Source organism: Aedes albopictus, chromosome 1 (assembly GCF_035046485.1).
Source record: "Aedes albopictus strain Foshan chromosome 1, AalbF5, whole genome shotgun sequence".
NCBI classification, from domain to species: domain Eukaryota; kingdom Metazoa; phylum Arthropoda; class Insecta; order Diptera; family Culicidae; genus Aedes; species Aedes albopictus.
In genome coordinates, this window is record NC_085136.1 from 130491133 (window position 1) to 130543873 (window position 52741).

At 42.9% G+C, this 52741-nt stretch overlaps 3 protein-coding genes across 7 annotated transcripts; 2 read left to right on the plus strand and 1 right to left on the minus strand.

Annotated features, from left to right (window-relative positions):
- Nucleotides 1-3530: 3530 nt before the first annotated feature.
- On the minus strand, nucleotides 3531-12436 carry LOC134285174 (uncharacterized). Of its 5 annotated transcripts, none has more exons than XM_062845380.1 (3): nucleotides 7895-12436; nucleotides 7727-7822; nucleotides 3531-7663 (listed from the first exon to the last, which is right to left on the minus strand). In XM_062845380.1, exon 3 carries the CDS (start codon nucleotides 7438-7440, stop codon nucleotides 3535-3537), a length of 3906 nt encoding a protein of 1301 aa, XP_062701364.1. In that variant the 5' UTR covers nucleotides 7441-7663; nucleotides 7727-7822; nucleotides 7895-12436; the 3' UTR covers nucleotides 3531-3534. The 5 variants fall into 5 exon arrangements, with proteins under 5 accessions (XP_062701364.1, XP_062701363.1, XP_062701359.1 ...); XM_062845379.1 differs by having other exon boundaries at nucleotides 3531-7538; nucleotides 7591-7663; nucleotides 7727-12436; XM_062845375.1 differs by having other exon boundaries at nucleotides 3531-7822.
- Nucleotides 12023-35758, plus strand: LOC109405326 (solute carrier family 41 member 1). Its single transcript, XM_062855291.1, has 9 exons — nucleotides 12023-12181; nucleotides 12386-12436; nucleotides 13338-13662; nucleotides 23984-24130; nucleotides 24202-24349; nucleotides 24413-24618; nucleotides 24683-24831; nucleotides 26272-26524; nucleotides 33742-35758. The coding sequence occupies exons 1-9, from the start codon at nucleotides 12023-12025 to the stop codon at nucleotides 33756-33758; spliced, it is 1455 nt and encodes a 484-aa protein (XP_062711275.1). The 3' UTR covers nucleotides 33759-35758.
- A 5375-nt stretch (nucleotides 35759-41133) lies between these two features.
- On the plus strand, nucleotides 41134-42778 carry LOC109422983 (uncharacterized). Its single transcript, XM_019697884.3, has 2 exons — nucleotides 41134-41884; nucleotides 41965-42778. The coding sequence occupies exons 1-2, from the start codon at nucleotides 41652-41654 to the stop codon at nucleotides 42248-42250; spliced, it is 519 nt and encodes a 172-aa protein (XP_019553429.3). The 5' UTR covers nucleotides 41134-41651; the 3' UTR covers nucleotides 42251-42778.
- Nucleotides 42779-52741: the final 9963 nt, after the last annotated feature.

A 52741-nucleotide genomic window follows, 5' to 3' on the forward strand; every position in this document is an offset into this window, starting at 1 on the left:
ACTGGTTGGCCTTTTAGGCTCTCATTTCCCATCTTTCCAAGATATCTGGCAGGGGTCCGACTGCCGAATTTCGGTGTTAACAGCCACCTAGCCTTGTGGCCACCACCTGGTAGCTCCTCACCTGACGGCTGTCTCACACGATTCTACGATTGCTTGTCATATGCAATCGCATTCGCGAAAGTAAAGACCTCCATATGGGAAGACTTCGGACCTTCAACTTCACGGATTCTGCTGCTGTCGCAGTTGCCATGAGTTCTGCTTAGCCGTCATCATTGACTTACGAAGTCTCATCAGAGTTGTGCTTAGGTATGTACTTTACAGGCTCCGTAAATGATTGAGCATTTTTTCACCCCCTCAATTACTCTTTCCTCGACACGGGTCACTTGACACCTTGAATTCTTTACTATACCAATGAACCTAACCTCAAAATGACTGACAATTGTCAGGTCATTCAGACAGATGTAACATGAGCACGAAAAGGACGACAAGAAGATCGATAAAGTAGAATATATCCGTCTTTTTCATGCATGTCAAAATAACCTGTCAAACATTTTCATGGCTAACTTCGTTGGTGTAATGAAGAATTGGGGTTACCCAGTTTGATAGACTCGTACCTTCGGCCTACACGGTTAAGCAGCTGTGATAGCCCTACTGTGTGGTAGGATTCTTAAAGCGGGGCTGCCATTATTGTATTCGTCTTTTACGGAATCTTTTCTGAAACTGTTGGTGCAGACGGGCGGCTTCTCTCATTGGCGATATCGGCAAGGCCCTGGATGATGAAGCTCTAGAGCCACCAAAAACTTCCGTGAGAGTAAAGGTCAATCATTGTGAAATGATTGGCCTAAATATGACTAGAACGCAGTTGAAGAAACATTTTCAAAATATTCGAAATCATAGAAACTAAATAAAATAGCAGAAATATGTGGCCTTTATATGTAGAATGATAAAAATTGAGCTAATTACAATTATAAATATAAAATATGTGTTCGGACCGGTGGCAGAAACACTAGATTTTTTCCAGCAGCTTTTGTAGAAGCTAAAACTAATATTCATTTTATTAGAATTATGTTGCAAATGACTTACAATGTACTTACAAGAAGTAGTTTAGTTCTATCGCCTCATGCAGCGGATGATGGAATAGGTGCGTAGTCTCGTTTACCTCGTAGCCTAAGTTTCATTTGTCAAGTTTTAATTTCATGTTATGTATGTTTCAATGTTAACTATACTCACAATAGCTTTAAGATTCGTTTTAGATTCAACCACTATGCCGGGTAAGTATGAATTATATAATTTTAAGTAGATTTAAGCCTATATTTCCCAGCGACACTAGATAATGATATAAGATTTTTTATTAACAACTTTATCCTTTCTGCATGTCACTATCATTAATTTACTTACGAGAATCAAATCAATTCCAATTCAACACTGGTAAACAATCTATAAGCTTTAATTTTATGCTATTATTAAGAGAAATATGTAATAAAGATTTTGGAAAAACTCGTATTTGCGACAATCTCTATCAATTTTCGCTATCTCATCCTCCTGACAGATGTACCTCATCGAAACGTCAAAGTGAATTGTCAACCAGTTTCACTTGTTAATTACCGGTTCGTGGTCCCTCGCCAGTGGTGCCAGCACATTCCCCCGGCCGTAACTCCGGTGCGGAACCCCCGGCCGTTCCGGATTTACCGTCTCTAATCTCCAATACTGCCAAGTTCGCGATTGCCCGCTTGAACACGCCGCCAGATGTCCTCACACTCGCTTGCCGAATTCGTCCATCAGATCCCGGAAACACCTCTTCGACGATTCCTCTAGTCCATGACTTCCGAAAGCGTCCATCTACTACGAACACTAGATCTCCTGCGCGAATCGAACCCTTGTCCTCGAACCATTTTGTACGATGGTTAATGGACGGCAAGTACTCCTTTGACCAGCGAATCCATAGTTGATCGGCGAGATATTGTGATCTTTTGTAGACATCTCGAAGTGTTTCAGCAAAATCAACGACCTGATCAACCTCCATATCTTCGGCTCGTACTGTGCCTCGCAAAAAATGATTCGGTGAGATTGCTTCGATTTCTGCGGATTCTTGAGGGATATAAGTTAACGGGCGAGAGTTAATCATGTCTTCAGCTTCTGCCAAGGTCGTACTGAAAATCTCGTCTGTCAATTTTCTGCCATCATCAAAAACTTTTAACGCTTCTTTGACCGATCGGACCATTCTTTCCCAGGCCCCTCCCATGTGTGGGGTCCCGGGAGGAATGAAGGTCCATTTAGTCCTAGAACTGATTACCCGACCAGCACATTCGTCATTGATGGATTTCGCCAACTCCTTGCTAGCACCCTTAAAATTCGTGGCGTTGTCGGATACAAACTCTTCTGGAACGCCTCTTCTACAACAAAAACGCCGAATTGCCATTAGGCATGCCTGTGTCGTTAAGCTGTAGACTACCTCAACGTGAACTGCTCTAATTGCCAGACAAGTGAATAACGCAACATATCTTTTCTCCTTCCTTCGCCCAACTGTTACCTCTATTGGCCCAAGATAGTCTACTCCAACTGAGCTGAATGGTCTCAGGTGGGCGGTCACGCGTGGAACAGGTAGTGGTGCCTCCTTCGGAATTTTGGGGGAGCATCGGTAGACCCGACACCAAATGCAGTTGTTCATCACTTTCAGAATAACGGAGCGCAGTTTTGGAACGTAGAAACGTTGTCTCATCTCGTTAAACACTGTTTCGCGGTTTGCGTGCCCGAATCGCTCATGATAATGTTGAACCAATCTGCTTGTGATGACGTCATCTTTAGGAAGGATGATTGGAAATTTTGTATCAAACGGCAGGAATTCCGCCTTTTCCAGTCTGCCTCCTACACGTATGACTCCATTGTCGTCCATAACGGGAGTCAATTTATACAGAAGACTGCCTCTTTCAATTTTCGCCGATGTTAGATTCGCTTTCTGTGATCGCTTCATCGTACAGACTTCGTCCGGGAAACCAGCAAGTTGAGCCTGCTTCCACAACACTGTTTCTGCTTTCTGGAACTCTTCTTGTTGTAACGGCCAGCAGATGTGAGACCATTGTGATTTTAACAACTTCGTATGATTCCCAACTGCTTTCGTAGTCCAGATCGGTTCGCCCTTTTGCTTGCGACGACAATTTGCAGCGAACCTTAGCACGTACGAAGTCACTCTGACGATGTGAGTCCACCGTGACATCATTTGAACGTGAATCAGTGGTTCCACATGGCTAGCTGTGTCGTGGAACAGCAAATGAGCTCGCATTTCTTCGCCGATATTAGCCGGTGGAAGTTTTTGAATTGGCCAGTTCTCTTCAGGCTGATACAAAAACTGTGGACCTGTGAACCATGGACCGTTTGATTCGAGTGGAGGTCCCTGGCCCCATTTGGTCAGAACGTCTGCGATGTTGTGTTTACTTGGTACCCAACGCCAATCCGCTAAGTTGGTCAATTCATGAATCTCTCCGATTCTAAAGGCAACGAATTGCTTATACTTGTATTGATCTGAACGAATCCAGCTTAACACAGTTTGTGAATCCGTCCACAGAAATCGTCGATGAACAGGCAGTGTATGACTTGATTCGACAGTGCGCAATAGTCGAGCTCCCAGTACAGCAGCCAAAGCTCCAGCCGGGGAATTGATTGCCTTTTTAGTGGTGCTACCTTCGACCGTGACATGACTAACGCACACTTGTAGGTTCCGTTTACCGTTGCTCTGAAGTACGCCACTGTTCCATACGCATGTTCACTAGCGTCAGTGAACACGTGTAATTCGAGGGAATCGATTTCGTCCGATCGTAGACTACCGAAATACGCCCGTGGAATTCTCACTGATTCCACGCACGGTAAAAGAGCAGTCCATCGCTTCCAATCTGCCCAAGTATCGTCGTTCACTGTTTCGTCCCAATCATAACCCAGTCGCCATAGGTTTTGCACAATAAGCTTACCGTGCACCGTGAAATGAGAAAACATACCTTGGGAGTCAAAAAATCCCATCACGCAGCTGAGGATGATACGCTTTGTAGGTCTTTCGTCGCCTTCGAGAAACGCCTCAAGATCCGGTCGATGATTTGCAGAAAACAAGAAAGTGTCCTCAGTCGGATTCCATACGATTCCCAGGATGCGTTCGGTTTCGATGTTTTTGTCCTGCGTCAAACGAACGTTGGTCACGACTTTCTGTTCTCCGAGGTTGCGAAGCACTTCCTCAGAGTTGGACACCCAATTTCTGATTTGGAATCCTCCTTTTGCATGTACGTATGCTACGTCCTTCGCTCGTTGAACAGCTTCTTCTACGTAGTCCACGCTGTCGAAATAATCATCAACATAGTGGCTTTTGATGATTGCTTCTGCTGCACTTGGAAAATCGTTGGAGAATTCAAGAGCATTCAGGTTCTTTATGAACTGAGCCGAACACGGAGAACTTGCGGCGCCAAATGTGGCAACATCCATTATGTAGATGGCCGGTTCATCTGTACGGTTTGCTCTGAACAGAAATAACTGTGCCGATTTATCCACCTCGCGTATCCTCAGTTGGTGGTACATCTCTCTGATGTCTCCACCAAAGGCAACCGGTCGCTCTCGAAAGCGGCATACGATTTCCGGTAATGCAGTCAGCAAGTCGGGTCCTTTTAGCAGCTGAGAGTTTAGAGAAACGCCATCGACGCGTGCCGCCGCATCCCACACCAGGCGAACTTTGCCGGGCTTTTTTGGGTTTAAAACCACGTTCAAGGGCAGATACCACATCCTGCGACGATCCATTTTGGTCAGTTCTTCAGCCGTTGCTCTATGCGCGTACCCCTTGTTCTGGTATTCGATCACTTGTTGTCTTACAATCTCGTACAATTCAGGTGTTTTTTCTAAACGTCGTTCCAGATGTTCCAAACGCCGAAGGGCCATCGGGAAGCTATTCGGGAACACTATATCGTCAGCTCTCCATAGAAGTCCCGTCTCAAAACGGTCTCCTATGCGTTTCGTCGTCCGTTCCAGGATGTCACGGGCTCTTCGATCTTCCTTCGATTCTTGAAGTACAGCTGTCGCCGATTCTTCGAGGGCATAATGCACTTTTATGAGATCATGAATTGCTTGGTTGCTCACTGCGTGATGACCCACAAAGGCTTCGCTTATAGTTTCTCCCGTTTGTGGACCATACACGGTCCAGCCTAGTTTTGATTTCACTGCGATTGGTTCTCCCGGTCCACCTAGTTTGGTTTCGATAGGTGCAATGACGTGGATATTGTTTAGCCCGATCAATAGTCCTGGGCGCCCACTTTGATAGGAAAGGAAAGGCACGTCACGCAGAAAAGCATATCGCTTCGCCATTTCCGGGGATTCAAGCGATTGTGCAGGAAGAAGCAACTCACGAACCGTCTGCACCGTCTTAAGCAAATTCTTCTCGTTGCTTCCAGGGGATGAAATCCATAAATTTGTGCAGATCGAGTCGCTTTCAGTTCTGGAAATATCTGAAGTCCAGTTGATTGTTAATGGGAGATTCACGCCGCTTGCGCCAATTTTATCCGCCAAATGCTGCTCAATCAGTGTTACCGACGCACCTTCATCGAGGAATGCCAGAGTGCTCACAGACTTTTGTCCGCAGTGCAGCATAACGGGTAGCATACGGAAAAGAATTGAACCGTTCACTCGTACATGCGCATTAATCGCTAACGTCGTTTGTGGGGGATGCAGAAGCGGATTGTGGCGTTGTTGGCAGTCGCCAACATTACAACGTAGCTTGAATTTACACTCAGCATTCCCGTGGTCGTTGAGGCACACCTTGCAAAGCTTTTTTTGCTGCGCTAGCTTGATGCGATCGGCCGCAGGCAGTTTTTTAAAGTCTTCGCAATATCTCAGACGATGATCATTGCGTTGGCACACTATACACGGCTTTTGTGACCGTCTTGCATCGTCGCTTTTATTGGAAGGTTCCAACGAACTGTGGTTGAACACGGCTCCCTTCGATATCCCTTTGGTGGCCTTCGTCGACACAGAAACCCTTGGATCTGGTTTGATCTCTAACGAAACGTTGGCTTCGCACGCCTCAGCTACGATTTTCGATAGGAATTTCGAAAGCGTACACAGTGTCACAGACTTCTTCTTCTTCTTATATCGAACCCATTCGCGTTTGTCACCAGACGGTAGCTTGTCTACCAAATCTTGTAGAAGAAGAGGGTTTACTAGATGCTCCTTTAGTCCGGCCATCTTGAGGTGATCGCAGAGTTGCTCTACGGCGTTGCCAAACGGAACGTAGCTTGCGAGCTTATCTGCCTTCGGTGAATCCAACTTCCGAATCCGCTCCAAGTGGCATTGGAGCAGCTGCTCCGGCCTTCCGTACATCTGACGCAACTTCTTTATGACTCGAGGAACGGATTTTGGCAACAGAAGTTGGCAACGCACGCTTTCTAGAGCCGGCCCTTTTAAGCTCTCTTGCAAGCGGACAAGATTTTCGACTTCGCTGAAACCACATGCTTCCGTCGATGCTTCAAATGCCCCGATGAATAACGGCCATTCTTCGGGCTTTCCGGTGAAAATAGGTAACCTTTTCGTAATTCCGTTTCTGGCCGCCAGCTGAGCCTTGGACGGTCCCGTCCTTGGTTTCTCCGCTTCGGAATCCGATTCATCCTCTGCAGACTCCTCCTCTGAAGACTCGCTGTCAGACGTCTCATCGCTATCGTCGCTGTCGGTTTCATGACCTTGTTTACTTGGGGCGAGTGGCTTAAACTTTGACAAGTTCGATCGAACAGAGACATTTGTAGCATCCGCGTTGACGAAAGTCGCTCGAGAACTCTCTCCCAGAAAGGCTGGATTCCGATCAACTGCCTTCGGAGTTTCATCAGCTTCGGACGTTGTGTTCAACTGTTTTATCTCCTGCTGGACTTGATCCATTTGAGATCGATACTGTAGTCTCATCAGTTTCATCCGGTCTAAATGCTCCTTTTCCTGTGCGAGTGATTGTTCAAGCAACTCCCTCTCCAATTCCATCTCTCTGTCCCTCATCTGTTTCTCCATTGCCATACGTTTTTTCTTGAACTCTAGATCCATCTCGATGCGCTTCTCTCTCATGATCCGTTCCATTTGCAGCTCTTCATCTTTCGACTTCTGCTCATTCTGCAACGTTTGCATGATTCGGGAAAGATGCGGTCCAACTTGGCGGTCCGATTTAACACTCGTCTTATCGGAGTCCGACGTATGTCCAGAAGCCTTTTTGGATGTCTTGCTGCTTCTTTTTGTGGTTCCTTTTTTCTGGCGTTGACACTCATCCGCGGAGCAAAACCACTTCGGTTCAGCCAAGTCAGCTTCCGTGGCATTGACGCACCGACAATGGAACCAACCTTTGCAGGAATCACAGCCAACCATCTGCTCGTTGGTATCCGATGTTTGCCCACAGGAACTGCAAGCAGTCAGTGTGAGATCTACGTTTCCATCCGTCATCGCGTTGGGGTTAGGTCCAGTTACTTCTTTTTTAGAAATTGTTCGGACCGGTGGCAGAAACACTAGATTTTTTCCAGCAGCTTTTGTAGAAGCTAAAACTAATATTCATTTTATTAGAATTATGTTGCAAATGACTTACAATGTACTTACAAGAAGTAGTTTAGTTCTATCGCCTCATGCAGCGGATGATGGAATAGGTGCGTAGTCTCGTTTACCTCGTAGCCTAAGTTTCATTTGTCAAGTTTTAATTTCATGTTATGTATGTTTCAATGTTAACTATACTCACAATAGCTTTAAGATTCGTTTTAGATTCAACCACTATGCCGGGTAAGTATGAATTATATAATTTTAAGTAGATTTAAGCCTATATTTCCCAGCGACACTAGATAATGATATAAGATTTTTTATTAACAACTTTATCCTTTCTGCATGTCACTATCATTAATTTACTTACGAGAATCAAATCAATTCCAATTCAACACTGGTAAACAATCTATAAGCTTTAATTTTATGCTATTATTAAGAGAAATATGTAATAAAGATTTTGGAAAAACTCGTATTTGCGACAATCTCTATCAATTTTCGCTATCTCATCCTCCTGACAGATGTACCTCATCGAAACGTCAAAGTGAATTGTCAACCAGTTTCACTTGTTAATTACCGGTTCGTGGTCCCTCGCCAGTGGTGCCAGCACAATATGTATAAATAGATATTAAGCATGAATTGTATTGAAATTGGTCTACGTTTGATTGACGACAATAAATAAAAAAGGCTCATAAAGTAAGTACTTTAAGATCTACTTCAATTTATTGTTGTTACATTACTGATGCAGTATAACATCCTACAGATCCGTGGAGCATAGTACTGAAGAGAAGTATTTAGCAAAGATGTTGCATGTCCTCCAAGAACTTCCTTGATTTTACGACCTACAAGCGTGATCAATGGATTGATGCTGCATTACTGATGCGGGATAACATCCTACAGGTCCATGACACATAATACTGTAGAGAAGTAAATTTCAAATATATTCGATGTCATCCAAGAACTGCCGCAAGTAAAGGCAAGCTTAATAAATGGACCGTTATTACATTGCTGATCTTATGTAACATTCTACACGTCCATGGAGCATAGTTCTGTAAAGAACTACTTTCCAAAGATATTCTAGGTCATCCAAGAACTACCGCGAGCAGAAGTCTTAAGATCTATAAGCGTAATCAATGAGTTGTTATTACATTACTGATGCGGTGTAACATCCTACAGGTCCGTGGAACATAGTTTTTTAGAGAAGTAGTTTTCACAGATGTTGTACAACCTGCAAGAACTTCCGCCAGTAAAGGCCTTATGACTCTCAAGCCCAATCAATGGATTGATGTTACATTACTTATGCGGGTTAGCACCCTACAGGTCCATGTAGCATAGCTCTGCAGAGAACTACTTTTCAAAGATGCTCTAGGTCATCCCAGAACTTAGTAAAAGTAAAAGTTGTTACATTACTGATGGTGTAACATCCTACAGGTCCATGGAGCATAGTTCTGTAGAGAAGTAGTTTTCTAATATGTTCTAGGTCATCCAAGAACTTTCACGAGTAAAGAAAGGCCTTAAGATCTATAAGCGTAACCAATGAGTTATTATTACATTACCGAAGCGTAACTGCCCCTTAGTTCCACAGTAACTGATCGATGGATGACCTTTTGGCGAATCGCATCTGCTGTTTCTAGTCCGGCATTAATAAACTCGGTCACAGTTCATTTATAGACAAGTTCACCTTTAATAATTACAAGTTGGTTAGGCTTACAAATGCTACCAAAACTACTAAAGATATTATATTCTTCAATAACGGTAACTTTGCTGAACGCCATGGATCTAGAAACAGCAGTGCGCAACTTATGTATCGTTTACATTTACATGGCACATACAGCGCCCCTTAAGGATCGGACGCTTGTGCCGTAGCTGAAGGTCTAGTCGGCTAGACCAACGGTATTAGAAACTCACTTTTATTAAGTCCAGAGTTTGTAACATCGTCATGTGCCATCCAGTAGACGTATCACTCAGCGGAAGAAAAGCGCAGATAGGCAACGGGGCCAGAGGATGCGTTGAGATTACATAATTACAGAATTACAGAAGCGTAACATCCTCCAGGTCTCTTCTTCTTTCTTTATCTGTATTAACGAGATTTTTAGCCCTTGGCTAGTTCATCTCGGGACCCACGCTTTACTTCCCTTCCGAAGGAAGAACTCACATTTTGCAAGTTTGTCGGGAGCATCGTTCTGTAGAGAACTACGTTCCAAAGATATTCAGGTCATCCAAGAACTTCCGCGAGTAAAGGTCTTAACTTAAGGTCTACAAGCAAAATTAAAGGAATGTTGTTACATTACTGATACGGAGCAACTTCCTACAGTTTCATGAAGAATGGTTCTGTAGAGAACTAATTTTCAAAGATGATCTATGTCATCCAAGATCTTATGTGTAAACAGCAGGATACAATCACACTTGACACTTTTCGTCGAAACAACCATTACGTCAGCGTAGATAAGCTTGTACCTCTCGGATCTTGCGCTGTTTCTGAGATCATCACCTATGAACTGTTTACATTACCAGTTTCGTTCGCACCTCTTGTCACAAATCCCATAGTTTTTGCGGAACCACCGCAGAGTATGGTATCGAGAATGGTAAAGCTTACCTCCGAGATTATCTGACTAGTCCTGCAGCTCGAACTCGGAATGTCCAGCATTCGAGATGGCTTCTCTCCACTTTTTACCCTTGGGAGGTGGAGCAGGATCGACCCATAAGAACAAAGCCCTATCCGCTTACACGTAGAAGGACTTTCCGATGCTTTGGTCTGCCCTAATGGTGGGAAACGACGCTACATCTCCGGGGATCTCTTACTCTAAAGAGGTTTGCATAAAACCTCCGCATATCGTTCCGATGCACGCCTTTAATGCGCTTCAACAATGACACTCTTCATGCTGAAACTTCTTGCTGCAGTGGGCTCGTTTCTAGTCCGCTCTTTTCAACCTGTACCGCCCACTAGCATTCAATTCCTGACGGTATACTTCGTCACTCGTTGACACTCCTCGTGAAACCAAACAACACGTGGTCTATCTGGGAGCAAGTATCTCTACTCGGGTGCAATCTTACCTGTTAACTGGGTACTGCTGATTGCCACCCCCTGGTAGTCACACAATCTCATTTCGAACACTTTCACTAGGCCTTATCAAGGCTCTTAAGGATGCTAATTAAGCACTGGTTCAAGAATTTTCTTGTTATTGCTTCATCTGGTTTCCAAACACAATGACGTCACATCCACACGTTTAGTCTTAAAGACGCCACTATAGTGGATGAGGTACTTGTATGGTGCGTTGGTCATGGGTTACACCGTTCGGAATTAAATTGCAACAACGTATATTTTGAATAGCTGCCACATTCACTTCGACTTTATGCAGTTCACAAAACAGGAGCTGGCTGAACACCTTCAGGTTTATGCAATGTTCTCGCGTGCCGAGAGCCGATATTCCAATCGTTGTCTTTAACTCATTGCTTGGTTCGCTGCCGTTGGAATAATCCGTTTGCTGTACTCATGCTGTTCTTGGTAGTTAAAGGCTTTCAGTAGGTCACGTTGAAAAGCCTCCTTTCTAAGATATAGCTGACGCGTTCTAAGTTTTTATACTCAGCCGAGTAAATGCAAACGTAGATGCGGCCAAACATCTCTTTAGTGACGCACCCGCTCAATCAAGTTCAAATGAAAAAAAAAACAGATCCATTTTTGTCAGCTGCTTCGTTTCGTTGTGTATTAGCTGATGGGTACTGGGTAGTATTGATGCCTTGACTAGTCATTCAAAGAGGGAGTTGGTTCATTCCAGTCTAATATCGGCTGAAGCGCAGTCATACAGTCTAAATTGTCCCTTCAGACCTTCCCCACATCGTTCAAATGTTCGTGGAAATACTGGTTCTACCTTTCAACCATCTTACGTGCTTCCATCAAGATTCTTCAGTTCTTATTGCTGCACAAAGTTTTTGAAAAGGACGTTGTGCTTCTTGTAGATACCTTCATGCGTCTAGGAGCATTTTCTCCTAATTTCTTCATCAAACCATTAGTGCCATTAGTTGTCTGTTCGACGATGATCTCGGCTGTGTCATTGTTGGCTTCGTTGGCTGTATTACAAGGCCTATTGTAAGACTCGCATCTTGATTTGGTTTAGTTTCTTGAATCGCTCTGTGTCATAGCAGGCAGCCGTCGGTACCGTACATAATACATTGTGACGGACGGCTACTTCTGGACTCAAAACAAATAAACTACCTTAAATCATTCTACTGATCAGTTTCACCACTATCTCTGAACGTGACTCACTTGAAAATTATGCCGGTACTTATACAGCACCTCAATGACATAATCTCCGCACCATAAAGAGAACTCTTCAATAAATTTTCCCGCAAGCAAAAATCCCCCATTCATAACAGTTCAAAGCTTACATCACGCTTTCGACACCTGTGATTGACTGTTGACAACTGCCTCTCGGCTTGAACCCCCTTAATCCTTGCGATTTATTCAAATCCCTTCGCGCGAAGATAACCGCGCGCGAACATGACTAAAGTTGACGAACCGCATGGTACCTACCCTATCTACAACACACCTTCCCAGTCATTGGAAGGATTTCCGTTCGATATCATTTCGACGACGACGACATTCTGCGTTGCCAACGAACTCCTCTGTCGTATTCGGAATAAAGTCCCGCAATCAATGGCACGGTTGGGAACCTAGCCTAGCTTACCGTTGATGAGAAACGCGTTTTATGGCACGTTCCTTACCGACCGACAACGACGACAACAACGATATTGATCAACAGCTTTCTGATAATCTGCGTTTTTCTTTCAACACCCGACCGACGACAACATCAACCAACGCAACGCGACGACAATGACACACGATGCGATGGTGCACTGATAGGCGCGTAGTGCGCTCGATATCGAGATAGCTCTGATTAGCTTCATCACTTCGGTATGGTGGGATATGCGCAGCTAGTAGCAGCCGCGATAGTGTTTGATGTTTGATACTAACAACAGGAAACAGGACGCATTTGAGTTCTTGTTGTTGTTGTTTTGTGACCCTAACTAACCCCCTACGATCGATATTAACAACAGGTTTTAGGTAAGATAACGAAACACGACTTTATTCATTTTAAACAAACTCACTGCATATCTTCCATAACTTGAAGTAGTAAAGTATTTTTTCGCTCCGACCAACGCTTTCCAAGGCACTTTCTTAACTTTTCACTAGTGACACCTAGCGGATAAACCTGGACTCAACTAGCTCATTATCGGATGGCATTTAATATCCTAATATCCTGATGAGCCTTTGTCGAAGACGTTCATCATCGAATGGCTATTGATGTCCTGATCAACTGTGTCGAACATGGCATAGTTCTACGTAGATTGGATCTTGAATATTATAATTTTTGACACTCATTACCGCCATCTAGTGGATAAACCTAGAAATAAAAAGTTTATCTTCGAATAAATCACTACAGCCACCTACTAACGCAAATATGTACTAAACGACGTATTATCGAAGAGTCTCTGACCCCCTGAACAGCTTTGCTTACAACACAAGCCCTAATATCGCAAAATTACTGATCTGGACATTCTGGCTTCTGATTTCGAAAGTTATCGCAGGGCTTTATTGGGCTTCTGGAGAAATTTGGAGGTGTATTTAAATAGGTGCTTAATAAACTAAAAGAAACTTATGAAATGTGTTATACTAACTGATTTGCTAAGAAATAACTGCAATCTTCCTGTCTTTTTGTGGTTCCCCTGACTAACACGTCCCCAAAAACGTTTTGGTTTTGTTACTTAATTCATCCCGGTCAAATCACTAACCCCCATCTCCTCCTCTCTTCCAGCGCTGGAAGGTCTTCCACCACGTGACGGAGCTGTTCATCCTGGTGCCGGCGCTGCTCGGCCTCAAGGGCAACCTGGACATGTGCCTGGCGTCGCGGCTCTCGACGCAATCGAACCTCGGCAACATGTCCAGCACCCGGGAAATCATCCACATGATCGTGGGCAATATCGCACTGGTGCAGGTGCAAGCGACGGTGGCGGCGTTCATCGTGTCCCTGTTCGCCATGGGCGTCGGGGCGGCCATGAACGGGCGGTTCCTGTTCGACCACGCCATGCTGCTGACCGCGTCGAGCATGTTCACCGCGACGTCGTCGTGCTTTGTACTAGGTAAGTACCGGGGACCACAGACAACAAATTCAGGCGAAATTCATCAGAAAATCACCCCTAAGCTGAGGTGTCTAGGTGAAAGCGTGGGTGATTCCTGAGCTAGACGATGTCAAGTGCGCATGGGACTTTACACACCGTCTGTGTTTGAAGTGTAAAATGCTCCGGTAAACAGTGCCCCTTCCTGTCTCCTCCATAGCCATCTTACAAGTCGGATTCTAATGAAGTGTAATGATGCAAAGAGATTTACAACGCCGTGACCGGCCATAGCGGGCACGACACGGTGTGGTGGGGACTTAATGGCTTTAGCAAGCACCGCCGACGGTGATATATTGGTGGTATTGTACCGTGTATTCCGGGAAGTACCTACGTTGTTGCAACTGCTAGCCGGAACAATGAAGATGAGCGCATTTCAAGCGGTATGGCACGGCTACTGTGTAGGGCCCACTAATTAGTATTTTAATTGCTGGTCTCTTTGAACAGCTCTGTATTTGCGACATAGCTCAAATCGCGGGATTCAAGAGAACTAGAAAAGTAGCAAACTTGAATAGTGTCTGTTCAAAGAAGCACATCATTAGTTCATATTCCAGACAACCAACAGTCGCATAAGGATGCACGAATTACATCGTATAAAGTACTGTTTAAATTACTATCGCATATACGCATAAGGGATGCACATTTTTCATCGCATGTGATGTTATTTTTTTAACTTAATGCGATTAATCCAGTCAAGTCATATAAGAGAATCAACTTATAAAAAGCATGACAACCTCGCAATAAACGACATTCTAATGTTTTATTGCGATGAACATAACGTATCCGCATAAACGCGCGAGAAAACTTATAAAGTGTCAAATAAATTCTTATTATTATTATATGTTGCTTTCACAACAAAACCCGCTGCCAACTTTCAGTCGGCATTTCTGAATCATCGCGACGAATCAAGTACCACCTCTGCTGCTGTTTGTGTTAGTGAGATCGGAGAAACGTTAGACTTTCGCCAGCTGATTGGCTGGCGACGATTTCACCCGCGACGGATCCAAATCGTCGCGTTCGATAAGGGGGAAAACCGAAAGTACTTATTATGATCATTATATGTATGACTTTTTGACTTCACTTGATACTTTATATTAAAATACCAATTTAACTCGCATTGGTATACAGAAGTAGTTGCATAAAAGTAAGCATTACATCTCATATACCAGGGTTTCTCTATGGATTGCAGACATTTTCTCGCGCTGTTGATAATTTTCAAATTAATATTTTATGGAGTCGTTGCTGTTGGATGGACCGCCATCATTTCGAATGTTTTTGTCAAAACATAATAGTCAAAAGTCAGAAACACGTAGGGGAAGGTGGGGTAATATGCACCCCCTAAGCAAACGTGGCCCTATATCTAAGATTAAGATGATTTTATGGGTGTCTTGCGTTTTGAAAGTTGGTTTACTTATTTGTCTAAGAGACGCCAACTTTTGGTCCGCGTGATATCAATTTTACCTAATCAAATTAACAATTTAAAAAAGTGTTACGTTTTGGGTGCTGAAAAACTGTTGGGGGCAAAACGCACCTTGAGGTGGGGCAATACGGCCTCTGGCATTTTCCGCTTTGAAATCTAATGAAATACCAGGCGGCTCCATCTTACTATTTACGGCAGCAAATGGAAGGAGTAGGAGGCGGATGGTAGTTAATAGGTTGATTCCATATAATCAGCGCGCAATTGCTTAAATTGCATGCGCTTCAAATTAGAAAATCTTTCCAAATGTGGAAAATCATCGTTTTCCACGCTTTTCATTCGAATATTCTTTGCATTCTTGGGCTTGTCCGGCTCAATTATACGTCTAGTTTGCTTGCATCGAATTGAACTTCACTTATATAATGGATTAGCGTGAGTGCGTTTTGCCCCGGGGGTGCGTATTACCACAGGTTACCCTAATTAACTTTAGCTCGAGCTTTGTAATATTGGCAGCAAATCAGATCTGAATACTTACAACTCAGTCAAGGGTTTCAACGGTCTTAGTTCATGCCTCCAGGAAGTTCAACAACAATTAGTTCTACAAACTTTCAAAATTATTTTTGAGAGGTCTGACAAAAAAATAAGATAATGGGGGCCATAATTAATCTTAAGCTCCCAAATTCAGGGTTACGTACAAAAGGCTGAAACACGAAAGGCTGAAATATCAAAAGGCTGAATTACGAAAGGCTGAATCACAAAAGGCTGAAAATGTCAAAAGGCTGAAATAACATAAGGCTGAAATAATTATTCGACTAGTTTTCAAACGGCGAGCCTTAAGGCAACATTAACATCACAGACAAACAGACATAACACTCTAATTATTCATATCGTACACTGATATAATGATCTTTATGAAAATTTGCTAGTTGGCCGACCACTCAGCCCTGACACTTGCATTGGCTTTGCTTGAGTTTGACGCACACTACCACTCATTGGTTGATGGTTCATTGTATGCAGTATTCAATATTCACTTAAAACAGAATGCCGAGATCGGCTGTGCAAATCTCGGTTAAAGTTCATTTGCTGAATCTCGACTAAATACTTGACGTTTGAAGTTTGATGCCAGCGGCACCCATAGGTGCTGCTACGAATAAAATTGAGTTTTTGCTGATATTTCAGTTAAATTTAGGTTGCCGAGCAATCGGCTGTGCGGATCTTGGAAAAATAATGGAAATTAGCCGAGCTCAACTGAGTGTGTTGATCGCCTACATAACTATGACAGTATTTCTCCAAAGAATAGCATATATTTAAAAGAAGGAAAAATCTCTGATCACATTGTTGACAGCTGTAATGGCAACCAATCTCCATAACAGCATGACTTGAAAGAATAGCTCATGCTCAAAGAAGGAAAAATCTCCGATTGAAATACCATCAGTCATTTTGTGTGTTAGTTGGTATGCATCATTAGCTTCTTCACTAAGCACATTCTATGACTAGGACTCATATATGTAGCCGATCTAGTTAGCGAACGGGTAGTCATGCTGAGGGTGACGGGTTCGATTCTCCCTCGGGCCAGAAACTTTTTGTAATCAAAAATTCCTTGACAACCGCGGGTATAAAGTATCTTTCTGCCTGTCACACGATATACAAATGCAAAGTGGTCATTTGCAGAAATGGGTATAGAAGCTGAAAGTAGGCTCTGTCTCAGTTGGGACGTTACGCCAGAAAAAAAGAAGAAGAAGTACTATAACTCATTTCCTGCATTTTTGCAATTTCAGCCTTTTGTGCATTCAGCCTTTTGAAATTCAGCCTTATGTTACCTTCAGCCTTTCGTGTTCAGCCTTTTGTGCATTCAGCCTTTTGAAATTCAGCCTTATGGTAGCATCCCCAAATTCAGGCTGTTCGGAAACAAAACGATTACGGTATCGATTGATGCCGTTCTTTTTGTCATCAAACGTGCTCACATCTAAAAAAAAATACAAAAAATTAGAAACAAAACAAACGGCGCTTCTATGCTTTGTTTAGAATATGATGAAAGTGTGAGCAGTCCGCTGAATAGTTGCATACTGTATTACAACTATTGCAAACAATTAATATTGAAATTGCTTTTCTTTGTTCAGAAAATAGTTGTTAAAATTATAGATCTACAGTTTTGTTTCTAAACATTCGTGGACAAAACTGTTACAAACAAAACAAACGAAATGACTAAAAGTACAGTAGATCGGTCTGTGCAATACTTTTCAACTGCTAGTCCGGTAAGTTCAATCAATGTGTAGTTATTGCACCTACCAAACTTTAAAATAGTGTGCCAAATAAGCTCGAATGAACAGTTGGATGAAGTTCACGTTCATTTTATGTCACTTAATGGCTTGTTGGCACGCTTGTTGGCATCTGTCCGTTGTTGCAGATATCGAATTTCGTTCGCCAACTGAAACGTAAACATATTGCAGATATTGAGCATCTACTGTAGAATGAAACGAGCTCACCAGTTTATATGAAACAGGTTTTGCGACCATCGGTGCACTGATTGGGTGATCGGAACATCACAAAAACAAACAAACCTCGTCGGTCTCCGGTATCTATAGAGATAAGTGCAGAGTTTCCCATTGCTCATGTGTACATAAATGTGACAGCGAGCCTCCCACCGAATTGTCTCCCAGCTCTTCAAAATCGCAGTGTGCTGCGCTGCTAGGAGGCTCACGAAAATCTGGTGGGTGCGAGCTAGGCACATAGCTCCCGAAGAGCTCGTCTCATGCGCTGCGTGAGCTGTTAATATCTAAGGTGAAAAACAACTTCAGGGTAACGAAGAACCTCAACAACTTTTTTTCGTACACAACACAAGTGTCTGGTTGGTCTATGCAATACGACTAGGGACTATCAATGCAAAGGTTAAGGTTTCAATTCTCGTTCGTTTAGGAAGTTTTTTCCGTGAAATTTTCTAATTTAATCAGCGCATGAGACGAAGCTCATCAGACACATCTTAAGAAAAATGAGGCGCACAACTTTCAGTCTCAAAATGTACTGTGCTCCTGGGAGCTTGCTTGCAATGTGGCTCCCGTACATGGGACTACAGCACGTGCACAATCAACTCTGGATAAGTGACATTTCAACACACGAACACTAGCGTAATTTTTTTCATACACAAAAATGCACGCCAATTAAAAGCCTATTCGGAATGCATATGCAAATTTTACCCAATTAATTTAGGAAAAACGGCTAAGTAATGATAAAACTAACAACCGCGGAGAGAGAGCACATATTTTCCCCGAAGTTTCACTACTACATCTACAAAAGATACACGCACACATTTGATCGTGATTACCGCCATTCGACCCAAACATGTCAGCCGAACAAATGTTTTTTTCTTCCATAAATTCACGCAAACACGAAACGACGAACGAAAATAAACCAGTATCCACGCAGTTCTAGCACAGACAAACAGACGACTCACTCTACTCACTTCTCATCGTTTCTCTTTTCAACGGTTCGTTCAAATATTCTGTAGTTTGCAAATCTCATAATCATGGCGCTTGCATGGTTTTTCCTCCTGTTTGGCGTTTGCTCACTACCGCCATCTACTTGGCGGTTTAAGAAGCACATCGAGATTAGCATTGGACGATTATGTTTTCGTAACGATGGTTTTAATTGCAATTTGTTCTAAATGATACGTCTGTTTGTCTGTGGCTCTATCATGCGTGCGAAACAAAATGTTGTAGCGAATATAATCGCCCAGGACGATTCTTTCTGACTTCAAATGGCTCGTTCTCCGAAACTAGGGCACCAAATTGCATTCAGTTTGAAGTATCATCAAGGGGAAGAGTGTATCTTAACAATGATTTGGCGGGGATCCCCCTATGACCCTCCCCCTTTCTGCGGGGCGGATCTATGTGTGGCATGATCCATAATATTACCATATGATCATAATTTCGACTGGAAAACATATTGTCGTTGTTAGTGACAGATTATTCTATACATGTAATTTCGGACCTGATTAGGTCAACCGGTCATCCGATGACCTCGGAACAGGTTCTGGGGACCCTGGAATCTCCGATAGAAATGGCCATTTTTCGATTCCAAATAAATCCCATCATGCGACACCTCAAATTTCGCAGAATGCCGCGCGTAATCCAGTAAAACGAAGAAAAATGATTTCGATCGATTCAGGTCACTCGGTGACCTCGGAACAGGTTCTGGGGACCTTTGAATCTCCGGTAAAAACGGCCATTTTTCGATTCTAAATGAATCCCATCATGCGACACCTCAAATTTCGCAGAAAGCTGCACGTAATCCAGTAAAACAAAAAAAAAAAAGATTGATTCTGGTCACCCGGAACAAGTTCTAGGGACCTTGGAATCTCCGATAGAAATGGCCATTTTTTTATCTGTATTAACGAGATTTTTAGCCCTCTCGGGACCCACGTTTTACTTCCCTTCCGAAGGAAGAACTCACATTTTGTGAGTTTGTCGGGAGTGGAATTCGATCCCAGGTCCTCGGCGTGATAGTCACGTGTTTTAACTATCACACCAGGCCCGCTCCACAAATGACCATTTTTCGATTCCAAATAAATCCCATACGATACTTATAATTTTGCAGAATGCCGCGCGCAATCCAATAAATCAAAGAAAAATGATTTTGATCGATTCTGGTCACCCGGAACAGGCTCTGGGGACCCTGGAATCTCTGGTAGAAATGGCAATTTTTCAATTCCAAATAAATCCCATCACGCGACACCTCATGGATGAACCAATGAAATAATTCGTGAAGAAATTCCTGGAGATATTCCTAGAGGAATCCATGAAGGAATCCCTGTTGGAATTCCTTGAGGAATTCCTGGAAGAGTTCCGGGAGAAATTCCTTTTGGATTTTTGGAAGAATCCGTGGAAGAATTCCTGGAGGAATCCCTAGAGGATATTTTAGAGGCATTCAGCAAAGAATAAAAATAGAAAGAATGCCCTCTCTTGCCTTTTTCTATGTAAACGTCAAGCGACAAGACAAGTGGCGCTCTCTAAGCGTTTCAAGGTGGAAGCTCTATGTAACAGTGTTCGTGGTTTGTCATGAGAGAAGGTGGTGTGCGTATGTTTTGGTATCCGCATACAATCAGTAACGCACACTACCGCATGAAGGTTGAACTTTCATCCGCAGACAGTGCTGCGGTAGTGTTCCCCCGAGCAACAGCGGAGTGGGCTTTCTTGTTATTCTTATTCTTTGCATTCAGCCAGAAATACCTAGGAGATTTTCCGGTGGAATCCTTGATGGAATTCCTGGAGCAATCACTGGAGGAATTCCTGGAAATATTTCTGGAGGAATTCCTGAAGCAACATTTGGAAGCATTCATGGAGGAATTCCTAGAGGAAATTCTGATTCTTTGATGAATTTCTGGAGAAATGTCTGGAGGAACTTCTCGAAGAATTTTGAAGGAATTCCTGGAGGAAAATCAGGAGGATGTTTTGAGTAATTTCTGGAGACATTCCTAGGAGGAATTCATCATGCAACTCCTGGAGAAATTCCTGGAGGAATCCATTGGGGAAACCCTGTAGGAAGAATTTCTGGAGGAATCCCTAGAGGAAATCTGGGAGGAATTCTGGCAGAAATTCCTAGAGGATTTTCTGGAGAAATACCTAGAAGAATCCCTGGAGAAACTCCTGAAGGAATCCTTGTAGGAATTCTTAGAGGAATTTTGGGAGCTACGGAATTCCTGGAGAAATTTATTGAGAAATATTTGGATAAATATTTTAGGCTTCCTGGAGGAATTCTTGGAGCAATTTCTGGAGAAACTCCTCGAGGAATCTCTAAAGGAAGTCCTGGAGGAATTTGTGGAGAAATTTCCGAAAAAAATCATTGATGGATCCCTGGAGGAATTCCTGGAGCAATTCCTAGAAGAATTCCTGGAGAAATTTCTCGAGGAATTCCTGTAAGAGTTCCAGGAGACGCACCTTCAAGATTTTCTGGATGAATCCCTCAGGAAATTCCTAGAGCAATTTGTGGAAGTAATTCTGGAGGAATTCCTGGAGGTAATTCTGAGGGAACTCCTGAAAGGATTTCTCCTGGAACCCTTCCAGGAGTTCCTTCAGGAATTCCTCGAAGAATTTTTCCAGGAATACATCCAGTAATTCCTCCAAAACCTCCTTCAGGAATTTATCAAAGAATTCCTTCATAAACTCCTCCAAAAGTTCCTTTACAAGTTCCTGCAGAAATACCACCAGGAATACCTCCAATAAAACAAAGAAAAATGTTTTGGTGCCAGGGATTCCTCCAGAATATTTTCTTAAAAATTTCGTTAAATAATTTCTTCGCGACCCTCCATAAACCCCTCCAAAAATTGTGGTAGAAATTTTAAGAGGATTTTTTGGAGGAATACCTGAAAGAATTCCTGGAGAAATTTTTGGAGGAGTTTCTGAAGAAACTTTTGGAGGGGTTTATGGAGGGTCCCGAAGGAATTACTGGACGACTTTTTTAGAAAATTTTCTGGTTGTATTTCTGCAGGAATTTCTGAAGGAACTTTTGGAGTAGTTTATGGAGAAATTCCTTGATAAACTCCTGAAGGAGGTTTTGGAGGAATTACTGGATGTATTTCTGGGGTAATTCCTTGAGGAATTCCTCGAAGGGTTACAGGAGATATTCCTTGATAAATTCCTCCAGAATTACCTCCAGGGATTCATCCAAAAAAAAATATAGAAATTTCTGCCAGAATTCCTCCAAGATTTGCACCCCTCCCCGGATTCCTACAGAAAATCTTAAAGAATCCGGAACTCTGCCAGGAATTCCTCGAGAAATTCCTCCATGGATTCATCCATGAATTTCTTCAAAAATTCCTCCTCATTTTTTCTAGGAATTCCTATTTTGGAGAAAATCCTCTAGGAATTTCTGCCAGAATTCCTCCCAGATTTCCTCTAGGGATTCCTCCAGAAATTCCTCCACGGATTCCTACAGAAAACCCTCAAGACTTTTCTCCCGAAACTCATTCAAGAATTCCTTCAGGAATTCCTCGAGAAATTCCTACAGGGTTTTCTCAATGGATTCCTCAAGGTTTTTCCAAGAATTTCTTGAGGAATCCCTCCTAGGATTCACCCATGAATGTTTCCAGAAATTACTCAAAACATCCTCCAGATTTTTTTTAGTGTTTGTCTGCTTTACACCACACCACTGGCTCTGCCAGTAAGCCAGTGATTACAACAGCAGATTTTGTGTTAGAGGAAATCAAAAACATTTTAAATGGTTTCACCCTATGGGCCAATTTCCGAAGATTGCTAGTTCGTGTACTGTCACGGTCGCCATGTAATGATCGTCGTCATCATTCTTAGTCAAAACAAAGACCTTTCTGGTGTTACGTTCCAAATGAATCGCTTTTTTGATTCATGCCTTTTGAGACCTATTCGTAAAATGTTTTGCATAATGTGCTCAAAACGAAGGAGAATAAAAGAGAGAGTTGGAGACGGCTTGGTAACCAAATGTGTTGAGAATTTATTGCAGTTGACAAAGTGTCGAGAACTGCCGATAATAGTGTAATCACAGACAAACAGACGTAACACATGCGAAAATTCCATCGACCACGCTTTTAACGATTAATTTAATTTTTCATAGTTGTGGCTTTCACAACCAGAGGCGCGCGCATCGTTTTTCTACAGGCCCCTGACACGGCATAGATCAATGCATTGGAATCATGGTAGACAGGATGTCCTGGGCGCTAATAAATAGCGCCCACTGTCAAATGCGAAAACATCAACAATTTTTGGTTTAACGTTTATTTTGGTTTGTTGATCAGTTTTTGGAATCATCTTTCCCACCGCTTATGATCACAAAACACTTACTCGCTTCAATATTAATGTACGGTAAGAGGAGCATGCGATTAGTTGAATAAAGCAACCCAACAAACACGCATTGTGAATGTGATTTCGTGTGCGGCTCACAACATCAAACAAAAGCTGCGTTTGTTGATTACACGCTTGTTACAATTTGCACGAATATGAGTATAAGGCAGTTAGATGTTGGCTACGATAAATTTCATTCATGCCAGGGGCCTGTTTTTCTATGTTTTTGACGTTTCACACTAACGCCTTCTGTTGACGATATTGCACAACACAGTGATTCGGCGATGGATGTCTATGAAAATCGTTCAAGGTGTTACGTCTGTTTGTCTGTAGTGTAATTGTAGAATGCAAGGATGGCAGAAAATCACTTCAAGCGATAAATGATACAGGATACGAATAATCCAAGATAGCCTTGTTCTTGCAGTAGCATGATGCCGACGCCTCACACCGTGCTCGTATCACAGAACAATTAAAGCATCTGATGCACGCTTTATCGCGTGATGACCCGTTATCGGATCATGTTACAAGTCATGATAAATTTTATTCATCACATTGTTTGCCGCTTATGCGCCCGTAAGCCGCATTCATGATTCGAAATGATACGTTCATAAGCATATCCGGAAGAAAAATCACCAAGAATGCTCAAAAAGTGAATGAAATCACTCATTTATCATTTCGACTTCATGATAACGATCGCATCGCGCCCGCACATGCCGAGCGAATCATTCTTCTCGGACCGAAGTTTGTTATGATGCTTGACGACAAAATGTTATCGTTGTTGCTATGATCGCGCGATGCCGTTCGACCACGACACATTCGAAATCTGATCATGATCACTAGATTTCCATCCTTGGTAGAATGGTTTAAGTTAATCCTGAGAATTATACATCGTTGGCGGATAATTTATGCACTTCAACACTATCTAGGAACGAAGAGGTCCTGAAATAATCAAATAGAACGTTACGTAATTAGAACAACAAACAGCTATGCATCAATCGATCAACAATTCTCATAACACTACCCCTCGCACTACCCTATCTTCTTTCTTCCGTATCTTCCGCAGACTTTGTATTAGTGGCTGTGATTTTACTGTCTAATAAGTTCAAAATGAATCCGGATAACCTGGCAACACCGTTGGCCGCCTCGATCGGTGATGTGGTTTCCATTAGTTTACTTTCCTTCATAGCGTCGCTGCTATTTGAACATCTAGGTAAGCTACACGGTTCTGATCCCGGTTGTATCCTTATACTAATGTTGTTTTTCTTTTCTTCCCATTTGCAGACACTCACCTCTGGATAACATTTGTCGTGGTTACCTGTTATTTTATTCTGTTACCATTTTGGGTATTTTTAGTATTTAGAAACAAGTACACGCGGCCTGTATTGACAACTGGATGGGTGCCCGTTCTGTCGGCCCTCTTCATCAGTGGGTAAGTAACCGAAGATGTCCGAGTCAAGTGTCCGTGTCACTAACCTTGGAAATTCCTTTCCAGATTGGGTGGCCTCGTGTTGGATAAGGCCGTCGAAGTTTTCAAAGGTTTCGTCGTGTTCCAGCCCATCATCAACGGCATCGGTGGCAACCTGGTATCCGTTCAGGCGAGCAAAATCTCCACCATGCTCCACCAGAGTTCGATCATTGGCATCATTCCGCCGCACGCCAAGATCTTCGAAATGCCGTGGAAGGCACTGTTCAAGGGAGGTGCGTATCCTGAGGAGTGCAGAATCGTTCAAACAAATGCTAATAATATACTCTTTCTCCACAGTTCCTTACGCCAAAACTGCTAGAATTCTGATCCTCATGTCAATTCCCGGACAAGTGCTGTTCATCTTCGTTGCTGACTACATCCACATGTCCGAATCAACCATTGGTGCTCCGTTTGTGTTATCGTACATGCTCGTCAGCTTGATACAGGTACGTAAACCCAACCAACGTTCTTAGTCACAAGGAAATGTAAGAGATGATTATAGATACCAGATTCTATGGGAATTCCTTCTTGAAATCAATTGGAAATACCTTCTGGATTTCCTCTGGGAATGCCTTCTAGAGTATTTAATGTTTTCTTTTGTAATTCTTTTGGGAACCCTTCTGGAGTTCTTTTTTTGAGTTTCTCTTGGAAATTCTCTGCAAACTCCATTCGGAATTCCTCTGGGAATTCCTTTTGGAATTCCTCCAGGAATTCCTTTCGAAGTTCTTCTAGAAATTCCTTTTGGAATTTCTCTAGGAATTCCTTTTGGAACTCTTCTAGGAATTCCTTTTGGAATACCTCTAGGAATTCCTTTTGGAGTTCTTCTAGGAATTCTTTTTGGAATTTCTCTAGGAAATCCTTGTGAAATTCCTTTAGTGATTCCTTTTGGAATACCTTCTGTGATTCCTCTGGGAATCTCTTCTGGAGTTTCTCTGGGCATTCCTTCTGTAATTCTTCTGCGAATTCCTTCTGTAAATCCCCAGAGAATTCAATCTGTAATTTCTCTTGGAATTTCTTTTGTATGTTCTCTGAGAATTCCGTTGAGATTTTTTTTATGTTCCTTCTGGAATTTGTCTGAGTTTCTATCTGGAATTCCACTGGAAATTCTTTCTGATGAAATTCCTCTGAAAACTCCTTCAAAAATTCCTTCTATGATTTTTCTAGGACTCCCTCCAGGGATTTATCTAGGAATCCCTCCAGGGATTTCTCTAGGAATCCCTCCAGGGATTTCTCTAGGAATCCCTCCAGGGATTTCTCTAGGAATCCCTCCAGGGATTTCTCTAGGAATCCTTCCAGGGATTTCTCTAGGAATCCCTCCAGGGATTTCTCTAGGAATCCTTCCAGGGATTTCTCTAGGAATCCCTCCAGGGGTTTCTCTGGGAATCCCTCCAGGGATTTCTCTGGGAATCCCTCCAGGGATTTCTCTAGGAATCCTTCCAGGGATTTCTCTAGGAATCCCTCCAGGGGTTTCTCTGGGAATCCCTCCAGGGATTTCTCTGGGAATCCCTCCAGGGATTTCTCTGGGAATCCCTCCAGGGATTTCTCTGGGAATCCCTCCAGGGATTTCTCTGGGAATCCCTCCAGGGATTTCTCTGGGAATCCCTCCAGGGATTTCTCTGGGAATCCCTCCAGGGATTTCTCTGGGAATCCCTCCAAGGATTTCTCTGGGAATCCCTCCAGGGATTTCTCTGGGAATCCCTCCAGGGATTTCTCTGGGAATCCCTCCGGGGATTTCTCTGGGAATCCCTCCGGGGATTTCTCTGGGAATCCCTCCTAGGAAATTAACGCCGGTAGAGATTAATTCGATCATCTTTTTTGCACTTAATCTCTTTTTTATACAATTTTCAATCAAACATTGTTAACCACCTTTATCTTCACCTTTCCAGGTTATGTTGCTCCTGTACATCGCCCATATCATCATCCATGCCATGTGGAAGTGGAAGATCGACCCGGACAACTCGGCCATCCCGTACCTGACGGCGTTGGGCGACCTGCTGGGATCGAGTCTGCTGGCGTTGGCGTTCTTGTTCCTACAGTCCATCGGACACTCGTACGGCGAAACGGTGGAGGAGTTCGGCGCCGCCGTGGCCACCACCATGTCCTTCAGTCCGGTGGATATCGATTTGAGCAAGAATTTCGGTATTTATTAGCTTTCGTCCACCTCAAACCCCGTTTCCCGCTCCGCCCCCACTTCCCCCTTCCATAGTGTTTAGTTTTCCCATAAAGTGAGAATCTGATTAACCCCCGAGAAAACAGGAAACTTAAAGAAAATGTGTATGAATGTGTGTAGACTGTGTTCCGATAGTGTGCAAAACCGTCGTTTAGCGATTTCGTTTGTCCCCACGCGGAAGTCCTTGACCCCGTTTGCCCCGCAGGTAAAAGTTGTATATTTATGCTTACTTTAAGAAGAACAGTATTGAAAACTCTTACTTTTATACGTAAGTTTTATTTAATTTTTAACATCCCACAAATCACACAAACAAGCCCGGGCAAACGAAGAGCTGAGTCGCGCGAAGAAAGGATATTAACTGTGATTTCGCGTTCCGGAGCGTTTCCCGGAGGCCATCGAGTCACCCAGACCGGAAACGGTCGTCCTTCTGTGTATACATCCGAGTCCCGCCGTCATCCCCCCATTTCCCTTGCATCTCATTGAATGTCGTCTCTATGATAGCTAATGAGCATTATCGCTCAAATAACATAATTTAGTTTGTGTTGTTTTCTATTTATAATTTAGCCCCATTAGTTAGGTCCCAAAGGCTCTCTCGTTAGCTTGATAATTAGGAAAGAAGAACATCAGAATCCAATTGAATGGTATGCTTCAACATTTTGTGCTATTCGTTAAAGTTTGGCGTTTGCTGCTATCCCGGAAAGAAAATTGCTCACCTAAAGATAACAATAGAATTTGAAGCATACACAAACATGCATACTAACACAAACGAAATGTGATTGATTCGATGACTTACAATAACTTATCTGTTGAAATGTAGCAAACCAAATTAAGTCTTGATTGGGCAGGTCTAGAGTAAGCCAAATGTAAATAAACAGAATAAATACTTAAATCAAGGACTAGTATGAACCGAAGAAACAGTAAGCATGAGTTGGAAAATTATTTTTCTTTTATTGAAGCGCAATTCGCGAGAAAAAGCGAAGCGAAAAAGACTAAATAGATTGAAGGAAATTCTGCACCGAAGTGGAAGTAAAGAAAAGGTAAAAGACAAAAAAAAAAACAAAGTGAACAACTGACTTCCTAGTGGTAGGATTTCGGGGCAATTGACGAACGAGCGGTTACTAGTAACGGTAGGACAATTGTTTCTTAATTTTACTAAGAAAACAAAACAACCATATTTTGCAACAGTTAAATAAATGACACACATTATTTTAAAACACTCATCTTTTCTTTTGAGTTTGCACTAATCGTTTGTTTCAGTGTTTTCTTTTCCTTTTTATTGTGTCGTATCGTTCAAGCTTTCCTCTTTTTGTAGAGGCAACCACAGTAATGAAGAAAGTGTATCGCACTACTTTGTCCTATAGCTCCCATTTTCGTTCAACGCCTTAAAAGTCTACAATCCAGAAATCAAAATCTAGTTTTTTATATGTTGTATTTGAACGCAAACTGTGGGCACATTTAAAGAGTCAAATAAGAGAGGTATCTTCCCTCACACGAAGGTAATAGTGAATGTATCAAACTCAATTAGCCCCATTATCTCCTACATATTTGTGAATTTCTTGTGTGCCTCATGTTGGGATGTAAAATAGGTGAGGTAGTCACTTTATTTCCATGTCAAATTGTTTAGGCCATCACACGGCGTTTTGATACAAGATACTGCCCAATTTACCCCGATTCGCCTGTGAATTAGAACATTTTACATATGCCTTTTCTCGGAGTGGAATGTTATCGATTAAGTTCGGTCTCAATCTGTACCAAAAGGTCCGCGTAACATTTTTGAGTTGCTTGACTATAGAAAACCGTTGCTGATTGAACTCTGGAAAAAGGTTCAGAACGAACCGAAACGTCGAAAATCAATCCACGCTAAGAGTATTTCAAGCGATGTATAAGGGAATCCTGAACTACTCCAATCTTCGAGGTTAGCTACGTAGCCTTGCAGCAACGAACATCATGATACAAGGATACCAAGGTAAAATACTGGCGTATTGCCAACTTCATGTGAGGCTTTACAACTCCCTTTATCCTCGGAAAGCGGACAGGGTCGACATCACACCTACTTCCAACTGTTCTGTAAGTGTTGGCTAAGGCCCTACTGGCTAGCATACAAAAAGACTTGCCGCCATGGGTCCTCTAACTGACCCGGACCTTGCTAAGGACTCTTTCCATTCATGGGCTTGGATCCAACCCAGTAAACCGGTGACGCCACGACAGTGCCGCTACCAGGATGTTCTCCGTGTGACAACTTGTTCGTTAGAAGGGTCAAGTTCGACCGCATAGCATCGATATGACCAGCGTAGTCGACTCCGAACCCTTGGATCATCTCTTGATTAGTGCCTGAACTAGTCACTCCTCGAGTTCACGTACCCCCTCATCTGTAGTTCCGTAGTACTTTCTGGCTTCAGCGGGGCTTCTGAGGTTATGTGAAAGCACTGTCGACCCACCACTGTGTCGTAAACTAGTACTCTATTCTGGAAGTAACTTCCGAGAATCTTGTACAGGTACCCGGGTACCCCCAGACGCAATAAAATAATAAAAATGGCCCCAGATGCAACGGCAACACCCGCCCTATCGGCGCTATTGAACGTGTTCCTTACACCCAGAGTCACTACTGCACAGAATCCCGCTCTTTTTACGCTGGAGCGCTATCTCGGCTGTCTTTGTAACTGACAAAATAACGTCGGGTTCCCCTTCCGGAAGCCCAAGTGGTTGCTCGAGAAACGATTTACACTCTCAGCGTGCGTTGAGGATGTCGGCCGTGTCAAGCTTATTGGTCTATATGCCGACGGGTCTCCGGGTGGGTTTCCCGCCTTTGGCAATAGAACCAAGTTCTGCCGCTTCCAAACCTCTAAGAAAACTCCTTCGTCCAGGCATTTCTACATAGCAGACCTGAAAATCCCGGGCGCCTCTGCAATAACTACTTTTAAGGCCATGTTTGAAACTCCGACCGGAACTGGAGCCTTACCTACGTTAAGGGACTTTGCTATCCCCGCAAGGTTTTCATCGGTGACCCTCTTCTTATCACTAGCCCCAGACCCCAGCTGTCCTACGAAAGGAGGCCAAGGACTAGGAGCATGACGCGGAAAAAACTCCTCGATGATCCCCTCAAATACTCTGGAGACTACTCTGCAGGAGCCATTACACCTTTTGTCTCGGCCATCACGATCCTGTAGGCACCGCCCCACGGATTCGTATTGGCACTCCTAAGGCAGGGCCTTTAGCACCACCGTTCGTTTCACTCTTCCTCAGTTCGTGCTCACTGCATCCGCCGGACAGGCACGGCGCAGGTCTGCAAACGCTTGAATCCACCAGTAAGCCTGTGAGCTCCTATTTCTAGGGTGCCTCGCATGTAGTAGACACGAACGGGGTATTTACGATCGGGACGCTAATTTTTACAGACCCATCCGCGACTCAATTGCCATTGCCGAATGGTACTCGGTATGGGTCCGCTATGATGGCGTTATTCGTTCCCCATTCAGAAACTGCCTGACAAAGCAGCTGCTGCGCTGCGTCACAGTGGTTCAGGTTCAGCTGCGTTACCCGCATTGTGATATGTTCACTGCGGCTTTTTTGAAGGCCGCGCACCTTGGACCTGCTGTTGTTGGGTGCTTGTTGTTCGCGGATTTCCCGGTACAGATCAGACAAATGGGTTGACTCGTGCAGCCTTGTGCCTTATGGCCTTCGGGCCGCATCTCCTACACAGTTTGCTCCTGTAGGAGCCTTTCCAGTCCCATGATTTTCCTGGTTCCAGGAAGGTCAGATAACATACGCACCAGCCTACCTTGATTGTCCTACTTTAACGGACTTTTCTACGCAGTGCCGCGACGAGCTCTTCCGCTTTGGTGACCTCGTCTAGGTTTTTCACCTTCAGAGTCGTCTCTGCTGTAAGAGCCCTCACCTCTACCCCTTCGCCAAGGGCCTCCTGCGTCAAATTTTGTAGGCGGCACCCTTGCGTTCCTTGTTGTGCTTGAGCTCTAGGATCATTACGCCCGTACGAGTACTTCTGATACTGCGCCGGCTCCCAGATCCACGAGCATAGTGTCGCTTCGCATCGCCTTCAAGACGTCCTAGTACATCGACTGTTTGGCCTTGATTACGAGCGCGCGCCTTTTTCACCTTTTGGACTTCCTGCGGAAGCGAAGGCCTCCGTTTGGGTAGACTTCGTAACCTTTAATTCCACCCGTTCCGCCGCTGCTGCAATCTTCACGAGTCTCTTGTGATCCTGCTTAACATCGTCCAATGACTTACGAAGTCGCAATAGGGCCGTTTTCAGGTCCTTGCTTATGTTAGACTCCGTGGACGCAAAGTCAATGATCTTGCCAAGCTGCTGCTCAGCCACTTCGATCGCGGACAGTCCCTCTCGCTTTTACTTGATGGCCCTCGTTCCGCGCAGTAGCTCCACCGAAAAGCTTGCCGGGGAGTTGATCGGAGCTCCCACAGTGGAGCTGCGTGCGCAGCTTCCCGCTCCTACCTCCTTGCTTCTCCTTAAAAGACACCTCACCAACCCACTTCTTGCGAAGGGGTTAGCCTAGCCACTACCACTACCTTCTACTTGATTTTGATTTTTAATAGAGTTCTTCATATTAAACCCCAGGAGTTGCACGAGAAAAGAGATCCACCACGCCAGAGCCCTGCATTAACGCGGTAAGGGACGAGATACTGCCCAGTCAACCAATGATCGTATAAGATGTTGTATAAAATGTTAAAGTGGAGGCGATATACGTACATTTAACATGCGCCTAAATGGAGGCATGCACGCATATGGCCTCCACTTTATCATCTTATGCAACATCTTATACGATGACTGGTTGTCTGGGTGTAGGGGGTGCCCAGGTACCCCACAGGCTCCGTTAAAGATCGAGCATCTTTTTCACCCCCTCGATCACTCATTCATCGGCACGGGTCGCTTAACACCTTGAATTGGGGTTAGTAGTCTTATTCTTTGCCGGCGACTACACGGCAGTTTCCCCTCTATCCAGACACTTCTTCATAACCATTCTGCACATTTCACGGCTAGCCTCGATGACCGTCTTGATGGCAACTGCGGGATACCGTCCGGAGCCGGAGCCTTGCTCAACTTAAGCGACTTCGCTATTGCGATGAGCTCGTCGTTCGTCACCCGGGTGACTTCGCTTTGGCCAGTTTGGCCACTGGGGACAGGGGCCCATGGTCTTGTATCGTGACATGGGAACAGCGCAACATCTCAGGGGAGCGTTCTGGGGGTGCTGACGCGCCTTTCGTTTTGGCCATGACTACTCTGCAGGCATCAACCCAGGGGGTCGAGTTGGCTGCCTAGCGGAGATTTTCGAAGCACGCCCGCTTACAGCCCTCAATCTCTTTGTTCAGTGCCAGTTTAGCCGTCCTGTAGGCCTCACTTCGCTCCATTCTACCCTCATCGGTGCGAGCTCTTTGCATCCTTTTCCTAGCTCTTAGACAGGGCGCGGAGTTCTGCGATTTCTAGACACCTACAGTATACCGGTTGGCATCTATTTCTGGGTATGGATCGCCTTGGCATCGCGGCGTCGCATGCACGGCTTTGGGTTCCGAGTAGATCATCGCTGGATAGTTCGTCAGTGTTACCCTCTACAAATGCCGGCTTATCGAAGCGTGAGGTCAGCCATTTCCTCCTTTTCATCCCAACATCACATGAGATAAATACATACAGAAATTCCTAAAAATATGAGAGACAGTACGGTACAACTTGCTAGATACACACATACCAAATTTCTTCAGATCAGATCTATAAAAACTATGATTGCAGGATTGTAGATTTGGAAGGAATAAGACGAAAATATGTATAACGCCAATAGGACGAAGTACCACGGCTCCGCATTGGAAAATAATAAACATTGAATAGGTACAGATGAAGGCCATCACTTATCATTAGTTTGGTTGTTTTGCAAGAATTGCTTCGCACTAACAACTTTGTATATCTTTGTACGAACAACGTTCAAGCGTGGGACGTTTTTATGGTATTAATACCGTGATACAATCATTCCATCAGTCATGAACTTTGGAGGTCGTGCTACTTCCACGCTGTCGTGCTGTATACCACGAAAGCATTCCTAGTCTCAGTGAACTTCCCCAATCCCTCTCTAAAATATGCAGCTTGTTATAGTGGGACCTCTGATCCTCCATGGTAAAGATATCAGCACTTTGACAGTTAAATTCCAAATATCTCTCTGTGTCAGCACGCTGATCGGTTATGAAGGCCAATTGGCTTTTTTATCAAGACCAATAGATACCCCTACCAAATTAAATGTAACGACAAATCGTCTAAATTTCTATGACAAAAACTCACTTCACTCATCATTGGCACAGCACTGTGGATGTTCGGTAACTGCACTTTACCTAACTGAACCGATTTCAATGAAAATTTTTATGTACGTAAAGTATGTATGTAGAAGTAGTTTGTCAAAATTTCATTCAATTTGATCATACCGTTAAAAAGTTATAGCCGTATATGTCGCACTATGTCACAATAGGCAGATGTGGTTTTTGGTATAGTGAAACTCAAACTGCTCTTACTTTGAAAGTACTCAACAAAAATGGCTGAAATTTTCACTGTAAACAGTTTAACACAACAATTTTACACTGTCAAAGTTTCATAAAAATCGGGACAGTGTTACCAGTTCTACAGTTAAAATAGTGCACGCAGAACTAAAAATGGTAAAAAAGTACCTAAAATTTACCTTGAAGCGATTTGAGCTTTGGATACCTATTTACTAGAAAAAGTACTGAACCGATTTCGATCAAATGTTTACCACTTAATTGATACTATGTTAAGAATATCGAGTGAAATTTTCAAACGTTTTGATCTGGTAACAAAAAAGTTATAGCCTAAGTAATTTTTTGAAATGGGTGCACAAATTTTCTAAAATCTCATTTTATGATATCGACAATATATGCGCCAATACTCAACCGATTTTAATGAAAATTTTATGGTATTAGCTACACATAATATACTATTCATGGTCAAAAAATTAGCTATTTCGACGAACGCAATCAAAAGTTAAACAATATGGCAATTTCGTCGTGTTCGCCCTTTAGATCAGCTAAACGCCAATATTTTGCATTCATTGCAGTTAACGAACCTCAGCAGTTATGCTTCCACACTATAACAAGCTGCAAATCTTCCGTTTTCGAAGATTATGCCTTATCTACAACAGTATATCACATTTCTTTTCCACAGCTCCACAGTTGGCCTAGCCGGGTGTTCTTCAGTTTCTTTACTGGATTTTTGTTTCTGTTTGCTATCGCACTTCTTCCAATCAACATCCGGTTTTTTTTTTGGTTAGTGTTCCATAGTAGTTTCTGTTGTCTCCATTGCGCACATTTAGAACTCGTAGAACTAAGTAATTTAGTTTAGCAAGAATATGTTTCAGTCAGCAAATGGGTTATGAGTTGTCTGTGTTCGTAAACGTAAAAAAGGGCTTTAATCAACAGAAATATAGGAGAAAGTTTTAGAACAACAAGTGTGAGTTAGCCAAAGATTATTTAAAACCAGAACATGTGTTGCAAAGAAATATTCAACGCCAACAATTGCCAATAGTATCATTCGAAATGAACGCCATACACTGTGAAAAAAATGAATAAATAACACGATTGTCAATATTCTGCAATTGCTTTTACAAGAATCAGTAGCTTTCGAAATGTTGAACAAATGAACTTATTCTGTGTAGACAAGCTCTTGAACAATAACAAGCATGAAAGTTAATCATTGTCTGGGAATGTACTGAATTTTCATTTTCTTTTCAAACAAGCATCGGGAAACCAAGAAACTTTAATTTAAAAAAATAAATAAAAGGTCTTCGGCTAAAAAATTTTGGTTACACAGTAATGATTTCATTGATAATTTTCTTGCAATCATGTGAAAATATAAAAATGATACTATCCTTTTCGAACGATAACACAAATTCGCAGTTATGCCATTGTATAGAGAAACTCCTCAGTGTCATAAAATAGCATAACAAACAAACAACCTACATTAGACATTGCTGGCTTTGTCACATCATAGGAGACAGATTTGTAGTGCCTCTAATTGCTATCGATTCATTAGTTTGTGGTAGAATGGGACAAACTCGACCCAAAAGACACACATCACACATCATTGCCTTCTTCCGTCTAGAAAAAAAATATGAAAATCTGTCCCAGCAGCATCCATAGTCCACGCTCACCCACAACAGATAGATGGTAGTTTATGTTCTTCATCAAAGCACAGCACTGAACCCTGGAAAAGTGTAATACATATATTTATTATACGAGACAATAAGCGAATGAAAGATAAATTGTGTTGGCAGTCCTCAAATATCCTTAACTAAAACAGCTGTAAAACTAAAATCAAGAATGCTGCAGGTGAAAAAAAACATAACTAACGGAGTAAAGAATGTGATAATAATTAAAAACAAATGCGAGACTGTGAGGCAAGAAGCGGAGATAATCGGAAGAGAGAAGTGTAAAACTTAAAAAAAAAATACTAGATTACTACCAAATGAAAGAATGAATGTAACAACCCGCGAAGATATCAGGTATGAGCATAAGCGCAAGAAAAAAAAATACACGAATTGATCGGTACACACGCATTCAGGGCAGGTTTAGGAGCGTACGAATATTTTTGTCTCAGATGGGAAAATCTATATTGAAACAATCTGGCAACACTGTATAATCAAAACCAACACTACTGGAATGATATGAGTTCGAGTTAGCCAAAGGAAAAGAGAACAAGCAACACATAAAGAAGATAATTCTGCAATAAAAAGAATCAATGTATTTAATCAAATATGAACAAACAACAACAGTTTTAACTGAAGAAAAAATCCTAATAAGCTGAATAGCATACTGTAATTGAGTTCACATATTGAATCGTCTAAATGAGATAACAAACTGAATCATAGGCATGGTTAACAAAAATGATCCCCAAATCAACACATAAAGTATTAAAAGCGAACCCCTGGAGCATACAAAATGTGCAACAGCAGAGAAACATTTTAAAATTTAATTATTACCCAACACAACACTGACTAATGCAACGTGAACAGAAACAATGAGTAACAAAACATAAAATAAGTATCACTTCAACAACCAACCGCAGCTATACCACGAACAGAAATATTGAAGATGAATCATGAAAAAAGCTGAGAAATGTTGAGTGGAACATGAAGAAATAAACTTGTTGCATTTGATAACAATATCAAGATGAACGAAAAGAACGCGTTTGAACTGTATGAAGCGATGACAGCCATAAATTATTTACTTCCCTTACTTACTTACTTACTGGTCAGGCTAAGGCCGGGGTGGCCTCTGCTGTACATAGTAGCCGCCTCCATTCCACTCGGTCCATGGCTGTTTGTCTCCAGTTCCGCACTCTGCGTAGGGTCCGCAGATCGTCCTCCACTTGATCGACCCACCTAGCTCGCTGCGCTCCACGTCTTCTTGTACCGGTCGGATGACTCTCGAGAACCATTTTAGTCGGGTTGCTATCCGACATCCTGATGACGTGATCCGCCCACCGTAGCCTCCCGATTTTCGCGGTATGGACGATGGTTGGTTATCTCAGCAGCTGATGCAGCTCGTGGTTCATTCGCCTTCTCCAAGTCCCGTCTTCCATCTGCACTCCACCGTAGATGGTACGCAACACCTTCCGTTCGAAAACTCCAAGGGCGCGTTGGTCCTCTGCACGTAGACTCCATGTTTCGTGCCCATAGAGGACGACCGGTCTAATCAGCGTTTTGTAGATGGTTAACTTCGTGTTACGGCGAACTTTATTCGATCGTAGAGTTCTGCGGAATCCAAAGTAAGAACGATTTCCTGCCACAATGCGCCTCAGAATTTATCTGCTGGTGTCGTTGTCGGCGGTCACCAGTGAGCCCAAGTACACGAATTCAACAACCGCCTCGATTTCATCACCGTTGATAGAAATTCGGGGTGGCGGAGATTCCTCCCTGGAGCCCTTTGCCATCATGTACTTTGTCTTCGACACATTAATGACTCATCCGATTCGCCTGGCTTCACTCTTTATGTAGTCAGATGTACGTTTCCGCCATCGTCTCAAATTTACGAGCTATAATATCAATATCATCAGCGAAACCAAGCAGCTTAACAGACTTCGTGAAAATTGTTCCACTAGTGTTTATCCCCGCTCTTCTTATTACACCCTCTAACTAAAGCAATTGTAAACAGCAAGCACGAAAGACCATCACCTTGCCGTAACCCTCTCCGAGACTCAAAGGGACTCGAGAGTGTCCCTGATACTCGAACTACGCACATCACTCGATTCATCGTCGCCTTGATCAATCGTATCAGTTTATCCGGGATTCCGTATTCTTGCATAATCTGCCATAGCTGTTCACGATCGATTGTATTATACGCCGATTTTAAATCGATGAACAAGTGATGTGTGGGCACGTTGTATTCGCGGCATTTATGCAACACCTGGTGGATGACGAACATCTGGTCCGTTGTAGCGCGTTCACCCATAAATCTAGCCAGATGTTGCTCCACGAACTCTCTTGCAATCGGTGATAGACCACGGCATAAAATTTGAGAGAGTATTTTGTAGGCAGCGCTCAATAGTGTGATCGTGCGATTGTTCTCGCAATCCACCTTGTCGCCCTATTTGTAGATGGGACACACGATACCTTCCATCCATTCCTCCGGTAATCCTCCTCACAAATCTTGGTAATGACCCAGAGTATTGCTCTCACCAGTGCTTCTCCGCCGTTAGAAGCTCGCTTGATAGTTGATCTGCTCCAGCGGCTTTGTTGTTTTCAACCGGCCAACCTCCTCCTCAATCTCTTGGGAGGTTAAAGGCTGGAAATCTTTCGTCCTGCATCATTTACTCCTAGATCTGTTAACACGCCACTTTCGGCACATGTCGGCTTGTGGCACGAAGCCTCTGCGCGAGTGGTTCAGCTTCTCGTAGAACTTCCGTGTGTCCTTAGCGCGGTACATCTCTTCCATCGCTTCGCGATCTCGTTCTTCCAGCTGGCGCTTCTTCCTCCGGAAAATTGAGTTCGGCCTGTTCCGCGCCTGTCTATAACGTGCCTCATTCGCTCTCGTACGGTGTTGCAGCATTTTTGCCCATGCTGCATTCTTCTCGTTTTTCAACAGTTCACATCCACCGTCGTACCAGTCGTTTCTATGATTCGGGGTCGCGAAGCCTAGTGCTGCAGCCGAGATACTACCTATGGCCTATAAGATGCCCCTCCAGCCATCTTCAAGTGTAGCTGCACCAAGCTGCTCTTCAGTTGGTAGAGTCACTGCTATTTGCTGCGCGTAGTCTTGTGCCACTTCTACGTTACGCGGCTGCTCGACGTTCGACTTCGACGCGTGGTAAAAACCGTCGAAAGTTTTGAGCGCATGCATACAGCGACTAGGTAGTGATCCGAATCTATATTCGCACTGCGGTATGTGCGGACATCGGTTATATCCGAGAAGGATTTACCGTCGAATAGAACGTGGTCGATTTGGTTTTCTGTTTGTTGTTCGGGTGATCTCCAGGTGGCTTTATGGATATCTTTGAGGGAGAAGAAGGTGCTTCCGAAGTAGCAATTCCATTGCTGATTGGTTTTGTTTGATTTTTATTAGGGTTTAATTACAGCAATAATTAAAACTCACAGTTTTATGACTACTTTTATGAAAACCATTGAAGAAATGTTTTATAGTAAACTTGAAGATATCCATCCGATTCTTCAACTTCAGCATAATAAACGTGCACAGCCCAAACTCCGGAAGTACTGATGATGATAAGGACGCATTTTATGCGCAGCTCGACCGCGAGTACGATCGCTGCCCAAGCCACGACCTCAAGATCATCATAGTAGATTTGAACGCTCAGGTAGGCCAGGAAAAGAAATTCAGACCGACGATTGGTAAGGTAAGCGCCCACCAACAGACGAACGAAAACGGCCTACGACTATAAATATGGCCATACGTAGCACCTTTTTCCAACACAGCCTCCCTTATCGTTACACCTGGAGATCACTACAGCAGACGGAATCTCAAATCGACCACGTTCTGATTGACGGACGGCACTTCTCTGACGTTATCGACGTTAGGACCTATCGTGGCGCCAACATCGACTCCGACCACTATCTGGTGATGGTCAAACTGCCCCTGTTCGAGAAAAGCCCCTCTAGAGGACTGCTGGAGTACAGTGAAAGTAGCTATCAACGACGCAGCCGAGAGCACCATTGGGTACGTGGAACGGAATCGACGGACGAATGATTCGACGAAGAGTGCAGAACGGTTTTGGAGGAGAAGAACGCAGCGAGGGCAGTAATGCTGCAGCAAGGGACTCGACAGAACGTGGAACGTTACAAACAGAAGCGGAAACAGCAGACCCATCTCTTTCGGGAGAAAAAGCGCCGCCTGGAAGCAACGGAGTGTGAAAAAATGGAACTGCTGTGCCGTTCCCAAGAAACACGGAAGCTCTATCAGAAGCTCAACGCATCACGCAATGGCTTCGTGCCACGAACCGAAATATGCAGGGATAAAGACGGAGGTCTCTTGACGGACGAACGTGAGGTGATCGAAAGGTGGAAGCAGCACTTCGATCAGCACCTGAACGGCGTGAAGAACATAGGCACGGGAGCACACAGCAATGGAGGAAACGACAACGCCAGTGCAGCGGAGGACGGAAATGAACCAACTCCCACGCCGCGGGAAGTAAAGGATGCAATTCACCAGCTTAAAACCAACAAAGCAGCTGGTAAGGATGGTATCGCAGCTGAACTCATCAAGATGGACCCAGAAAAGTTGGCCACCTGTCTGCATCGGCTGATAGTCAGGATCTGGGAAACCGAACAACTACCGGAGGAGCGGAACGAAGGGGTAATCTGCCCCATTCACAAGAAAGGCGACCATTTGGAATGTGAGAACTTCAGGGCGATCACTATTTAGAATGCTGCCTACAAAGTGCTATCTCAGATCATCTTCCGTCGTATGTCACCTAAAACGAATGAGTTCGTGGGAAGTTATCAAGCCGGCTTTATCGACGGCTGGTCGACAACGGAGCAGATTTTTACCGTACGGCAAATCCTCCAGAAATGCCGTGAATACCAGACTATAGCAACGATGGACGGTGTGCAAAACTGTGTAAGGGTTTCTGTTCAATTATCCAGTTCATTCTAATCTCACTGGGGACTGCGACAAGGTGATGAATTCTCATGCCTACTCTTCAATATCGCTCTGGAAGGTGTGATGCAACTAGCCGGGCTCAACAGCCCGGGATCAATTTTCACAAAATCCTGTCAATTTGTGTGCTTTTCGGACGACATGGACATTATCGCCAGAACATTTGGAACGGTGGCAGAGCTGTACACCCGCCTGAAACGCGAAGCAGCAAAGGTCGGATTGGTGGTGAATGCCTTAAAAACAAAGTATATGCTGGTAGGCGGAACCGAACATGACCGGATCCATCTGGATAGTAGTGTTATGATAGACGGGGATACTTTCGAGGTGGTGGAGGAATTGGTCTACCCCGGATCCTTCCTTACTGACGGCTGACAACAACGTGAGCCGTGAAATTCAGAGGCGCATCATCAGAGGAAGTCGGGCTACTACGGGCTCCAGAAGAAACTGCGGTCGAAAAAGATTCACCCACGCACCAAATGCACTATGTACAAAACGCTAATAAGACCGGTGGTCCTCTACGGGCACGAGACATGGACCATGCTCGAGGAGGACCTGCAAGCACTCGGAGTTTTTGAGCGACGCGTGCTAAGGACGATCTTCGGCGGTGTGCAGGAGAACGGTGTGTGGCGGAGAAGGATGAACCATGGTTCGCTGCACTTTAGGCAAACCCAGCATCCAGAAGGTGGCCAAAGCCGGAAGGATTCGGTGGGCAGGGCATGTTGCAAGAATGCTGGACAACAACCCTGCAAAGTTGGTGATCGCAACAGATCCGGTTGGCAAAAGAAGGCGTGGAGCGCAGAGAGCACGATGGGCGGACCAGGTGGAGCGTGACTTGGTGGGCATCGGGCGTGACTGAGGATGGAAATCGGCAGCCACGAACCATGTACCGTGTATTATGGAGAAATATTGTTGATTCAGTTTTATCTTAAATTTGATGCATGTAATACTAAATAAATGAATGAATGAATGATGTTAAAAATAAAGATAGGAAAAACTTCAAACAATCTAAACATTTGGAAAACTACTATTAACTATTTTGGTAAGTTTATGGAAAAGGATGGATGGATTCGAGAAAATTATTGTCCCAACTGAGACAAATCTTGCTTCTCAGCTATATGGATCACCATGTAACGCCGCATTATTGCGATAAATTGTTAACTTAATAAATGAAACGGTAGATCTCTGGTTATGACCAGTTAGAAAAAGAACTTATGTGTACAAAAATCAACCGTCACATATATTTGTCAACATGACGCTCTAGTTTTCTAGCATACAAAGAAGGTGGGACAGGTCGTTGATTGGAATTACATTCAATAATTATATTCATAAATATATAAACAAACACAGCTGGTGGAACACTTTTCCACCACTTATCCATAAAATTCCAGATGCAAAACCCATGCAACACAATGACTGGTTGGGAAACTCTGACCTACACAATAAAGCTAGGAGACGATCTCTCACGAGTCCAAAGAGGGCTCCCGCCATCCATTCCCATCCCGACAAGCGTTCGAGAAAAGCGTTCACGCGCGCGCTAATTGGAACCATTCAATTATTCGGAAATTATTCAATTACCCCTATTCGGGTCTCTTCATTTCGGCCGAACCATTTTGCATTCATCTGCCGAAGTTTCGCGCGGCGGCACACTACTAGCAGAGCAGCGCCAGGCAGCGGACAGTGTGGATCGGATGGCCGAAGAAACCATCGGCGATACCCCCACAAATGAATCTCGATTTGCGGCATGATGATCGCGCGCCTCCGATGATCGTCATCGCCACCGCCGCCGCCGCTGGTCGCCATCAGTAACACGCTTGCGAACATCGTCGATAGCCGATATTTAGTTAGAAGAAGATCAACAAACGCGGATCGCACGTTCGTCACCTTGCGGTTGTTTGTGTTACCGAAACCGCAAATTGGTTGGTCAGTGGTCGCCGCGAGGCTTTAGAGCTATAGTGTGGCAATCTGGAGATGAGACGAATCGTTCTATCGCTGCCGCTGCTGGTTGTGACCGCTTTCGGCGTCATTGATGGCGTTGATGGATTGGAACAGAAGATTGCAAGTGATCTACATCCCAGGCTGAACGAGCTGGATTCGATTGATGAGTTCGACGGTGTCGCGGGCTCCGTGAAACTGGGACCCCACGAGTTCGAACGCCAGCTGAACACGTCACAGTACCATATGGTTCTGTTCTACGCTCCATGGTGTGTGACGAATTGGTGATCGGTCGTTTATTTGCGCAAGTGTGCTAACAATGTTTGCATTTTCTCTGAACTTTGTGCAGGTGTGAATACTGTTTGAAAATCTTACCGGAGTGGACGGAAGCAACGCAGATGATGGAGGGCGGCCGGTTTGTCGATCTTGTACGATTCGCTCATGTAGATTGCATTGCAGAAGAAGAGTTCTGTTTTCGGTTGGATATCAAAGAGTACCCGACCATACGAACCTATACCCGTGGACCGCCGATGCGCTATGAGTTGGTGTATCCGTACCTGCTAGAGGATACCGTCGAGTACATGAAGGATTATTTATTTAATTCGACAGAAAACAGTGAAGGGAGTGATACTTAGCCATTAGAAAATGTAGATATAGATGAAAGTGTACAAATAAACCAAATTCGTTTTCTCACGGAAAACCTACGCTGTTAAATTATTGTTTGAAGATCGTTGGGATAGTGAATTGCGTAGTAACAATTAGTGAGTTATGAGCATATTACTATAACGATAGCTGGGAATTCCAGATGTATATCAAGGTGATACGTTACGCGTATGTAAATGAGCATTTGTAGATTTCTGCATTACTGTATATCCGTGTAACACAAGTATATTAAAAAATTTCTTTCGAACAATTACAGCTAAACTAACTAGGAATGAAAATATACAATACATACATTAAAATAACGACTGGGAAAGAAGTGATCGTAACATTTCCTATATACATAGGATGCCAATGCCAAACCACTAATGGGCAGTGTCAGAGGATGGTATTTTAGGCACTTCTCCTGAATCGTAGTCAATACCAAACCAATTGAAATATTTTTTTTCTTAATCGCTTAACCTAATTTACAGTTCTATTGCCTACCTGAATTTTTGTACACAGCTACACTCTTAAAAAATTAGGAATTTACACGTGACGTAGACCATCAACGTACGTAAACATTTCATGACTGAATGGCAAATTTGACTCAATTTTACTTCCATCATGTAAGTTCGAGTGTGTTGCACAAGATGTCAGCAAACTTATCTGATCAGATAGGTAGAAACAGTTTTACATTTATCGTATGTCTCACATCTCGGTGATACAGCCGAGAGGTAGAGTACGTGCCTCTCAATCAGCGGACCAGAGTTCGAATCTTGTTCATTATTTACTTACATATGTTTTATCCGTTTTTCTCTCGCTTCGGCTCTAGCGATTGCTAGCTCGACTTTATTTGTGATAGAAGACGTAAACTTATGTCAAACGGGCCGCTCCTTTTATGTGCATCCAAGCGAACTTAAATTTACATGATTTTTTCTAAGAGTGTCGGACAAATAAAATGAATTAAGGTCGTTTTCCAGTTTGCATGGGTTAGCTTTAGATTGTCACAACTCATCTGATTTAATCTATTTTTCTGTGACGTGTGTTGTTAATACTTCAATTTTTTGTACATAATTGTAAAAGTTTGGTTATAGCTATTGATACAATAGTCACAGAGGGTTGTATTTTGATAATAAAAAATCACACAGTAAAAAAACTGTCTTTGGCAAATATGTGTATTGTGTTATGATGAATGCACGTGTTGAAAACAGTTTGTACTATTGTGATTTGCCTATTGTTAAACAATAATCAGTTATTGAACAGTTTCTGAAAGTCTTATCAAATATGAACTACTCTTGAGCAAACTTTAGCTTAAGAAACTGTTAGTCAGCTAGTTATGTTACTTGGGGAGGCCACTAAAAATTAATCAAATTCGAATGAAATAATATATCTCAATATGATATATTCACGTGAAAAGCAATGCATTCGGCTGAAAAAAGTTTGACCCTCCTTTGGTATTCAGGGTCATTTTTTGGCCCAAATCGTAAACTACGTCAGCGAGCTGTTCCCAACGTGATGCAAAAGGAAGATGCCCCACAAGTTGGCGCCTATTGCTGATGTAGATGCGTATACATGAGTACCACGATATTGCATTTGATGGAAGAGCTGTACCGCGCTAAGGACACACGAAAGTTCTACGAGAAGCTGAACCGCTCGCGCATAGGCTTTGTTCCACAAGCCGACATGTACCGAGATAATCACGGGATTATTCTCACGAGCGAGCGTTAGGTGGTCGAGAGGTGGCGGCAGCATTACGATTAGCACCTCAATGGCGACGTTGCAAGTACCGAAGGTGGCGTGGTAACAGATCTAGAAGTATGTGCACAGGACGAAAGACTTCCGGCCCCTGACTTCCAAGAGATCAACTACCAAGCGAGCTTCTAAAATACGGTGGAGAAGCACTGGTGAGAGCACTACACTGAATCATTACCAATGTTTGGAAGGAGGAAGTATTACCGGAGGAATGGATGGAAGGTATCGTGTGTCCCATCTACAAAAAGGGCGACAAGGTGGATTGCGGGAACAATCGCACGATCACACTATTGAGCGCTGCCTACAACATACTCTCTCAAATTTTATGCCGTCGTCTATCACCGATTGTAAGAGAGTTCGTGGGGCAATATCAGGCTGGATTTATGGGCGAACGCGCTACAACGGACCAGATGTTCGCCATCCGCCAGGTGTTGCAGAAATGCCGCGAATACAGCGTGCCCACACATCACTTGTTCATCGATTTCAAATCGGCGTATGATACAATCGATCGAGAACAGCTATGGCAAGTTATGCACGAATACGGATTCCCGGATAAACTGATACGATTGATCAAGGCGACGATGGATCGAGTGATGTGCATAGTTCGAGTATCAGGGACACTCTCGAGTCCCTTCGAATCTCCCAGAGGGTTACGGCAAGGTGATGGTCTTTCGTGCTTGCTGTTCAACGTTGCTTTAGAGGGTGTAATAAGGAGAGCGGGGATAAACACGAGTGGGACGATTTTCACGCAGTCCGTTCAGCTGCTTGGTTTCGCTGATGATATTGATATTATTGCTCGTAAATTTGAGACGATGGCAGAAACGTACATCCGACTAAAGAGTGAAGCCAGGCGAATCGGATTAGTCATTAATGTGTCGAAGACAAAGTACATGATGGCAAAGGGCTCCAGGGAGGAATCAACGCGCCCGCCACCCCGAATTTATATCGACAGTGATGAAATCGAGGCGGTTGAAGAATTCGTGTACTGGGCTCACTGGTGACCGCCGACAACGACACCAGCAGAGAAATTCAGAGGCGCATTGTGGTAGGAAATCGATCTTACTTTGGACTCCGCAGAACTCTTCGATCGAATGAAGTTCGCCGTAACACGAAGTTAACTATCTACAAAACGTTCATTAGGCCGGTAGATCTCTATGGGCACGCAGCATGGACTCTACTTACAGAGGACCAACGCGCTCTTGGAGTTTTCGAACGGAAGGTGTTGCGTACCATCTACGGCTGTTCGGGCTCTAAAGAAGTTGATCATCAATATTAATTTCTATTCCCGATCAGCCTAGATAGCCGTGTAGTGGCGGTAGCAGTTCCCTCAACTGGCTAAGAATATCACTACGGATTGCCTGATCCGGTGGTAAAAGTCCACCAAACAAGCGACCCCTAATTCATGGTGTTAAGCGTACCGTGCCTAGGAATGAATCGTTAGGGGGGTCTTATAAAAACTTAACCGTGAACGGAGCCTGTGGAGTACCAGGGCACCCTCCACAGTATGTTGCCCTTACTGTGTTAAACGGAGCAATGACGCAGTGGACCTTATTTGTCTCCGGGATAATCGGCCACTTTTCTTACGTCTCAATTCCGAGGCTTAATAAAAGTGGGTAAATGAATTTTTTTTATGACAGGAATTAAGTTCGTACAGGTAAACCTTCATCACGCAAAAGGTGCTTCTGCTGTGTTGAGTCGAAGGTTTAAAAAAGAAGGACTAGAAGTGGCGCTTATTCAAGAGCCATGGTCCAATAAACGAAAGATTCTTTTAGTTCTGACACAAAATAGTAAACTATTTTATGATGAGCAACAAGATTCACCCAGAACCGCTGTCTTAGTACGCAAAACGTTAAAATGCTATCCTATTACAGAGTTTATCAGAAAGGACATTGTTGCGATCATGGTAGAGGTACCAACCACTAGGGGTAAAACTGAGATCGCTGTGGCTTCAGCTTACTTTCCTGGTGATGTTCCTGAGGCACCTCCTCCTGAGATCGCATCATTTGTCCAATTCTGTAAAGAAAATAACAAATCGTTTATCATTGGCTGTGACGCCAACGCACATCACACGGTTTGGGGTAGTACGGATATTAACAGTCGAGGTGAGTCACTATTAGAGTATCTGTCTTCGAACAATATAGACATTTGCAATAATGGTGATAAACCTACTTTCTCAAATGTAATCAGACAAGAGGTCTTGGATCTAACACTGTGCAATGCTGCAATCTTTGACAAGATCACAAACTCGCACGTGTCAGATGAGATTTCTCTATCTGATCATAAACACATAATCTTCAATTGGAGTGGTGGAGATTATTCTAGAACCGCATTTAGAAATCCCAGGAGGACAAACTGAGATCAATATGTAGAATTGTTGAATACGCATTCATTTACAATGGGAGAAACTATTGATTCAACCCAAAAGTTAGAATCATTTTCTCAAAGGGTAAATGAAAGTATCATCAATTCCTTTAACAGAAGTTGTCCCACCATACAATCGTCTTCTACTAGAGACGTGCCATGGTGGAACTTTAAACTGGATCGCCTTAGAAAATTTTCTCGTAAAATGTTCAATAGAGCGAAACAAACGGGAGATTGGACTCAGTACAGGAAAGCCCTGACTGATTACAACAACGAAATACGAAAATCGAAAAGAAAATCTTGGATGCTGACATGTGAAAACATAAACAGCACTCCTGTAGTTGCAAGACTACAGAAAACGCTTGCAAAAGATCATTCAAATGAATTGGGAAACCTGAAGCGCGACGATGGAGCTTTTACCAAAACTCCTCGTGAAACATTGGATTTAATGATGGAAACCCATTTTCCAGGTTCGGTTCTAAGTGTGGATTCCAATGATACTATATCTCTGGAAGGTGAAGGATGTCCTAGTATAAACTCATCGGAGTCAACTAGTACAATAAACACCGCCTCAGATTTAGCTGATGAAATCTTCACGAAGGCCAGAGTGGAAAATGCAATTAGATCTTTTCAGCCTTTTAAATCTGCAGGAGTTGATGGAATATTTCCAGCACTGATTCAAAATGGAGAAGCGGTGTTGGTTCCACCACTAATTGAGATGTTCAAGGCTAGATTAAGATTGAATTACGTTTCATCAAAATGGAGACTTGTAAAAGTTATCTTTATACCAAAAAAGGGGAAGCGAGACAAGACGCATCCCAAAGCATACAGGCCAATTAGTCTTTCTTCAGTTTTGTTAAAGACTATGGAAAAGGTTTTGAAGGATTTTATCAATTCTTCTTACATAAAAGAGCATCCCCTATCTGACTTCCAGTTTGCTTATCAATCTGGTAAGTCAACGGTTACGGCACTTCATTCGCTAGTAACAAAGGTGGAAAAAACGTTTTCAGCAAAAGAAATAGCTCTATGCGCCTTTTTAGACATAGAAGGAGCATTTGATAATGCCTCCTATTCATCTATGAAGCGTGCCATGGAGAACAAAAACTTCGACCAATGTATCATACATTGGATTTATACTGTGCTTGCAAAAAGAGAAATCACCTCTGAGCTGGGAAGTTCTTCTATAACAGTAAGGGCAACGAAAGGTTGCCCTCAAGGAGGAGTCCTCTCACCACTAATGTGGTCCTTGGTTGTAGACGATCTTCTAAGAAGCTTGAAGGAAAAAGATTTCGAAGTTGTGGGCTTTGCAGACGATATAGTCATAATAGTGAGAGGAAAGTATGACGAAACTGTTTCGGAGAGAATGCAAAGGGCTCTAAACTATACACTAGGCCGTCCCTTATTTTGCAAAATTTAGAAATGTTATAAGTTCGTTAGTGGAAAATGATCGTTTTAGCTAAAAAATGATCGTGTCAAAATTTGAAGTCCGTATCTCAAGGCTAAGTGGTCCCTCAAGGGGCCTAAAGTTGTCAAAAATTGTATGGGACCAAAAAAACATGAAATTTTTTTTTACAAAAAAATACACGCTATTCTACTAAAACCGGTGTTTTTGGGACCCTAAAGGGCCAAAAATGTGCTTAGATTTGCGATATCTCTACTCGTTTCCAAGATATTGACAAAAAACAACTGAAAAATCAGCATTTTTGACCATTTTTTTAAATTCCGAAGGAAACTTACCTTATTTTGTTCAATAACTCAAAAACGAGTAGAGATATCGCAAATCTAAGCACATTTTTGGCCCTTAAGGGTCCTAAAATCACCGGTTTTAGTAGAATAGCGTATTTTTTTGTCAAAAAAAATTTCATGTTTTTTGGTCCCATACAATTTTTGACAACTTTAGGCCCCTTGAGGGACCACTTAGCCTTGAGATACGGACTTCAAATTTTGACACGATCATTTTTTAGCTAAAACGATCATTTTCCACTAACGAACTTATAACATTTCTAAATTTTGCAAAATAAGGGACGGCCTACTATACACATTCATGGTGTATTAAGGAGGGCCTTAGCATCAACCCGTCAAAAGTCGTAATTGTCCCTTTCACTAGGAGAAGGAAGATCAACCTAAAAGCTTTTCGGCTTGGAGGGATACAAATTCATCCTAGTGATCGAGTCAAATACTTAGGTTTGATACTGGATGCTAAACTGAACTGGAATGCTCAAATTGAGTCCGTGATCGGTAAGGCAACAAGTGCGTTCTGGTTATGCTCCAAAACTATTGGCAGGAAGTGGGGCTTGAAACCAAAAATGATAATGTGGATTTATACTGCCATAATCCGCCCAAAAGTGACGTATGCTTCGTTTGTCTGGTGGCCAAAAACAAAAGAGGCTACCACGCAATCTAAGCTTGCGAAAATTCAACGTCTTGCGTCCATTGCTGTTACAGGAGCGATGCGAAGCACACCATCAAAAGCTTTAGATGCGATTCTCAATCTGCTACCCTTGCACGAGTACGTGCAATTAGAAGCAGAAAAGGAATTGCTGAGACTTGAACGAGTTGAAAAGTTTATGCCAGGTGATCTTGTAGGTCACCTGAGCATTTCACAATATTTCCAAAATAGGCCAGTAATGAAAATGATTAACGACTGGATGAAACCTGTGGAGAACCATGATGTTCCTTACAAGTTGCACGAAACAACTCGTGCAGATTGGGAAGTCGGAGGTCCCACTGTTCGTCAAGGATCAATCAAATTCTATACAGATGGCTCAAAAGTTGGAATAAAAACGGGAGCAGGAATCTACGGCCCTGGAATACAAATTTCAGTGGCGATGGGACACTATCCTACGGTGTTTCAAGCAGAGATTCTTGCTATTTTGAAATGCACAAATATCTGCCTTGAGAGAAAATACAGATATGCAAATATTTGTATGTTCTCAGATAGTCAAGCTGCACTAAAAGCATTGTGCGCTTACAAATGTACTTCAAAGCTTGTCTGGGAATGCATTCTTTCACTGCGCAGGCTGTGCCAAGGGAATTCAGTAAACTTATACTGGGTTCCAGGTCACTGTGGCATTGAAGGGAATGAAATGGCAGACGAGCTTGCTAAAAGTGGTTCCAATTTACAGTTTGCTGGCCCAGAACCATTCTGTGGTATATCAAACTGTACAATTAAAATGGATCTGAAACGCTGGGCTGAGCAGAGGGTGATATCCAATTGGATGGATGTCAAAAATTGCAATCAGTCAAAACGATTTATAACACCAAATGCTTATAAAACCAAAAAGCTCTTAGAGCTCAACAAGAGAGCTCTATGTACATACACTGGCCTAGTAACTGGACACTGCCCGAGCAGGTATCACTTGAAAAATATAGGCCATATTCAGAGTGATATCTGTCGTTTCTGTAATATGGAACGTGAAACCTCGGAACATCTGCTTTGCAGTTGTGGTGCTTTATACACGCGCAGGCAAAGATTTCTAAATAAGGACTGTTCAATTTATAAAACGGACAACTTGCTAGTGCGATATCTTTTTTATTTTTCAATAAAATCATTATCAATTTTTTGCATAACTTTCTATAGCTATTCTCAAATGTAGGAAAAATATAACATTAAGCAAAATGTTCTTTATTGTGTAACTGAAGCGGTTTTCGTAAAACATCAATAAAAACCCATTTCTCAAAATCCGACACAACTTTTTACATACTTAACATGCACATTTTCATGAAGTTTCCAATGTATTGGAATCTTATACTATTCTACTAAAGGTAAAGCTCAATAGTTGGTTAGTAATAATGCAAAAAAGCAGTCTCCAGCTTGATACAGTGAGTTGCCTTGTTTTCATAGAAATTATTAAAAAATGTCCATTTAAGTCCTGTGTTGCAATAGACTCACAGATTCGGCTAAAAATTTGTCCAGAGTAGTAGAATATTGCTCTCTGAATGATACAGAAGAGAAATTTCCTGTTAATTGCATTTTTCATAAAAAATTTAATCCATAAAGATGGTCATATTCAAAAACATCATACTTTCTGCTCCATTGATGCAGATTTTCGACTCTAGCGAATCTTGTTATTATTTATTTTCAATAAAGTTGATCTTATGTTATTGTACGCCTTATTTAATAATAATCGTATGCAAAATTTTTATTTATAACATCATTGTTATACAAAATTTGCATTAGGATGCATTGTTGTTTGGAAGAACCTTCAAAGAACGACACTGTTTTGATTACTGTGTCTGTAATAATGGCGCACAGTAACCAAACCAGCAATGCTATTAAGAAACAGTTTTCTGCATTTAAAACCCCATTATTCCCACTTTCGACTGGATGCATAAAAAAATTGAATATTTAATATTTTCATACCCTTTTTGCTTTACAATTGAATTTTATTAAAAAAATCGAATCTCACTTGAGACTTTAATATCTCAACACCTAATTTTCCAATTGAGTTTAAATTTGGCCAGAATGACTCATGACTCATGCTGCTGCAGCATGGCACATACTTTTCTGGTATTAAAAATGATATACCATATGTGAACAGTATTTTTATATATATTTTTAATTTTCAGCAATCGAAAAAATCACCTCATTTAACACCTGACCGATTTTCTATAAAATAAAACTATTTCTATTCGATTCAAAAATGATTACTATAATGAAAGATGATGTACTGAACAACGAAGCAAGGGTGGTTAAATTTGAACTACGCGTCTTCTTTGTATAGCCTTGTAAAGTTGTCCGTTTTATAAATTGAACAGTCCTTAGTGGTTGCTTGCAACCCAGTGAGACCTGGTCTGCAAAACCTGGGAAGGTCTTGGAGTTTATCAATTCCATTGCACCTGACTGGGAGACGACGCGTCGTGGCAGTAGCTGATTACTTGACACATGGTAATTAGCTGGCTAGATGCGAATATCAAAACGGGACATGCCACAAAAGTTCAGCCTATTGGACGCAGTGGCTTAATTTCCCCAACAGGAAAAAAAAAATCTACGGCGAAGTGCAGATGGAAGACAGGAATTGGAAGAAGTGAATGAACCACGAACTGTATCAGCTGTTGAGAGAATCAACCATCATCCACACCGCGAAAATTGGGAGGCTACGGTGGGCGGGTCTTGTCATCAGGTTGTCGGATAACAACCCGATTAAAATGTTGCTCGAGAATCATTTAACCGACACAAGAAGACGTGGTGCGCAGCGAGCTAGGTGGTTCGATCCAATGGAGGACGATCTGCGGACCCTTCGCAGAGTGCGGAACTGGAGACACACAACCGTGGACCCAGTACAATGGAGAAGACTACTATGTACAGCAGAGGCTACTCAAGCCTTAGTCTAATCGGCAGCGTTCGGAATTTTCGCTCATTCTCACGAAAATAGAATTCTCCCTCACGCCAATTTTCAGCGAAAATCTGGCTTGAGAAATCTCCCGCACAAAGAGGAGAGTGAAAATATATTTTCACTCACTCCCAAAGCGGCGAAAATTTCGTTTACCCTTCGTCGGCCGATCATGTTGTCTTTCTTTGACTCCTACGACGCCGACGACGATTGGTTTTATGCAGTATATTTTCTACTCCCTCTGTGTGGTTGGCGTGGTGGTGTGGATAGAGTGCGCGTGTCGCGGTTGTTTTTAGTAATGTTCCAGGTTCGAATCCCGTCGCGGGCACAATTTTTGTTAATCTGCGTTGAAAAGATTTTTGTGACAATTGGGTGAGTGAAAATTTAACAGAACGAAAAGAAATTATCCGCAGGCTGAAGCGATTTTCAGTTATCATGAATCGCTGCTCTCGAAAAAAGTGCTGAAGGGGAAAAGTGTTCCTCAAGCAAAGTAGTGAAAATAAGCTCTCTCGCCGCCGGGAGAATAGCATATTTCGTATCGCTGAAACGAAAATTACGAACCCTGCTAATCGGTAAGGTAAATAACCTTCGTACCAATTTTTACGATAGTTAAAACAAATCCCCACTTCAAAAGATAATCAGTTTGTATACATTATAACCTTTCGCCTTGTAAACTATGGGTTGCGATCCACCAACCCAACCTCATAAGAAATACATGCTTCGGTAAAAGAAGTTTGAGAAAGGTTGGCTTAGAGGGTTCGAGAAGTCGTTGTAAGGGAAATCCCAGATGTTAAAGCTCAAGCATCGACTGATCAACGCAAAATATTCATTTTTATCGAAATTAATGCAGTGTCCTTTTTAAAGGAAAAAAAACCTTAACCAATATAAAAAAATATACTGTATAACGCTACAAAATAACTCGTGATCCGCAAGCTCGCCAAAGCTACAAACCTCTGCCGCAAGGTATTGCGATGGTTATGCATATAGGCAAATACCAGAGAGAAAATAAAATCAGGCAACGGTAAGTGCCACTTGTAT

Excerpts from the sequence above, each read along its gene's own strand:
- LOC134285174 (XM_062845380.1), bottom strand. The coding sequence starts at position 7,440 with ATGACGGATGGAAACGTAGATCTCACACTGACTGCTTGCAGTTCCTGT.
- LOC109405326 (XM_062855291.1), top strand. The coding sequence starts at position 12,023 with ATGACTAAAGTTGACGAACCGCATGGTACCTACCCTATCTACAACACA. Across the intron at positions 13,663-23,983 it reads GTCGTCGTGCTTTGTACTAG|ACTTTGTATTAGTGGCTGTG; the intron begins GTAAGTACCGGG and ends TATCTTCCGCAG. Across the intron at positions 24,350-24,412 it reads TCGGCCCTCTTCATCAGTGG|ATTGGGTGGCCTCGTGTTGG; the intron begins GTAAGTAACCGA and ends ATTCCTTTCCAG.
- LOC109422983 (XM_019697884.3), top strand. The coding sequence starts at position 41,652 with ATGAGACGAATCGTTCTATCGCTGCCGCTGCTGGTTGTGACCGCTTTC. Across the intron at positions 41,885-41,964 it reads GTTCTGTTCTACGCTCCATG|GTGTGAATACTGTTTGAAAA; the intron begins GTGTGTGACGAA and ends AACTTTGTGCAG.